Genomic DNA, 71,160 nt, shown 5'->3' with positions numbered 1-71,160 from the left:
TGAGCTTGGCAGGAAGCTAGGGCAGCAGCAGCCGTGGCTGCAGAGAAAACCCTGGTGTCCAGGCCCAGCTTGCGGAAAGGCCACCACAATTAATTAGGACTTGGCTATCACAGCACACACGGAGGGAAGGAAGGACAGCACAGGGTGGGGAGGGGCAATGCAGCCCACACAGAGCAGGCTCCCCCTTGAGCGGATGGAGTGCAATTCATACCTGCGGTCTATAGCAGATATGAACATGTTCATCTGTCCTCAGATTTATTAACTGATGAAATATCCTGGAGACTCCCTGCCCTCAGGGTTCAAACCTTACCAATGAACAGGACAGTCTTGCTTTCATGTTTCACTAATTAAAGCCCTTTGGAATTATAGACTTTAAAGACTCCGTCATTACCACCATTAAACCAGGACTATACATTCACATGTGTATTAATTTGTTTGTCTGTCCATCCATTCATCTATCCATTCATCCATTCATTAATAAATGTTTCCCTCTCTCTCCATGCATTCATCCAACTCTGTGTTAATTCATGCATTTATTTCTTCACTCAACTGGCATTTACTGAGCAATTACTCAATTCCAGAAAATATGGTCATCATGAGGAATACCAACATGAATTGGACATAGGACCCTGACCTCAAGAATCTCTCAGTCTAGACAGAGAAATAGACATGTACTTGAGTATTATGACCTCAGTGAGAATCGATGCAGCAGCAAATCATCTGAACTACTGAGAATAGGACTTTCTAGAGGAAACGTCTGAGCTGAGTTTTTAAGGATGAGCAGGAGTTTGGACAAGCAGGGAAGGACATGAGTTGGATGAGCTGGGATAAGCAAGATCATTCCAGACAGAGAGCAGCATATGAAAAAGCATGGAAGTTTGATTACTGGTGGGAGCTATAATAGGTGAAGCAGAAAAGAGGAAATAAGAATCCTTTCTGAAGTCTTAAAACACGGAACTGAAGCAATTTAATCACAGTGGAACATGAGATCCTAGAGAGGCAAGCATCCAGGAGGCAAATAACACAACCTATCCAACTTGACATACCCCTTCTGCATCTGATATAGTGTCATAAATACAGTAGAAGCTCTACAACTATTTGGAGAACTCTATCACTTTACTAATTCAGCCCCATTTCATCAAGTGCTTACTCAATGCCCACCATCCACGTCCAAGACAAGATGGGCACTCATTAACCATAATACATCAGGGCTGAGCAGTGCCTGGCACAAGGGAGACCCTCCATAAGTGAGAGAGAATGAATAAGTGAGAGAATGAATGTTGGGCATGATGCTTGTGCTTCAAGTTCATGACATTGTAATGCTCACTGCAACCTTAGAGAAAATGGCGTTGTTATCAAAAACAGAAGCTAGGGGAAAGTCAGAAACTTGCCTAAGGCCCCACAGCTGGTGGGAATAAAATAGGACAAAGGATCCCATGGAGCTGTGTTTGTCAGAGAAGGATAAAGCCTGGGACCAAAAGGGTGATGGGAGTTTTGCTTGAAGCTAAGGTGGCCAAGTAGTATTATGAAATTCAAATGAAAATGTGGGGAGTAAGTTATTTCTTTTAATTTTTGGTGGGAGGAAACTGGCTATATTCCCATCCAGTTGATTCTTGCCATTGACTGGGTCCTCAGAGAAGAGAAACTCCTAAAATCTAACTCTAATTTAGCATCTGGTCGTCCACACAGGTCTAGACATACTCCTCCTAGAGAGAAAGATCTTAATTCCTTCTTTCCGCAAATTAACAAGTAGCACCATCAGCAGTACTTGCTACTTTAATTTATGGTGGCAGAGGATTGAAGGATGGAGGGTCAAATAATCACTTTACCCTGGGAGTGGTAAAAGTGGGAGATTTCCAAACACAAGGAAACTCATCTCTTGCACCTGTCTGAGTGTCCTACAGCTCAGCCATCTTCGGGGGAAGATGATGGGAAACTGGCACTCACCTTGGCTTCCATGTCAGAGGAGGCAAGACTGGTTCCCTGGCTCTGAGTAGAAAGGCTCCTTTAGAGTCAAAAAGGGGGGCAGGGAGGAGAAAGGATTTTCAAAATCTCCTCCCTGCTCAAGCTCAACAGCTCCAATTTGGGGGATTATTTCAGGCCTCCTTTTGATGGGGAGCTCAAAGGACAAAGTTTGGGCTGCGAATAAAATTGAGTGCACCATGCAAAAGGGAGTTATATCATGCCAAGAACGTTTTAAGGAGCTTATATGCAACTCAGGAGAAGAGCTTATTACACCTCTGCTTCCAGGGAGCTGGCGGATCAGATTTAATCTGTAAAGAGGCACCGTCAAGGTCTCCTCCTTGGGCCAACACAGCCTCCAGCAGACCCAGGCTTAACAGTGGTTCTCTCCTCAGCCCCAGCAGAAAAGGATACATGGCCAGCCACTGAGGAGAGTGTCCAACTGTAGCCATCCATTCTCCTTTATGCTCCATTTCCCCACCTAATATATAGCTGCTCTGCATACGTAACTTCCATGGCCAGCAAAATTGAACGTCCTGATTTTTAATAATGCTAGGCAATAATTTCATCACCCAGATCACTCTCTTTGCCTGTCAGCATAGAGGAGAAAAAAATCCTGTGTTGTTGGAAAAACTCACCAGATGGTTCATCTCTATCAACTGCACATTATGCCTGCCATTACATCTCACTCTTTGTAAATCTCAACTGTTTAGCGGCCATCACGTCAGTATTTTTTTGCCTAGTTAGCCTTTCAACCTCATTCCCCAAAGTAACCAAACCACACTCAATCCCCCCACGGACCTCTGTTCCCATGCTTGCAACCAGACGCATATGTCTTCTGCTTTATGAGTCACTGCTCGATGCCAGCTAAGTATATTACTGCCTTGAAAATTAACTTGCACACTGAGAATAATCACAGAAAAGAAATTTGTTTTCCTACAAGGTTGTTTTCCAGCTGTTTTAATGCAGACAATTTTACCCTGAAACCCAAATTGAAAAAAAGAGAGACAGAGAGAGAGAGACTTTAAAATCTGCATAATTTGAAAGTGCTTAATGTAAATTAGATAGATCAGCCTAATTTTATTTCAGTACTTTTTAATTGCATTTATAATTAGTAAAATACATTAATGTGCTACACAGAAGGTCAGGAGTGCTGGTAAAGGGATCTAATTAAAATGCCCCACTGCATTTCTGTCACACATGCGCCCAGGAACCTGGAGGCCTGCTTCCGTCCATGCTCTGGACCAGACTATTTTTAACTCATTTGTGTCTTCATCAAAATCAGCGATCCTGTGATCAGAGAGTCCCTCGTGTGGAATATTCTCACTGTCTATCTCACCCATGCATTTATGTCTCCCTCCTAGAGACTCTGTGACTCTATACCAAATCTAACAGGGTAGACTCCCTTTGTCCTCAGGTGTCAAGATGTCTTTCAACAATAGCTCATTTCCTTCTGGTGTTCCATTCCCTTGCTCTTGAATCCATTCAAGCCGACAGGCCTGTCTCTACGTTTGTCTTGGGAAAGGGACTCAACAGCAGCAACCAGCAAAACCAACAGCGGCAGGAAGTCTTTCCTCCTTGGGTCACCATGTGGCCCTGGTTTGCTTTTCAAGGAGCCTCAACTGAGAACAGAAACCCTGGTCACTCCGGTCTGTATTAATAACAATAATGCAGTAGTAATAGAATTGATTTTTCCCTCCTTCAGTGTGTCTGCAAAGTCACCTTGAAACTAGGTAATATGCCACTACCAAGCCCTGAGTCACTGGGGTCACACCCATTTCTCCAACTTTCCACGAGCTGTTGGCCAGGGCAGATGGCCACTTTATTTACTCCCTGGAGCTCTTGCCACTGCCCAACAACAACCCNCATGACCACAGCTCCAGAGCATATAGAGGGTGATGGTGCAGCCTTAACAATACAAAGACATAACTCTTCCGCCCTCCCACCACCATGTCAAGTTGTGGTCACAGTATGTCCCGCCTCAGTTTTCTCTTCACTTCCTTTTCCTTTGTTCACTACCCATCATAATGAACACTGTTATCTAGGAGAAATGAGATGGACTCTGTGAGCAAGTGCCCCCCCATCACTTCTGACTAATCCAAAACCAAGTAGCACACCGTTAGACTCATTACACCAGATCATCGCATGTGGCCCCCGGGTTAGCCTGGCACTCCTGTCCTCAGCACACTTCCCACTTTTTTGGGAATGACCTGGCATATTCCACAGCTTCCTATATCTACTCCCTCTACTTATATATTTCTCGCAGTGTATAAGGATATGTATCTATATACTTAAGGTTATATATTTATAAAATTATATACATGTAACAGGCACATATACTTAATAGAAGAAATGGGACATGCATATACATCTTTGGAGAAATGCATATTCATTTTCTGAAGCCAGATGTATATTTAGTACATGAAACAGAACACCCATATATAGCTACACTCCCCCCACTTATTTTTTAAATTAATTTCAAAAAATTAAACATACCACATTTTATTCTGGGAACTAACATTTGTTGAATATGTAAATATACTGAGAGCTTATACTAAGAGCTATATATATATATTGTTTGATTTTTTTTTTCAATGATCCTGTCCATAGCCCAATGGAGTAGCTATTGGAAACATCCTTTTTGCAGATGAAGAATATGAGGTTCAGAGAGGCTCACCCAGATTCGCACAGAAAGTAAGTGGCAGAGCTGAACTTGAATCCAGGCCTGTCTGACTCAGGCAGGGAACTGAAGCCCCAGGTCACCCCTACATGCACCCAGAGAATTTTATGCCATGCCCATACAGAGCAGGTACGACGAGAAACCTTGAAGCTCAGAGACCTTTATCGTGATTTGACTCTGGCAAAACATAAGTGTTTCCTTTAGCTTCCATTGGGCGAAACAGAACATCCAGCAAAAGTAAAAAACAAAAACAAAAACAAAAAAAACCAAAAAAACCCCGAACAGTCATCTTCATAAATAATATATGACATATGCATACTTCATGGTAAAAAGCATTAAAGGTAAATGATTTTATGCCAGTTTCCAATACTTACTATCCTAAAGTAATCTAATGGAGTTGCCCCTGCCTTATAATGCCAAACTATGGAAAGTTCCATTAATTTCCAGCTTGTTCAACACTCCATGCCTTTGCCTATACTTTGTCTACCTGGAAATCCCATAGCCTCCCTGGGCCACCAGGGAAACAAACCCTTTCACCCTTTAAAATGGAGCTCAAACACCTTCTCATCAAAGCCTTCTCTGACCCTAGCTAACATGTATGTGGTACACAGTGGGAAGAATGAACTGTGCTTGGAAGGTCAGCTATATCATAAGCTGTTGTTTAAGCTATCTGAGGGCAAAGGCTGCATTTTTTCCACTATTAATAGGGATAACCATAGTCATAGTAACATCTATATACAGGGACATCATCATTTCTGTGACTTGTCACATCAACCCTCGTAGTCACATTTATCCCTATTTTCAGATGAGGAAATGGAGATGCAGAGAAGTGAAGTAACATACCTAAAGCCACACAGCTATGAAGTAATGGAACCAGTATTCAAACTCAGACTGCCTGCTCTGTATATTCCTGTGGCGGTACATACAGTAGATGAACAATAAATGCTGCCTGAAATAAGTGTGTATTTACTGAAAGCCTCTTATGTTGTGTCCTATCTAATTAACCTCAAGGAGATGGAGTGAGAATGCCCTTCTAGAGCTTGTCCTGAGGCCTCATGACTTACCTAGAAGTCAATATTTCATTATGAGCCCATCATACAGGTCAGTGTAATAATTAATGACTATCTGCTGCTGTGACTGCTTATCGTATTTTAGCTTAATTCCAATAAAATCTAAATGGTCTATTAATTTTCCTAATAAATTTAGATATGGCCTCTGACCGCAATCTGGCTTTGATTAGCTAACAAAATATTTGAAGATGGGCCAAGCTAGCTCTTTCAAATATTTCAAGCAAATAACACTTAATTGGATTTAGGATTTTCTGCGTCAGCATATGGCTGTGCTCAGCAGTGAATAAGGGAAAAGGACAGCTTCATAATTGGTCCCCAATGACCCAGAGTTGAGCCACCCTGGGGAGTCAACTAGGTAAGGGTTTGGAAGCCAAATATGACCAAGACAACAAGGACATGGATCCTCAGTTATAAGAAGAGCAGAACTGGAGCAGCAGATGGTACCTTTTAGGAGCATTCACAAGAAGGTTCTAAGAACTGGATGTACACAGTCACCTTTCTGAGACTGCCTGCCCCAAATATGTTCTGAAAGGTCTACACCATTGACGAAAACCCAACATATGGTTTTTTACCCTCCAGAGGCCCAGAAGCAAATGAAGAGAGATGGGAAAATGAGAGTGCTCTTTTACAGGCTTCTTGCATGAATGCCTCCTCTTATCCTACAGGTTTTAGTATAAATATCACTGTAGAGTTCCCCTCCCCCACCTCCCTAAATAAAGGTGACCCCATCATCTCCCTCAATAGGTTCTTTATCACAAAACCCTGTTTAATTTTCTTTATGGCAGATGCTACACTCTGTAATCTTTTATAATTATTTTACATATGTATGTGTCTAATTGTAACCTCCAGAAGGGTAGAGACCTTGGGCACGGACACATAGTACATGCTCAATATATATTTGTTGAAGGGGTGAATAATTGATGAATGAGTAATGATGAATTGATGAATGATAAGAGGGCCATATGGAGAATAATCTGGAATAAGAAACAAAAACAACAGATGTACAGCATACCAGGCCTGGTATTCAAACAACTAAGTATGAATCTTGGCATTGTGTCTTGCTAGCTAGATGACCGTAAACAAATTATTTAACCTGTCTGTGCCTCAGTTTCTTCATCTGTAAAATGGGGTTAATATTAGTGCCTCCGAGGTAGAGTAAGAGTACCATATAAGTGCTTGGAGGGTCAGGTATATTATAAACCCTCAGTAGGTAAAATTGTCAGTGCAGTTGCTGGGACACAATTAGTGTTCATGAAAGGTCATTGTCATTATCTTCCTCCTCCTCCTCAGGATATGGAGACACCACCTGCTACAGCCCTGCCTCAGTCCTGGGATCTGCCTCTCTAACCTCATCCCAGCTCATTTGTGAAACCTCATCTGTGGCACCACACCAACCCTACTCTTCTGGTCTCTGATCCCTTAGGAGACCAGTGATTACATCACATATCCACCAGATATGTCTGGAGTGGACACTCAATCACTGTGGATTGATGAAGTTATTGATGCTAGATTGGCAAACCCAACATTGATTTTGTTCTTGGGGAGAGGGGTCACCTTTCTCCAGCAAGTTTGCATCTTCCATATCCTGAAATCTACCACATGTGGGCTGGGCTGCATCCACTTCCTTGTAGATCCAAAGCTGTGCATTTTATTATTTATTTTTAAAATAAAGTTTATTTATTTATTTATTTTGAGGGGTGGTAAGGGATAAAATGACGTGTGCACACATGTGCATGCACATGCGCACACACACACACACACACACACACACACACACAGAAAGAGAGCGAGAGTGAGAGCGAGAGAGAGAGAGAGAGAGAATCCCAAACAGGGGCTCAATCCCACAAACTGTGAGATCATGACCTAAGCCAATATCAAGAGTCAGACACTCAACTGACTGAGCCACCTAGGCACCCCACAACTTTGCATTTTAAAATCCTGTTCCAGACTGTGGCAGGTCCTGTGTTGTTGGGAATCAGTGTTCATGAGCACAGCCTATGGGCAGATTATGACCATCCACAACAGCTCATCAAAGCCAAACCATGCCTTCACAGAGATAAAACTCTTCCCTTGACAAACTGAGCCAAACTCCAGTACCCTTCTATGACCATCTAGAATGCATTGCTCATCCCTATGCAAATGTGAAAAGCCAACTACATTGCCAAAGTCTTTGAAGGGGGGGAGTTATTGATGCAAGTTGGTGACTGTTGTCAGACCTGTCACTTGCAGAGTAAACAAAACAACTGACTCATTAGAGAATGCAAGAGAGATTGTGAGGCTCTAATGGCTTTTGAAGGCAATGAAAGGAAGCAAATGCTTTTCCTTTGGACATAAGCAGAAGAGAAAAATGGAACTATATATCTTCTAGGCTTAAAGTCAGATGTAATGAGGGAGGTATGGACATATTTAACAGGGGAAACTGATCTACATAGAAAGCCAGAGAAAGTTTCTTGAAGAAGTGGAATTTCGGCTGAAACTTACAAGAGAAATGGCCAGGGGTTGGGGTGGGGGGAAAGAATTTCAAGCTAAAGGAAAAACATGTTGAAAACAACAACGTAGAATAGATCTTGTCCTTAATAAGAAGAAGCTCAGTATAAATGGGCATAGTGAGAAGGAGATAAGGGAAATAAAACTGAAGCAGAATCATATCTTCCATTTATGGATGTCTCAATCAATTTGTGTTACACAAAAACTCTATCGATGGCTTCAACAAGAAACGGTTATCTCTCACAGATCTGGAAGCTGGGCAGCCTTAAGATCAAAGTGCTGGCAGATCTGGGGTCTAATGAGGATGTGCTTCCTGATTTGCAGATGGCTGTCTTCTTGACATGTCTTCACATGGAAGAGAGCAGAGGGGTCTTTAATTTTCTTTTAAATGGCAGTGAGAAGAGGGGTCTTTAAAAGTCTTTTCTTTTCCAAAGGGATACTAATTCTATCATTGGGGCTTCACCTTCATAATCTCCTCTAGACCTAAGTGCCTCTTAAAATCCTCACCTCCTACCTAATACCATTCCACTGTTGGGTTCAGGTTTTAGCACAGGAATTTGGGTGGTGGGGCAGAAACACGAAGTCCATAACAATGGGTTAGGTCTTTTGTTAGGTATTTCATAACTGTTCGCATTGATCTATAGACACAACAAGGTAGGGATTATTTTTCCCATTCTCTAAGTGAGAAACTGAGGTCAGATAATTGTACAACTGAGGTCAGATAATTGTACAACTTGGCCAATAGTTGTACCAGTAGAGAGAGGTAAAGCTGGAGTTGGAAGCAAGGTATACCAATAATGTGATTCCTGTTGGTTTTCCAAGAACCAGATAGATGAGAATGAATATGTGCCTAAAGGCACGCACAGAGGATGTGACCACTGGGGTCCCATGTGACGTGTGAACTTCCATCTTGCTATGTGTCACCATGATAGGATTGTAGCCTCTTGGCTGCTAATAGTTAAGAGATGCCACCAGCCTCTGCCAAGATTTAATATTGGTTTAGCAGTCAGGAGTTAATTAAATGTTAATGTTCAGTCACTTGAAGTTAAACATTAGGAATCTCAGCTTTATTTGTAAGTTTCTGAAGCCATCGTTGAGGTGTTCTGCTTGCCTCCCCCCACTCCTCACCCTTGCTGGGCTCCTGATTCCTCCAGCTGAATCCCCCATTCATAGGCAAACTCATTTCCCTCACCACATGCCTTGACACACAACATTTGACCTGCCTGACAGCCATACTCCTCTAGTGAGAAAATCTAAAAGGCTCAACACACACACACACACACACACACACACACACATACACACACACACAAACACAGTGACATGGAGTTTCACATAAGGTAAGCCTTACCTATAACATTATAGTTATTTTGGTATTTGAAACATTTTATAGACACCACAGCACTTTCAGGGACATAATTGAATTTGACCTCATGGTGAGATGATGGCAATGATGATAATGATGTTGGACAAGGAGGAGAGATGGTAGAGGAGGAGGAGAAGGAGGAGGTGAGGCACAGAAGGAGGGAAATGAGGAGGAAAAAGAAAAAGGAAGGGGAAGAAGGACAATTTCTTAAGTGTTTTCTGTACATTTTCATGTAATGCTCCACAAGACAGACAATGTTACCACTCTTATTTTATAGACAAAGAAACCAAACCCCAAAGGGGTTAAATCATATGCTCAAGACCACATATAGAAGGGGATGCCAAGATTGATATTTCAAATGTTTACTCCCTTAACTACAAATGATCATATTATATATGAGGAACAAGTGCAGTTCAGAGAATAAATTTGGTCAAGACCCCATAGGTTTTTTTTTTTACCCATATATGAGGTAATAAATCTCAGAGAGCTTAAATGGCTCACTAGTGTCACACAGCTTGGTGTGAGGATCAGCCAGCGCTGGAATGCTGATTCCTGTCTTCCAGGAGGTGTGTGTGTCTGCATGAATGTGCACACACACAGATCCAGGTTCCCTCCAAGCCCAGAACTCCCCTGGTGAGTAGGATTCCATGGCATCCTTGGCATTTTCCCCAAGTTCCTAGTTGCATTTCAGCTTGGAGTGCTGCTCTTGAGTAGCTAAGTAGTGGGAGAGACTGGGGTGGAGGGGGAGGGGAAAGGCCTTTCCAGAAAGGCAACACCACTTGTACCTGTGTGTTCCTTTCAGAACCCTGGCCAGTGCCATACTGGTTCCAGCAACTTCCAGTGGCAGGAAGCCTGGGCCACAGCACCTACACCAATGTGCTGCATTGAAAATCAGGGTAAATCCGCACCAAGGGAGATGTCTAATCAAGGCTCAGGTTTGCATTTCCTTCTCAATGGCATGTTGACAAAACAAGAAAAGACAGAAACAAACATGGTTAAGCTAACTTTCTTTCAGAAGCCAGTCAGTGAGAAGTGAAAATAGGAGGGTGCCCTAGGGCCAGCAGGGAGGAGCCAGCAGGAATACTCAGCACACCAGGGCCATACCGAGGCTGGGATCCTGCCTCTCTTAGCACTTTCCAGAGGCTAAGCTGCAAAGTTAGAGAAAACTGAGGTCAACCCAAAAGAGAGGGGGCCCATGGGGGAAATGTGACTATTAGGACACCTGGACAGCCTGAAGTTTAGAAAGCATGAAGTATATATAGTTGTGGTGCTATCTCTCCAATATATTCAAAAGAACTTAGGAAAGGACTACAGATGGTTAGAACAGGAATAGTAACAGTGCTGCCCATTTATGGAAAAGCCACTCTGTGCCAGGAGTATACACAACATCGTTTTTTTCAACAACAGTCTTGCCCCATGGTCTATTTCACAGGCCCTGAGACTGGGATTCCAAGATTTTAAATTATTTGTCCAAGATAACCAGCTATAAGGGTTCAGAAATCATCCTTTCCACGTTGCTTGCTTTACACAGGAGGAAAACAGGCTCCAGGAGGGCAGAGCTGTGCCAAGGTCATCCTGAAAGTCCCAAGCATCCTTAGAACCTCTGAGCCCCAGAGACAATCTCACAAAATCCAGATGGTGAGCTCAGTCGACTTGCTGGTTATATTCAAAGTTACCGTTTGGGCCACAGCGACAATCATCATTTTCCTTTCCTCTCCATTTTTAGAGAACAAAATCCCTATAAGTAGAAATCAAGCAAAGGTATTTAGATCAATCAAATATGTCATGGCATTGTGAGATCACTTCCTTTTGAATACGTAAGGTCCAATACCTGATGTGACTAACATTTTCTACTCTGCAGAATGAAATCTGGGGCCAGAAATACCTGGATTTGGATGTAGCTCTAGTATTCACTGCTATGAATCTTTGGGCAAGTCACCTAAGTTCTACAAGCCACATTGTTCCTGGAAATGGGAGAGCTAGCCATTCATCCCACATACTTTTGAGTGCTTGCTGCATGTCAAGTGCAGTCGTAGGTGCTGGGAGTAGAGCAGTGAACACCCCAAAACTCAATGTTCTTGGCTGATATCCAAGTGGGTATAACTATAGGACCCTGATTGCAGGTTTTTTTGTGAGGAAAGGAGAGATATTCATGTAAGGGTCTTACAACAGTGCCTCCTGGTAAGCCATGATTTAACAAATCATGTCTGTTCAAATAATATAATTATGAATATTCTGATCACTTTTTTAAATGGGGCCAAGCCACATATTTTTTAAGGCAATAGAGAATATAAAAAAGTAGTTGGTTATATAGTTTGGTGAGCATTTAAGCATGTACTACCTGATGATCTAGGCAATTCAGTATCTAAGAAATATAAAGACGATCCAGCATATACTTCCGCAAAAGTAGCACAGGGTGCTGAGAGTACTTTGGAAGGGCCTCTTGCTGCTGCAAGATATAGTGCTGATGATTCTGGGATATGCCATTTGCCAGGCATTCCACTGGTCTTCCTGCCTCTCATTTTCATGCAGCACCCATGTGGGAGGTGCATTTGTCTCTATTTTACCAAGGAGGGAGCCAAGCCATAGGGAGGGTAAGAAATGTTTTCCCCTGTTAGGGCCAAGATGTGAACCCAAATCCCTAACACCACCAGGGGCATTGTTCTTTTCACTGCATATGTATTGCACTTATGGGAATTATGGGTCATTTAATTTTCTTTTCATCATCTTTTTAAATACTGAGTTTGCTACTTCCGGAGGAAAAGGAGATAATAAAAAAAGCTGTTTGTACTGTCCCATCTTTCTCTGTACCTTTGACATTGAAAAAAGTATGCGGTTGGGGGGAGGCACCTGGGTGGGTGGCTCAGTAGGTTAAGAGTCTGACTCTTGATTTCAGCTTCAGGTCAAGATCTCATGGTTAGTGGGTTCGAGCTCCACATCACTCTCTGTGTTGAGCATGGACCCTGCTTATGATTCTCTCTCCCTCTCTCTCTCTCTGCCCCTCCTATACTCACTCTTTCTCTCTCTCTCAAAAATAAACTTTTTTTTAAATGCAGGGATTTCTCTTTCTTACAAGCCTTTCCCAAATATACTTCATTCTTCCCTCCTTCCTGGGGACACACTAGGCCCCATTTTCCAGCTCCCTTACAGATAGACATGGCCGTGTGACTGAGTTAGGGTGGATGGAGCATGATGGGGAAGGACTGCTGGTCACTCCCCAACCTAGCTGATAAAAACTGTGTATGACACTCCTGCCCTCCTTGGAAGCCTGATGGTGAAGATGAACAACCAGAGAGTGATAGAAGACTGACTTCTAAATAACTACAAGTAACAGTGTACTCATCCCATGTGCCTGGTCACACATCACATGAGAGAGAAATAAACTTTCCCCAAACTAAACCCCTCAGATGCAGAGGTTTATCTATTAAAGCAGCAAACCTTAGCTAGTTTCAATGGCAGGCTCCTTTCCTTAAGGGTAAGTATTATTATTAAATTCTACAATCTTGGCACTTAGCAAAGGGCTGGGTGTATAGTAAATTTAGGAAGGCTGGCCTGGTGGTTAGGAGAAGGGATTTTGGGATCGGATCAGCCTAAATCTGACTACTGGCTCCAACACCTGTGAGCTGTGAGAGACTCTAATTTAAACTTTCTGATCTTCCATCTTCTCATTGGTGAAAGAATGAAAATAACCATACACGGCATAGTCATGCATCTTAAGATATGGTAGGGGAAAATGCTTAGCCTATAGGGAGTACATAATAGGCTCTTAGTAGCTGTAACATACTATTGCTAATACTGCCACTACTGATGATGATGCCATAGTGCTGATCAACTGATTCTGTTCAGTCCCCAACAGTAAGTGCTCGAGACTTGACCCAGAATATATGCACAGTTGTTGCATACATATATAATCACTCACATAAAGATGGGCAAATAAGCGGGCCTGTAAATGTTCTAAAGTGGCTTCTAAATAAAAACAATGATGGCTCTGTCCCTTCTTCACAATCATCTATTGTCACCATCTATAGCTTCTCCTTTTCCACCCCTCCCTTCTCTATACTTCTGTCTCCCTGGGTTCTTAAAAATTATAATTAATTCATACTTTGGACTCTCAGGATTATAAGGTATTATAGGATGGTAGAGCTAAGACAAATGCTTTAATTCACCAGCTGCCATGTATTTAATTAGAGATTCTGAAGAGTCCTCCTTACACCGATATGCCTTCCTAGCTCTTGCTGCGTGAGAGTGAGGGAGAGTGAGGGAGAGCGAGAAGGCTTTGTGCACAAGGACTCTAGGACTCTGAAACTTTTGGCTAGCATGGACTACTAGTCTGTCACATGAGCATCAGCTGGAAGCAGAGCAGGTTAGCTGTCAGCCCTCTGTCATGTGTGGCAGGCACACTTAGATGTCTTGAATGAGGTTCTATTTCCCTGGAGCACAGGAAAGCCCTGCACATGGTGGTGGAATGGGATGGGGGATAATCAAAGGTCCAAATTGCTTCTGGGGCCTCTTGTATTTTTATCTTTTTAATTGTTCTTATAATCTGGGAAGGGGTGGAGCAAAAGGCATTTGGCTCTCACTGACAAGATAGGTCTCACAATGCTTGGTTTGTGTTTGTGCATGCACACTTGTGTGTGTCTCACACTCGCTAATGAAGTTGGCAGTTTGATAAATAGGGTTTATGTTTGCTCTTGCAGAGGAAAACCATTGTTCTCTAAAAAAATGCTTTTGTTGCACAAAGTGACTCTAATAATGACAATATTTAATAAAATTAAAATGCAGGTTGTAAACAGAAAAGCTGACAGACTTGTCGATTCTTTTCCCTGTCTGGAGCAAACAGTGAGTTTCTGGCCAACACCAGAGACCTGAGTTGCAGTTCCAGAGTGCGGTCAAACTAAGTATCATATTTTGAGTAGTCAAATTGACCGAGGAATAGGGGTTCACAAACAATCTTCCCAAGATTGTTTCACACTGCAGACTGAGGCCATGTGTCTCCTCTTCCTATCCTCCTGGCAGGGATAGAGACAATGTCCTCTTCCGATGCTTAGAGTCAAGGCATCTTGGGGTTGAGTCCATTGCTGACTCCTGCAGTTCCTTCCCAATTCTTTCAATGAAGCCAATGTCCTACCACAGAACATCTAAGTCCTCACTGAGTTTGAACACTACAATCCTGGCATAGAGTCCCTTTCCAATGTTGCTTAACAGCTCTTACCAGCGTGTACATTCCATTAGATCTTCTCAGGAAGTTATCTTCACTGAACCTTGAATATCACAGGCTCACTCTACCTGCATCCTTGTGCTAATGGTGTAATGGTCTCCTGTGCTGCCCTTTCCATCCCCTCCATTTTGCCAAACCACACTCTCCAGGATCCCACTCTCTGCCACCTCATCCACAAAGTTCTTAAGTATCTTCCTCTGCTTCAGTAGTCACATATAATTATTTATAATTTTATTTTTTCTTTGTTGTGTATCCTGTCTTCCCACCTAAATCATAAAGCCTTTGAGGATATGAGACAGGTTTATACACTGCTGTCCTGTCATGGATAAGCATGGTCATTGTGAGCCCACCCCAAATTCCAAAACCTAAGTGTTCCGCTGCCTGATTTATAGAGAGGGTTACACTGCATCTCCTAGGGCATAAACTCACAGATAACTTCTTGCTGAGAAGCTTCTCTGTGTGTTGGAGAACACCTCTGATATTCATTAGAACCAGGTCCCCAAGGAACAGAATCCAAGACAGTTGTGTCATTGTTATGTGTACTTGCTCCCTTTTCTCCCACTGAAAGGCCTTGTACAGTCACTACAAGGTCTTCTTTACTAAGAGAACTATCATTAACTCCTCTTGTTTCATCCTACCTTTCTGACCCCTTTCCATTCCTTCTCTCCCACCATTCCCAGATGAGGCCAAATACCAATTTCACACTGTCATCTCATTAATAGACTGATATGAAGCTAGTCAAACGTGAAATGGGCTTCAGTGAGTATGTCCAGCCAGGCAAGAGAGAAAGCATCATTAAAGATAATGTCCAGGTTTGGGAATTGGGCAATGGACATGATAAGACTGAATTTCATCCCAGGGCAAGACAGGTGGGGAGACTATGAAGAAAATGGAGGGATCATCCATGGAGCCCTGTTATCCTCATGGGTAAATAACAGAACCTCTGGAGTCAAGTTTTGCTCTCAACTTACAGGTATGCCAGAATCTTCTCAAGTCTGAAAAACATATTGACTATCTCTTCATTATGGTCCCCATTACTTTCTCTTTCTATCACTTATTTGCATATCTGAGTTTCTTTCTTGATTGTGACTTCCCTATGGGAAGGAGGTCATCTCATTGGCAACCTGAATCCTGAGAAGCTAGCACACAACCTGCAACTTTGTAGGTTTGTTGAACAAATGAGTGAGCAAGTGAGTGGAGTAGGTAGGGTTAATCTGAAGCCTATTCTCAGACTTCTCCTCCCTTAACTTTTGGTCCCTGTCTTTGAAAAAACATTCATTTTTTAAATTAAAAGATGAACAAATGCAAATTAGAAATAATCTGTAGGTATCATTTTGGACTAACTCAATTAATGAAAATATTCCTAAAGCAACAACACCCAATGCTGTCAAGCCTGCATGGGAAATGTCATAGGTACTACATTGGTGGCAGACTGGTAAAGCTCTCCGGAAATCAATAAATCCTTCATTTACTAATTTAACAAACATGTACTGAGGGCCTACTGTGTCCTAGGCACTGGACTAGGTATGAGGGATTTAAGAGGGTAAAAATACAGGATCCCATCTTGATGTAGAAACACACAATTATCAAGTAGTCACAAAACTTGTGTGAGTAAGAGAAGAAAGAATGCATCAAAGACAGCTAGAAGGGGCCCCCAACATGGACGTGGGAGGTCCAGGATGGGTTTCCCCCAGAGCTAAGAGCCAAACTGAGATCTCAAGGTTGATCAGCAGTTTGCCTAGGAGGAGGAAGGGAAGCCCATGAAAACGAGAAAAACATGCTTCATTTGAGACAAAGAGAAGAATATAGGAAGGGGATGGGTCATATGTGGTATGAAGATTGAGTAACATAAGTGGTTCCAAGTCAACAAGGGTTCTGAAAATTTTTTCAAGGACTTTGGGGACTCCTAAGGGTGGTAGGATCTTTACAGTGAGATGTTATGACCAGACAAGCCTAATGGGAAGAGTGGTCTTCACCCAATGGAGAAGCGACAGGAGGAGATAGGCATGAGTGTGGAGAATGGAAGTAGGATGTGGTTTCAGTAACTCAGAAGAGAGATAATGTTAGCCTGAGCCAAGGTAGTAGCAGTAAGAATTTATTCAAGACAGATTTATTCAAGAAATTGGAGACATTACTGGGAGAACCTGGTAGTTTACAGGATGTGAGAAGTATAGGAGAGGATTATCACATAGGAGGAGTTGGGGCAGGGGGTGCATTCATTGAGAAGAGAACATAGAAAGGTGGACAGGGAATAGCAAGGGCCATCGGATATCCCATCTCTTTTTCCTCCTGGGGATTTCTCTTAGGAAGAATTTTAGGAAAAGGTAAAAGCCATAGGATATAAAGTATGTGTGACAACGCAATCTATAAAAACTGGACAACAATGTACATGTCTAATAATGATAGTGCTTATTATATGCCAAGCATTGTTCTGAGTGTTTGACACAGAGAAACTCATTTCATCCTTACAACAACCCTATAAAGTAACTCCTGTGTTGACTCCTACCTCACAGATGAGCAACCAAGGCACAGAGCCAGGATATGGACTAGAGGGTCAACCTCCTTAGTGCCTAGTTATACTACCTCTCTCCATCATGGGGAGGTTTCGGTAAGAAATCACACATTGAACACATCAGCAGGCTTGAATCTTAGACAGCCACTAAACAATCATTAAGGTAATTCCATGGAAACAAGGAAAATGTGTCTAGTGTATCATTAAATAAAAAATCAGGGGAAATGGTGTGTAAAGGCTGAAAATAATTATATTAAAAGATGTGCACACATGGGTCAGATCTGGAGGATAATTTAGCATGATGTACACAGATGTGCTCTTCAGGTGATGGGATTAGGGTGATTTTTATAATCAATTTTCCATTACTATTGGTGATACCTATCTTTTATCTAATGAAAAAGTTAAAACAAGACACAAAAAACATGTTTGAGTTATATATAATGCCAATTTATGAAGTAGAAAAACAGGCACAACTAATCTATAGACAAAGAAATCACAACAGTGGTTGCCTTAGGTCTGGGCACCCTAGATTGTCTGGGGGCATGAGATACTTTCTTGGTGGGGGAGGAAAATGTCCTACAGACAGGTTTAGATGATGGTCACCCAGGTATCTTTTTGTCAAAATCCACTGAACTGTATTTTGAGATTTCACTCTATGTAAGCTGTAATGTTTACTGTATATAAACAGTGCCTCAGTTTTTAAAATAGTACAGGGAGTATTACAGCTAATTTTATGTATCAACTTGACTGGATCAGGGGATGTCCAGATATTTGGTTAAACATTATTTCTGGGCGTGTCTATGAGGATGTTCCAGATAAGATTACACATTTAAATCAGTAGATCCAGAATATGGCCCTCCGTGAAGGTGGTGGGCATCATCCAATCCTTTGGGGGCCTGAAGAGAACAAAAGTCAGAGGATGGAAGGATTTGCCGTCTCTCTTCTACCTCCCTGAGCTGGGACATCTCATCTCATCTTCTGCCCTAGGATTGCGATTTATACCACTGACTCCATGATTCTCAGACCTTCAGACTTGGACTGAATTAACTACCAGCTTGCCTGGATGTCCAGCTTGCAGATATGACATGGTGGGACTTCTCAGCCTCCATAGCCATACAAGCCAATGCACAGGGACAGTCAAAACAAAGACTTCCATTTTGTCATTTCCTTCTTCTCTCTAATCTATCAATGCCATCCAAAGCAACAGCCCATTTCTCTACCCAGTGTTCTCCTTATACAAAAGGTAATTTCAATGGGGTAGCACAATTCCCTAAAACAGGGGTCCTCCACCAGGCCAATTCCAGCCTGCCACCAGTTTTTTTTTTAATGTTGTATTTATTTTTGAGAGAGGTAGAGACAGAATGAGCAGAGGAGAGTTAGAGAGAGGGGGAGACACAGAATCCGAAGACAGGATCCAGGCTCTGAGCTAGCTGTCAGCACAGAGCCTGAAACAGGGCTCAAACCCACAAACTGTGAGATTATGACCTGAGCCAAGTCAGACGCCCAACTGACTGAGCCACCCAGGTGCCCCCAGTTTTTTTTTAATAAACAAAATTTAATTGGAACATAGCCTCATCCATTTGCTGATATGTCTACGGTTGCTTTCACAATACAATGCAGAATTGAGGTGTTGCAAAAAGACCATGTAACAGATAAAGCCCAAAGATTTTGCTATGTGGATCTTACAGAAACAGCTTGCCAATTCCATCCCTAGAGAATGTATGGAAATATATAGGAGTGTTTGAGGTTGTTACAGTGACTGATGGGACGTTACTACTGTATTTACTGGGCACACTTACTTTACTGTCTAATGAAACACCCTGCCCTGACCAGCTCTAGTAATAGTGACCCCACTGAGAAACTCACTTTCCAAGCAGGTTCAGAACCTAGAAGAGGAAGCTACAGTCAAGACTCATGCTTCCACACAAATTAAAACTTTGCAAAATTTCATTTCCCCCACTTAGATGCACTGTTCTCCCCCCCCCACCTTTTTTTCTATCTTTAGGCAAGAAGCATCAGAAAAGCACCTACCTCTTAGCTTCCTTAACTTTATCTAACTTTGCAGTTACTGTTTGACAGCTTTTCTTACAGGTTCCCTTAGGACCTAGTTTTAGAATCAAGAAGAAGTGTTTTAAAAGTTGCCAAACCCAAGTTTAACAGAAGGAGACAGAAATACCCACCAGCGTTCTAACTTGTTTAATCACACATTCTCCACCTCTCGCAAGTGGGACTGAGAGAGGGTGTTCTGCTTTTCCCATCAGAATCAGCACTTTAGAGTTTGCAAAGCACTTTCTGGATGCAATAGATGCAGCTGTGTGTGGTAGACTGCATGGATAGCATAACTCTCCGTTTTAAAGAAAAAGAGAAGGAGTGATTTGCTCACAGGTAAGGGGGTAAACTTAACTTAAATTGGGTATGTTGACTTTGAGTTTGGAGGTCTTTCTCAGGAGATGCCTGTTAAAATTGTACTCAAGCAATTTAACAGCAGAATCCCAGAAATACTGCAGCCTTTCAAGAGCATATCAGATCACAGAAAGGGATGGGAAGTAGGACAAGATTCAGCCTGTTTTGCTTGTGAATGCTTACATGTCTGTCTTTGTAGTAAACTCAGCACATTGAGGGCTGAGCTATGTCTTGTTCATTTTCATCTCTTTGCATTCCAATGTCTAGTAACATACATGATACATAACAGGCATGTAATAAATGTTGAATGAACACATAAATGAATGAATAGAATTCATTTCATCCTCTCTATCTTTTTCTTTACCAAGAAGAAATCAGAAGATGATAGCAAACCACAAAAGAAAATTAAAATAAAATAAAATTAAAATAAGCTAACTTATTTGTAAGATACCCAGTGCTCTTCCAAACATATACACATCTTTACTCACTGATTCACTTTAACAGCATCTGAGTTTGGTACTATTCTCATTTCCATTTACTTTGCAAAGGAGAAGACTAAAGACCAGGCAAGTTAGAAAACTGACCTAAGGTCACAGGGTGGGGAAGCAGAAAAGCTGGCATTTGAACTCAGGCCTGGAAGTTTCTGGTACCGGGACTCAAAAATGACGATTATTCTGCATTCAATGCTAAATGCTGGGACGATGCAATCCCAGCATCCCATTCAGCCATTCAGTTGCGGGGGGTAGGCATTCCTTTTATAAGATGGATGTATTTTCAATGGAATCCACCCTTAACCCAGGGAAACAGAGAAGGAAGACTGCTCAATTTGTCAGCATTCATAAGAAGCAACTCTCTCCAGAAAAGTCCCTGCAGAGCTGTAGGAATATGTGGATACATGGATATTTGATCCTGTAGTTTCAATAAAACAGAACTTGGGCCCCACACTATGTGATAAATGGTTCAATAAGTAGGGTAATATAATGCAGTCAGAAAGAGATACATTTTTACGTGCCAAATGGAACTGTGTAACACCAGCAACAGCTTGGGTGATCATCTAATGAAAATGCTTTTGTGCTGGGTTGGAAATGAAGGGGTGAGGAACACTCATGTTTGGAAGTTTAACAACTGTGTATGTCTTAACTTCTTGCAATTTAAATTCAAGATAAACTGAGCAGTTTAGAGGCAGATACTATCAGAGGGACTAGGCCCAGAGAGGTCTGTGCAAGGGGTGAGGGAGAGGAGAAAAAGCCAAAGTACTGTCATTTCTTGAAAAGTAGGCATGCGACTTATTTTCAAATTCACCCTGAACTTATTAAAATATTTTTACTTCAGGGGCGTCTGAGTGGCTCAGTCAGTTAAGCCTCTGACTTCAGCTCAGGTCATGATCTCACGGTTTGTGATGCTGGGCCCCACGTTGGGCTCTGTGCTGACAGATCAAAGCCTGAAGGCTGCTTCAGATTCTGTGTCTCACTCTTGCTGCCCCTCCCCTGCTCATATTCTCTCTCTCCCCCTAAGAATAAACAAAATTAAAAAAAAATATCTTGAGTTCACGTCTTGATAGTGACTGATAGCATGATCAGCTAAACTCAAAATTGAGAGCCTAGGTTTTTCTCGTAAGAGTTTTTCATCTCCACAAACCAGTGATTATTTAATATATCTTTGTTAAATAAGGCAATGATGAAAGAAAGAAAGAATGAAAAAAACTGTTAAGTGCCTCATATGCCTGATGTTGAAACTTGTATCGTGTTTAACTTCCATATGAATCCTATGAGATAGATATAAATAATAGCTCTATTTTTGAGATGGAAAAACTGAGGCACTGGGAGGGCTTGAGTTTTAAGTGACTGAGTGGACAGTTACAACTCACATTCAGGAGAATTGTTCTGATCACCTCCTATTCACCCCGTTGGTAAAGGCGGGCTCCTCTGACCTAAATAGTACAAAAAAGGGTGCCTGGGTGGCTCAGTCGGTTGAGCATTTGACTTTGCCTCAGGTCATGATCTCAGGATTCATGGGTTTGAGCCCCTCATTGGGCTCTGTGCTGACATCTTGGAGCCTGGAGCCTGCACCAGATTCTGTGTCTCCCTCTCTCTGCCCCTCTGCCTCTCGTGCTACCTCTCTCTGTCTCTCAAATACAAATAAACATTAAAAATTTTTAAAAATAGTATGAAAAGGCCTAACACACGGCACCCCACAGGGGACAGATGAGACCAACAACGCTTGGCGGTCACATATACTCACAGCCCCAGAAAGCTAAGTGCAACCATGTGAAGGTTGCACTCACAGCAGAGGCAACCATCCAGGGGCTGCAGAACATAAGCCCTGTAGTGACAAGAGTGTGAGATGGCCCTTGCTCCCACAGGATGATGTGCCTAGTTTGTCGGAATAATTCCACAGGCTGGCAGGGAGATGACACCCATTAGGTTGAGGACCAGTTGGAGTACAGATGATCCAACTGACAAGGGAACTAACCAGGTGGAGAGCCTCTCCTGCTGGGTGGAGGGACATGTCTGGTAAGAAGAGGGGAATTCTGAGTTAGATCTTTAGGGTCCTGTGAGGCTCAAAGATGTCCCCCAAAATGCATAAAGTTTCAGGTCTTAGGGCACCTGGGTGGTTTAGTGGGTTAAGTGTCTGAATTTTTTATTTCTGCTCAGGTCATGATCTCACACGTTGTGAGATCAGGCCCCTCGCTGGGCTCTGTGCTGAGCATGTGCCTGCTTGGGATTCTCTCTCTACCCTCCCTCACTCATGCACACACTCTCTTCCTCCCTCTCTGTCTCTCAAAATAAATAAAGAAACATTAAAAAGTAATTCAGATCTTAGACTACATGGGTGACTTTGGATCAGCAACTCACAATCAATGCATTATTGCCATTCCTCCCCACCTTTCTTGATTTATCTTTCCATGTCTTGTATAAATATACACACCCTCTTCCTCCATTACTTCAACAAAGAAAAAAGGGCAGGTATGAAAAGGTGGAATGAGCATCTTATTGGAATCGGGACCAGTAGGTAAGTGCTCGGGTCCTAGTTCTGCTGTCCAGGAGCTCTAGAATTATAAGCCTTTGTTTTCTCTGCAGAATGAGAATGCTACCATTTCTACTTCAAATAAATAAAATAAAAGAAAGTCTTTTAAAAAGCAATTTGAGTGAACGAGTGACTACTTATAAGCATGACTCTCATCATCTCTGTATTTCTTTGACCCCAGGGGAATTTTTTAAAGGAGAAAAGTAGAAAAGAGTGTACCATTGTAACAAACAGTAACAAAAACTAAGTAAAAGAAGTATCATTAAACCATTTTGAGGGTTTATTAGTGTTCCCCTCTGTGCTAAACACTTACCATCATCTCAATTCATTTTTATAACTCATCAGGTTGGCACTAGCATTATTCCCCTTTGAAACAGGAGTTCAAGGAGACTCTGGAAAAAAAAGTAAACTTCTCAAAGCCAAGTTACACAGCGGGTAGGTGACAAAGTGGGGCTCTCCACCCAGGTCAGTGCAAATTCAGAGCGTGTGCCCTTACCCTCCAAATGACATCCCCACAAGAATACCTGGGTGATAGAGGAGGCTAAATAATGCTCCTCTCAAAAATGTCCTGGTCCCAATCCCCAGAACTTGTCAATATGTCTCCTTATACAAAAAAGGGACTTTGGGATTCCAGGGTGGCTCAGTCAGTTAATGTCCCACTGGATTGCTCAGTCAGTTGAGCCTATGATTATGAATCAGGTCATGATCTTATACTGAGTTCAAGCCCTGCATCTGGCTCTCTGCTGTCAGCACAGAGCTTGCTTCAGATCCTCTGTCCCCTTCTCTCTCTGAGCCTCCCCCACTAGCACAATAACATACACTCATACTCTCTCAAAAATAAACATTTTAAAAAGGGGGGACTTCACAGATGTGACTCAGTTAAGGATCTAAAGATGATCATGGATGGAGAGATTATCATGGATCATAATTACAACAGTCCTTATAAGAAGATACAAAACTCAGAGTCAGAAAGAGATTTGAAGTTGCTCTGCTGTTGACTTTGAAAACAGAGAAAGGTGGGGCGCCTGGGTGGCTTAGTCGGTTAAGCGTCCGACTTTTGCTTAGGTCATGATCTCGCGGTTCGTGGGTTCGGGCCCCGCGTCGGGCTCTGTGCTGACTGCCAGCTTAGAGCCTGGAGCCTGTTTCAGTCTGTGACTCCCTCTCTCTCTGACCCTTCCCTGTTCACGCTGTCTCTCTCTCTCTCTCTCTCTTAGAAATAAAAATAAAGCATTAAAAAAAAAAAAAAGAAAGAAAGAAAACAGAGAAAGGGGCCACCAGCCAAGGAATCCAAGTGCACTCTAGAAGCTAGACAAAGCAAGGAAACACATGCTCCTCAGAGCCTCCAGAAGGAACACAGTCCCACACACACCTTCATTTTAGGCCTTTTGACCTTTATGACTTTTGTAACCTGTGAAGTAATATATTTGTGGGATCTTTTTTTAACCGTTGCAGTTTGGATAATTTGTTACAGCAGCAATAGGTGGGGGTTAGAATATTATTGCACAAGAACAATTTGCTCTAAAACTGCACTGTCCAAATATGGCGGCCAAGAGCCACCATATGGAGCTATTTGAAGTTAAGGTCAATCAATTACTAAATTTGAAATTCAGTTCCAGTCATACTAGCCTTATTTTTGGGCTCAATAGCCATTTGTAGCTAGTGGCCGGTGTATTGGACAGTTCTGATATAAAATATTTTCTTCATCATAAAGTCTCCTAGAGAACGTCACTCTGGAGGCAGAAGGCTAAAGCATCTCCATACCTGCAAATATTTCCATACAGGTGGCATAAAGAGTTCACTGGACACCAGGGGTGATGTAAGCAGACTGTGTGTGTTCAAATCCCAGCCCTGCCTCTTTTTAGCTGGGAGTAAACTGGGGATGCCAATAATAGCACTTAGCCCAGTGGTTCATTATGAAGACTGAATGTAGACAATGCATGCAAAATGTTTTAGCACAGTCACTGCCACATACGAGTGGGCATTCAATAAATATCAACCTTTATTATTCTTAAGCCCAGATCAATTTGAAACGGTCCACTGCGAGTCTGTCTAAGGCCTGTTTGAGTGCAATACTCTGAAAACAACTCTGTGCCTGGAAAGCAAGCAAAGAATAGAAGCATTGCCTGTAAGAAAATATTACATAAGACACTTCCCCAGAATGCAGTATCACGGCCATGTGAATACAAATCACTGACGTGCAAATACTCCTCAGAAATATTTATGATGGAACTTCAGCACCAACCCAAACAGCCTTCACATAGTGAAATGAAACCATAAATTATTTCCAAGAACATTGTAATGCCAAGGGAACTCACTTAATTATCCATTATCCCAGAAATGTAGACATAATGTTAATTAAAATGAAGGGGAAAAGCCATTTCCATTTTTTATTAAGATTCATTGGGCTTTTGAAGAGCTCTGTGCCCTGAAGGCTGGGCCAGGTGATGGAGAGCTCATCCTGGGGAGGCAAAAACAGCAACCTAGACAAGAGGGGCATCTCAAGGTCAAAAAACAGCACCTCCAAAATGGAAGAAAAATTGTCTGGCCCTCACTTCCTAATCTTTCTCCCATGGATGCCTATGTTTCCACCATTAGGAATTATTTTTCTTTCATCTGGACATTGACACATTCTTATTCTCTTTTTTAAAACCCTCAAATTTCTGGACGTGACGGCATAATGTGTCTGCAATATTTCATCAAGCTCTAAGAATGCAGACTAGCAGACCCTTGGTTTTATCCCTTTATTTTACAGAGCCCTGAGGCTACACTAAAACTCCTGTGGCTGGCCAGAGCTGACAGAGGGAGGGAGGGAAATGCATAGTCTAATCGGTATTGGACAAGCGTAGTAGGCCTGGTTTCAGAACCTCACCTCTGACCAATCAACGCAACTTTGTTTTTATTTTTATTTATTTTTTTAAGGCAACTTTGTTTTTATAGCTTATAATTGAATTCTGAATAATTCTGGTCTGGCTTGTATCAGACCTTCCCATTCAGTGCCCCTCCAACCTCCATCTGTCTTCTCTCCTTCAAGAAAGACCCAGGTATAATGCTGGGCATAGAATTAATTGGGAGAAAGAGGGCTGGAGAAGGGGAGGTTTGTTGAGAGAATCTATGGCAGGTAAGAGAAGTGGAGTGAAGAATGCTGTGGCCCCTGTAGGGTACACAGAAAACCCCAGAAAAGGAGGAGTTACCTTGAGCTGATTTCAGAGTGTAGATTCTACCACTCTGGGATCAAACCACATGCACCAAGACTTTATAAGCACTTTAGAATTTCCAAGTTCATGTGAGATTTGTTTAGAGTAAAATCGAGGGCAGGAGAAGTTATTTTTAAAATAAATTTTAAATCCTCTGGCATATAGAAAAGGAAACTCTAATGGCGTCCTATAGCCATGATACATAGTAGGCACTCTTATCAATGTGTATGGATGATGATTAGTGAGTGGATAATTAAACATGTCATTTGCTTAGTTGTTGATGTCTACCACCTACTGGGGTATGTTGGAGAAGCTGGAAATTTCTCTCTGTAGAAAAAGATGGAAAAGAGCCAGAGAGGAGCTGATATTTATTGTCCACTATTGAACATTTGTTGAACATGTGTAGACATTACATGTGTTTGTTTATAGTGCTGACACACATCTATATGACACACCAATCAGAATGGCCAAAATCTGGAATAATGACAACAACAAATGCTAAACGTGAAGCATTAGGAACTCTCATTCATTGTTGCTGGGAATGTAAAATGGTGCATCCAATTTGGAAGACAGTTTGGTGTTTTTTAAGAAAACTAAACATGCTCTTACCATACAACCCAGCAACCGTGCTCCTTGGTATTTATCCAAAAGAGCTGAAAGCTTATGTCCACACAAAAACCTGCACATGGATGTTTGTAGCAGCTTTATTCATAATTGCCAAAGCTTGGAAGCAACCAAGACACCCTGCAGTAGGTAAATGGATAAACAAACTGTGGTACATCCAGAGAATGAAGTATTATTCAGTGCTAAAAAGAAATGAGCTACCAGTCCGTGAAAAGACATGGAAGAGACTTAAATGTATACTACTAAGAAGAGGAAGCCAATCTGAAAAGTTCACATACCATGTGATTCCAACTATAGCACATTCTGGAAAAGGCAAAAGTATGGAGACAATAAAGAGATCAGCAGTTGCGAGGGGGTTTGGGTGGGGAGTGGACAGGTAGAGCACAGAGGATTTTTAGGGTAGTGAAAATACTCTGATGATGCCCTAATGATAGATACATGTCATTATACATTTGTACAGTCTCAGAGAATGTACACCAAGAGTGAATCCTAATATAAACTCTGGACTTAGGGTAATCATGACCTATCAAGATAGGTTCACTAATTGGAATAAATGTTCCACTACAGTGGAAAATGTTGAGACTGTGCACCTGTGGAGACAGGAAGTGTACGGGAAATCTTTGTAACTTTCTCCCAATTTTTCTGTAAACCTAAAACTCCTCTTTAAAATTTTTTTAATAAAACTAAAGCACTGACTCACATATATAACTCTTGCTAGAGCCTCATTTGTTCTTGCTCTTGGAATTTCCAGGGCCTCTGTTTCCTCCACAGTAAAGCTCTCTCATAGGTCAGTTTCTTTCTACATCAACTCTCTGTAATCTGATCCCTTAGCTAGAGAACAAATATCCAGGACTTGCACATAACTCACAATGTGATTTTCTTCTAAGGTCTCCCTGCTGCCTACATTCTGCATTAGTTTTCTAGAACTGCTGTAATAAAGTACCACAAACAGTGGCTTATACAACTGGAATGTGTTTTCTCCCAGTCTGGAGGCTGGAAGTCTGAGGTCAGGGCATCAGCAGGGCTCGGTCCTCCTGAGGGGTGGGAGGGAAAATCTGTTATAGGCCTCTTTCCTTGGCTTATAGATGCCTGTCTTCTTCTGTGTCCCCACATGGTCTTCCTACTATATGTGTCAGAGTTCTAATTTCCCCTTCTTATAAGGACACCAGTCATACTGGATTAGGGCCCAACCCAAACACCTGATTTTCACCCAATAACCTCCATAAAGACCCTATCTCCAAATAAGGTCACATTCTGAGGACTTTGACATAAGGATTTTCAGGGGCCACAGTTCAACCCTTAACACATCAACAGAAAAGGCCAGATTTAGAATGCAGTCCCTCACGTCTCTTCTATCTCCTATTGCATCAATTTAATTGACTCTGATCTTTTTATGGTAGTTTATAGGCTCTACAACCAGGGTTTCTGCTGACATCTACCCTATCTCTATCCTACTTCTTTGCTTTTCTAACTTTTTATCCCTTGAAAATGTAAAACACTTGAGTACAATAGGTTGAACAACAACAACAACAACAACAACAACAACAACAATAACAACAGAGGTGGTCAGTGTGACCTAGCTTCTCATTTGGGCATCTCATGCCTATGTCCCATGGAGTTGGCTCCATTTGGACACAATAAAAATCATTTTCTAATAAAGCACCGCAGGAAGCAGCAGAGGCTAGCCTGACCTCCCATTTCAATGGCACCCACATGGGCTTAGCCCAGAATCATCTGCTTCCTCCACAGCAGGCAGACTCAAATCTGCACAAGAGTAATACACAGAAGAGCAGATTTTGGCAACGATGCAGAGTTTCAGCCAAAATAAATGCTACCACCTGGTAGCTTTCGAACAGGATCCATGCCGGTATTTCATTTGGGCTGAAAACACCAGAAAAATAGTATTTTGCATTTTGCACCTGTAGCCATGCTTCCTGTCAGCCACATATCACTTTCCAATGATGTCATGAGGTGGGAAGGACAAAGTGTAATCTAAAGGGGTCTCAACAGGGAGAGCATGTTGGATTCAGGGTTTCTAGTAAGATGGGGGGGGGGGGAAGCTCTAACGTCCGATGAAATTTTAGCATCCATTTCTTCAGAAGCTCACATACCTTGGCAACCCCCATTTGATGCACATTTCAGTGTTCCTTTGTTAAATCAATGGTATCCCTGCCAAATGCGTTCACTTATCTCATTACACTTCAGCTTCGCTTATGTTCCAAAAACTAAGCATGGAGGTAAATGTTATATACCTCACACGGGCACGCACACATTCATTAAGCATGCACACTATAGAGAAGTCTGACTTAATGAAAGTTTATTTGAAGAGAATGCTTATTTAAATGCAGTTTACTCTTGCAAATGGAAATGGGTTATTTTTGGATAATTGCATAGCTGGGTGAGCTATGCATTCACTCTGCTGGGTGGCCTGACTGTTTCTTAACCTTTTCTAACTGGAACAAATATATATTTTTTTCATCTGTAGAGAGAAACTAATGGGACTTCATTAGGTCAAGAGTATGGTCATGACGCTTAAGGACTGAGAAGAAATACAAGTAGGAATCCTCAAGGAATAATGCTGGGTGAGGGGAGGAGGCAACCAGGCTGAAAGCTCTCATTTTGATACCACTGAGTATTAGGTCCAGCAAAAACAACTAATGTGGGTCTTTAAATATCTAATTACAATAAACAGGCTTCCCCTTTCAAATAAAAGCTTCATTTATGCCTTTTTAGGAGTCGAGAGGAAAGCCACCCTATAAATATAATGGGGAAGATACTGAGAGTGCCTTAGCAATCCATAGTGTATAGTTGGAAGTCTACTAACAACGTCAGGAAGCTGGAGATGTGTGTGAGCTTGGAAGCCAAGCAGGTGAGATTGGGACAAGTCCAGCTCAGTGTGATGTCTGTAAGGTCTCCGCATACCCCATGCTCCATTCCTTTCTGTCCATAGGACCTTCATGTCCTCACCCACTCCCCACCCCCCACTCCCCAGCTGATGGGCAATTCAGGAACTTAGGCACCAACTGTCATTCACATAGCTCAGCTACTCTCAGTTACAGCTTTCAGCATTCCATCTTTTTTAAAAATGTTTTTTATTTATTTCCGAGAGAGAGAGAAAGAGACAGCATGGGCAGGGGAGAGTCAGAGAGAGAGGAAGATACAGAATCCGAAGACAGGCTCCAGGCTCTGAGCTAGTTGTCAGCACAGAGCCCAACGCAGGGCTCAAACCCATGAACTGTGAGATCATGACCTGAGCCAAAGTCGAACGCTCAACTGACTGAGCCACCCAAGTGCCCATTAGCATTCCATCTTAAGCCTACCCTGGCAGAATCTCCCTCCTTTCAGTGATAACACCTACAAGCAGTTCCCTATCTTATCTATCTCAAAGTCAAAAGAAAAGTGTGGGCTATAAGAAGGTAAGATGAGCAGCTGTCTTGAAGTTTCTTTATTTCATCTAGAGTCTTTTCACAAACCCAACTTTTCCCCTCCAACCTGTGGTTAGAACTGAATGCCCAGATCTCCAGGGGATCTAGAGGAAACAAACAAGGTATACGACACTCGCTCTTAAAGCCTGGGTGTTGCCTTACACAACTGACTGACACAGAAGTCTCTGCAGCTTGAAATCAACAATAAGAACCAGAAACAAATGGACAGAAAAAAACAAACAAAACCCTGCAATAAGATGATGGGCACTCCATGTGGAGGACTCATTATCTGCAAGCCATGGTACAGACTGAATTTTAAGTAGATGTTTAAAGACTAGATGAGTTTGGAAATAGTGGCTCCCTAATGAGAGATTAAATAAGTTGGGAATTGATCAGAAAGGATAGAAAGTAAAGGACCTCTAAGGCAGGAGGGGGACATAGCCTTATATTCTATGACTTTTCAAACATGTAAAGGAAAGAGGACACCTATGGACAGGTCAGGGGTAAGGGCCCATCCTTTGTATGCTGATGCCCACAGTTTGGAGCCTAGTAGGAAGCCCAAGGGAAGTGCATAGGACATACACTATGGGTAAACTGACCTGAATTTAGTATCCTCATGCCAGCCAAAGAAGTGGGCACTTGGCATATAGTATCTCACTCCATTCCCACAATAGCCTTATGAAATAAATCCTGCTGCCCATTGATTGCTGGGAAGGGTAAGGTCATTTGGCCAGATCCACTCAGCTGTAGATGTTAGACTAAGATTCACAGGGTTCTTAACGATCTGTCTAGTGTATAAAAAAGCACTGGCAAATGTTACAGGTGTCTTTCCAAACTTGTCCACAAGTGCCTGCAAGCATCTCTGCTAATTACTGTGAAGCCTTTGCTTGGGTGGTTGCTGATAGTCTCTTTTTTCGTATAACTGAAACCCATAGGCTCGATTCATATGTCCACTCCCCAAGAACACGCCTACCTCTGTCAACAGAGCTTAGACACAAGTAGGGCAGGGCTAAGGGTACCTAGAGCAGAGTACTCCCCAAACCAAAGCAACTACACGTGGTTCTATAAAGGACCTAGTTCAACAAAGCCACCAGCTGTTTTCCAATGGGACATAATTTCAAATTTCAATGCCCATGTCTTTCGGAAAATACCACATTAATTTTCTTTTGTAAATTTTTTTTTTAATTTTTAATGTTTTATTTATTTCTAGGAGAGAGAGAGAGAGACAGCGTGAGCAGGGAAGGGTCAGAGAGAGGGGGAGACACAGACTCTGAAACAGGCTTCAGGCCCTGAGCTGGCATTCAGCACAGAGCCCGACGCGGGGCTCAAACCCACAAACCGCGAGATCATGACCTAAGCGAAAGTCGGACGTTTAACCAACTAAGCCACCCAGGCACCCCTAATTTTTTTAATGTTTATTTATTTTTGAGAGAGACAGAGAGCACGGGTGGGGGAGGGGCAAAGAGAGGGAGACAGAACCCAAAGCAGGTTCCAGGCTCTGAGCTGTCAGCACAAAGCCCAACATGGGGCATGAACGCACAAAGCATGAGATCATGACCTGAGCCAAAGTTGGATGCTTAACTGACAAGCCACCCAGGTGCCCCAGAAAAAAAATCACATTAAAAACTTTTATCAGAATATGCTAATTAATATAATTCACTAAAGAAATTATTCTCTAGCAGGTGGCTGCCACGAATCTTCTGCAAAAATGCTGAGCAATATGGAACTTGCCAGCAGAACCCAAAATGACAGGGATTGGACTTGCCCCAAGGAAGGAGGAATGCCTTGTGTTTTCAGAATCAGGAAACAAAGCAATTCAGACTGGTATTTGCTGTAAGGGATACCCACTTCCAGAGTTCCAGGCACTAATGGACAGAGCAGGAAAGGAGAATTTAAGTGTTAAGGGAGGCTGAATCTTCAAGGCAGCAGACACATTTGCTCCTCAGTGGGATGTCTACTGTTCTCAAAGTCTCCCAGCCTATGGGTTACTGCTGTCACTGCCTTTGTTTCTGGGATGCAGAGGTTAGCTTGCAATGCCAGAGAGTCGAGCACAGTAAGGTGGTAGAAGCCAGCTTGGTAGTGCACATGTAACAGAGCGGCCAACAGCTTGGGTTCTCACCAAGAGAAATCCAAGGCCAATGGAACCTCCTAGCATGGAGGCTAAACTCCATTATAGATGCTGCAGGTGTTCCAGCAACCTAAGAGCTTAGGGACAGTCAATCCGCCTGTGACAGGACATTAGTGGTGAGCCAGAGGGTTTAGATGCCCAAATGCAACCACCTTGCCCCCCATCTATCTGCTCCACTACATCTTTCAGTTTGCAAAAGGCTCTCACATCCTTCTCACACATTCATGAAGGCAAATATTTATGGGGCACCTACTATGTGCCTGCTCCAGTTCTAGGCACAGGGGATATTGCAATGATTAAGATACAGTATTTGCATAGTTGAGGTGTGTGCATCTGCTAGCGGAGATAGACAGTAAACACATGAATAAAGAAATAATGTAAGGTGGGGGGTGTGTGTGGAGGGAGGGACAAATCCAGGAAAGATGACAGAAGTAGATGCTATTTTAGATGGCACAGAAAGTTCTTTCTGGAGGTAGCATTTGAGCAAAGATCTGAATAAAAGGAAGTGAAGACCTCTGTGAATCTCTGAGTCTTAAGCACAACTGAGTTACCGTGGTCTGCTGGACCTCGACCTGCTGATCGTTGGGGGTAAATCACTTTTCAAACCCTAGTTTTTAAAATATTCCCTTGGAGTAACTGTTCTCAGATTTGTGCTGACTTCAGGAGGCAAGCAGACTGCCTTGGCAGCAATTTTTAAAAATAAAATGAAAAGCAATTATGTTCCATCACAGCAATTTACTCAGTGAAAATCTGGGGAGAAAAAAGGTAAATACATCCCCTTCATCCCCAAGGGCCGCCTGGGCTAGGGGCTTTCCTCCTGGCCAGAGCTGGCTCTCTCCCCTCTGGGACACGGGCCCAGGCTGTCTTCACAGCTGCAGGGAAGGTGTGCTCTCTGATTTCCTGGTACCAACAGAGTGGCTGGGAGTGAGTCACCCGCAAACCCGGCCAATTCAAGCAAATGTGCAGCAAAGACAAAGGAGAGCCTTTGTATGTGTTTCCCAGACATGACACATTCTAAGGAGGGTGCAGCCAAACCAAGCCTCCCGAGGTCTCAGAGTGTTGATCTGCAGTCAAAAAAGCTTAAAATGATACTGGAGGAGAGGAAAGACTGCCCAAATCATGCTGTACTTTTAACCCAGCCAGACGCCCCACAGTTCCCTGACTAGCGCATTTGTGTCCTACTTTCTTATCTTGGTTTCCAACCACCCACCCCCATCCTAACGCGTCCCTCTATTTTAACATTAAGTTTTTAAAAAATATGTGCAAATAGTACATGCTCAGAATATACAAAAAAGCAAAAAGAAGGAAATAAAAAACATTCACAGTGTCACACCATTCAGCAATAACTGCTTTTCACGTTGTGCTGTATATCCCTCAAGAGTTTTTCTTTCCCATCTTATTTATGGATACATATTTTTAAACAAGCTATAGCCATATGATATGTCGTTTAACATAATTTTCCTCACTCGAGGAATCAGAAATACCTTCCCAGGCCTATTTAAACGATAGAGTTATCCAAATGTGTTTACCAAATCAGATTTAATGGCTGCAGAGGATTCCATTTTATGGGCAGACCATAATTTATTTGATTTTTCCTGTTATTAGAATTTTCATTATTATAAACAATGCAGCGATGAGCATCACTCACTCCTTCATTTAACAACTATTTATAGAGTGGCTTCTGTGGCTAAGTTTGAGAGCACATCCCTAATTACTCCCCGAGGATAAATTTCTGGAGATGGAATTGCCGGGTGCAAACACAGGCATGCATTTAAGGCATTTGAAACCAGTATATTTGTCTTATTGCCAAATTGTCCCCCCAAAAGGTTGTTCTGAGTTGTATTCCTACCAGCCTTGTATGAGAGGGTCTGGCTCCCAAAATACTTGACAACATTGACTTCTCTTTTTCATTTCCTTGGAGGGGTGGGAAGGGGTGAATTTGTAGGAAAAAAAATAATGTCTTGTTTCATTTTTCAGTCCTCTGTCGCTACCCAGACTGAACATTTTTCCATGTGTACTGGCCTTTTAGATTTCCCTTCCTGTGAATTGCTTATTCATAGCTTCCACAATACATCTTAATTAAGTCTAGGATGAAGAGGAAAGAATGGAGAAAATTAATAATTATTGAGTGCTTGTTATCTGCCAGACAGTATATACTATGGGCTTTGCAGGGAAACACTTATCATTACAACAGGGCTATCATTATCCCCATTTTATAGGTGATGGTGTTAAAGCTTGGAGAGTTGACCTGCTCGAGCACGCATGGTGAAGAGCAGAAGCAAAATTCAAAATCTGCTTTGAAGCTTGTTCCCATCACTGGCTTTTGGGGGGTATTTAAAGCTTTGATTCTGAGGTAAAATGTTACGAGAACCTGTGTAACGGTCAGAACTGAGATGCTTAAGTCCTTAGTGGGGGGTTTTACCCCAGCACCAAGTCACTTAGTGACACTGAAAGGTGTCCTCAGAGAACCTAAAACCATCTCACATTTTAAAAATAATTTTTCAGGGCACCTGAGTGGCTCAGTCAGTTAAGCATCTGACTTCAGCTCAGGTCATCATCTCACAACTAGTGAGTGCGAGCCCCATGTCGGGCTCTGTGCTGACAGCTCAGAGCCTGGAGCCTGCTTTGGATTCTGTGGCTCCATCTCTCTCTGGCCCTCCCCTACTCATGCTCTGTTTCTGTCTTTCAAAAATATATAAATGTTAAAAACATTTTTCTAAAAAAAATTCTCAGTATAGGGCGCCTGGGTGGCTCTTCAGATTCTGTGTCTCCCTCTCTCTGCTCCTCCCCCGCTCATACTCTCTCGCTCCTTCAAAACTAAACATTTAAAAAATAAAAAATAATTTTTCAATTGTTTTTTTTTTATTGAGAGAGAGGGGAGGGAGGGAAGGAGGAAAGGAGGGACGGAAGGAGGGTGGGAGAACATTAGCGAGGGAAGGGCAGAAAGAAAGGGAGCCAGGCTCCACACTGTCAGCACAGAGCCCAATGTGGAGCTCCATCCCATGAAATGTGACATCATGACCTGAGCTGAAACCAAAGGTCGGATGTTGAACTGACTGAGCCATTTAGGTGCCTCTTAAAAATTTCATTTTATTTCAGGAGACTGTAAGAATATATTCCTTAGGAAATACTTGGGGTGGGGGAAAGGGAGAGAAGCAAACCATGAGAGACTCTTGAATGCTGACAAAAACTGAGGACTGATGGATGTGGGGGGAGGGGGGGATGGGCATGGAGGAGGGCACTTGTGGGGATGAGCACTGGGTGTTATGTGGAAACTAATTTGACAATAAACTATTAAAAAAAAATACTTGGAAATAGTAACTATCAAATGGCAGGGCTAGGTCTTTCTTGTCATAGCTGAGTGGCTAAAGAACCATTTCAGAAGTTGAGGCATATCCTGCTGGCAACCACACCTTTTGGATTCCAACGTGCTCTTCAGAAGTAGCTTTAATATGTACAAATGTACATGACTGTATCACAAAATAAACAGTAGCGTGAAATGTCTCCTGATTCCCACCTTCCACTTAAGACTTTTGCCTTTTGGTGAGAACATTGTTCCTTCATCTTTTCTCTAAGTCATACATGTAGTTCACTGTTCACCCCACTGGATCCTTTTTGCCCCTGGCATCGTCTTGTGGCTGCCACCGAATCACTGGCCACACTGCATAGCTTATCAGCTTGCTTTTCACTTAAGTAAAATGCACCTCACATACAATTAACCATTTGAAAGTGAACAATTCAATGGCTTTCAGTATGTCCACCTCTATTTAGTTCCAAAAAATTTTCTTCGCCCCAAAAGGAAACCCTGCTCTCATTTTTTTAATGTTTCTTTTTGAGAGAAACATAGACAAAGACAGCATGCAAATGTGTAGAAGAGGGGACAGAGAGAGAGGGAGAGACAGAATCTAAAGCAGACTCCAGGCTCTGAACTGTCAGCACAGAACTGAACACAGGCCTTGAACTCATGAACTGTGAGATCATGACCTGAGCCGGAGTCGTATGCTTTACCAAATGAGCCACCCAGGCGCCCCAACCCTGCTGTCATTAAGTGCTCAGTCCCCATCCTTCCCTCCTCCAAGGCCCTAGCAACCACTAATCTACTTTCTATCTCAATGAATTTATCTATTCTGAATATTTCACATAAATGGAATCATACTAGTGGGCTTTTACAATCTGGCCTCTTTCGCTTAGCATGATGTTTTATAAGTCCATTCATGTTCTAGCGTCTATCAGTACTCCATACCTTTTTGGGGGGCTGAAATAATAGTCCACTGTGTGGGCAGATCACAGTTTCAACATGTGAAACTTGAGCTATAGATGGACATTTGGGTTGCTTTCATCATTTGGTTTTTGTAAAAAATGTTTCTACAAACATATGTGGGCATTTACTTGTTAGAGCTCCTCTTCTAGTTCGTTAGGTGTGGAAGCAATGGGTGTTTATGTTTTCTGGATTATTAGACTGTCAGATCCTTTAGGACAGGGGAGCCGAAGGCAACTTGCTGTCCTGGTGTGCCTGGGACTGTGGGGTCTCCCAGGACATAGGACTCTCAGTGAGAAAACTGTGAAAGCCCCAGGCAAACCTGGAGAAGTCAGTCACTCTGCTAAGGTCTAGCACATTATGTGACATGGAACCACTACTCAGGAAATATTTCTTAGATAAAGAATTTTTTGCCATTTACTCAATCATGACATGCCTTAGTATATTGAGACTCAACACATTTATAACAACCTGTAAGATTATAGAAATCTACACCTTCAGTGCAGTAGACACATATACAGAAGGGAGCATCGAAGTTTTAAACAGTGAAACCACAGGTTGTTGCAGCATTAAGCCCACTTGGTAAAGATGCCCAACAAGTGACATCCCTGCGTTGATGAGAGAAAACTGCTCTATGTGTCAAAAACTGAAAAAAATATTGTTCCCTTTTCCTGAATGAGATTGGGCAGATCAGAAAAATACCACCCATAAGAGTGGCAACTACTATCCCTTTAAAGAGAAACAGAGGCCTGTGGGAACCTGAAGAGCATTCAGGCAAGGATGGAAATTAGCCCGAGGGCTTTGGTTCTACCCAAACAGAGATTCAGCAGACCCCTGACCTTGGAAGGAAAGGAGCCCTCGAGTTCTGTGCCATTAAGAACAGCAATGAGGTAGTACACACCTCACTGTCTATCACACACCTGTTAGAATACTTCATATATAGACACACACACACATGCAGGAGAGAGAGAGAGAGAGGGAGAGAGAGAGAGAGAAAGAGAACAGTTGTTAGCGACAACATGGAGTAAAGGAAACCCTGTGCTGACTGCCAGCTCAGAGCCTGGAGCCTATTTCAGAGTCTGTGACTCCCTCTCTCTCTGACCCTCCCCTGCTCACGCTGTCTCTCTCTCTGTCTCTCTCTCTCTCCTAGAAATAAATAAATAAATAAATATTTTTAAAAAATGAAAAACAGAATTGCCATATGATCAAGCAATCCTACTCCTGGGTACATATTCAAAAGAAATGAAACCAGGATCTCAAAGAGATACGGCACTCCTGTGTTCACTATAGCATTATTCATAATAGCCAAGATATGGAATCCATCAAAGTGTCCATGAGCAGATGAATAAAGAATATATGGTATATGCATACAAAGGATTATTCTGCCTTCAAAAAAATGAAATCCTACGATTTGTGACAACATGGATGGACCTGAAGGACAGCATGCTAAATGAAATAAGCCAGTTGCAGCAGGTCAAATACTGCATGATCCCACTTACATGAGAAATCTAAAATAGTCAGACTCATAGAAGCAGAGAGTAGAATGGTGGTCACCAAGGGCTGGAGGCAGGGGAAACATGAAGGTATTATTCAAAGGGTATAAAGTTTCACTTATGCAGGATGAGTAAGTCCTAGAGAGCTGCTGTATATACAGCATAGAACCTATAGTTAGCAGTATCAAATTATATACTCAAATGTTTTCTGAGAGTATATCTTATGTTGCATTCTTATCACTAATAATAATAATTATAATTATAGTTATTATTATTATAAAGGGGGCAGGAGGAATCTTCTGGTGGTGATAGAAATATTTATGGCATAGACTATGGTAACAGTTTCACAATGTGTATTTATTTCCAAACTCATCAAGTTTATATGTTAAATATGTATAGCTTTTGTATGTCAGTCATACCCCAAAGTAGTTTAACATTTTTTAAAAAAATGTTTTTTATTTATTTCTAGGAGAGAGAGAGAGAGTGTGTGAGCAGGGGAGGGTCAGAGAGAGAGGGAGTCACAGACTCTGAAACATGCTCCAGGCTCTGAGCTGGCAGTCAGCACAGAGCCTGACGTGGGGCTCGAACCCACGAACCGCGAGATCATGACCTAAGCAAAAGTCGGACGCTTAACCGACTAAGCCACCCAGGTGCCCCAGTAGTTTAACATTTTTAATAATGTTTTTTAAAAGCACATAGATGAGAAGAGCTATAAATCCTGACAAGACTCTGAACTTACAGGGACCACAGGAGAGCCTGAGAGTTTGTGTATTTGAATGTCCTCACATAACTGGATGGCATCTCAGCCAATGTGTAAGATGTGTCTGGAGGGAGGCCAAGGCAAGGTCAGGGATTACACAGGACCGTGAGAGACACGGAGGAGGAGAGACAAAGGAAGTGGGAACATCAGGACAGATGCACCTAAGGACTTTACCAATCCTCATGCGGATACACAGTATTTGTGCTTGGAGATGACCTCATATTTCCATCAATGATCCTGTAGGCTGTATGCCATTATGCAGACTCAAACATTCTAAACTTGTTCTCACATACAGAAATTGAGCCTAGGGAACCCCTGCTGATAAAGCCATCTGGGGAAAGTGAAAAAAGGAAATTGTGTGTGTGTGTGTGTGTGTGTGTATACACACATAACATATATACATATATACATATATATATATATGCACACAGATGTACACACACACACATATATAAACACACAAATGTGTTTTATAAGGAGAGTGTATGCATGTACTTTCAATCCTTACAACACTTCAGAAAGGTATACACTCTTAGTATCCCCACTTATTACACGGAAATGGAGATTCAATAAGCTCAAGGAATTTCCTCAAAGTCCTGAGATGATAAACACAGGAGCTGAGATTTAATTCTGTTCTTTCCATTCTATCACACTTCCTCTCTCATGTCCAACTAACTTTTCCTTTCTGGATGCCCTCAACAGAGAGATGGAGTCAAGGCTCACTTTCTACTGAGGGTCAGCAGCCCCTTTTCCACAAGGGGGTATTAAATGAGACTTACTTCTGTCTGAGAGACCACACATTACCTCAATGTGCATTCATAACCTCTTTCCACCATGTCCAAAAAGTAAAGGTCCTTGGCTAGATTAGGATGTCAAATTTATCATTCCCTGTCTCTTCTGACATCCAAAACCTTGTACTTGCAACACATCATTTCTTTATTAGTGATCAGCAGAACTGTGCTCACAGAAGCTTTCCTATTCTGGGTCTTAATTTTGTACATTTCCAGTTTCCATGGAGACACTACATTCTTGCATTCTAAGAGTGTCACTGTAAAACAATGTGAAAACAAAGCAACTTCATAGAAATGGCTCACTCTGGACATCACCAGGCAACACTCTCATCAAACACATAGGACCACTGTACTGCGTTTTGGGGTTAATTGCTGAGGCCAAGCTCCCTTCTTTCTCCCCCAATCTAAGAGATGCTTTTCATGCCCATACTGGGGACCAAGTTCACAGTTATGAGAGCATCTCCAGCTCTTCCTGCTTCAATTATTGCACCACTGTTATAATAAAGTCGAGAGGTAACTATGGCAACATTATTCCAAGGATAAATACCACCATATCACCTTCAACTTTCCCCCCTGCACAAACAAATGAAAAATCAAGAACACATAGGATTAATAGCATCACTTGTTAAAAAACCAATGGACAGCAGAGTTCAGAAAAGCTTTAATTAGTGGAGTCTTTCCTGGCTCAGTTTAACAGTTGCTCTGTGCATCCCACAGAGAAAGTACATGTGGGCAATCAGCCTCAGAATTCAGTATCACTGAACCTAGACACCATGAGGCATCCAAACCTGGGTTTCTGGAAGTTTGCAAGGTGTCTGGAATCTGCTTCCACTAGAAGATTAATGTTGTAGGCAGGGGTAAGGGCTTACCCTGAAGTAGAGAACTTCATGATGCATCAGTGTCAGCTACAGTGGTGATGACCACAGTATAGAGAAGAAGGGTCACCATCAGAGCTTCCCACTGCTTAAGACCGAATAGAATTCTGGGGNCCGAATAGAAGTCATCTAGCACAATGGTTAAAAGTATGGACTTTAAAATAAGACACATGACTTAAATGGAAGACTGCTCTTCTACTTATAGGCTCTTTGACCTTAAACAAGTTACTTAACCTCACTAAGTCTCAGTTTTCTTATCTATAAAGTAGGGATGATGGCAAACCTTATAGCATCATTGTAAGGATTAAATGAAATCACATGTGTGACTATCCACCAAACCCATCTCCTCTTGGGTCATATCTATTTTACATTTCCTAGCTCACTGTGACTGAGTTATGACCAAGGAAATATGACTTGCAATGATGTGTTCTTCTAGAGTCACCCATGAAGAACTTCCTACCTCCATGTTCTTCCCCCCTTGCTGGCAACATATCAGCACCAAGGGAAGCTATTCAGTGATTATGGCAGAGTCTAAAATCATCTGGGTCTTCATTTTGTGACTCAGTCAACCTGAATGACCACATGGAACAAAGCTTCCCAATCCTTTGTCAACCAAGATCACCTGAATTAAATTGCTACCAACAAGGAAAGAAAATTTTATAATGTTTATTTGAAAGAGAAAGAATGTGAGTGTGCTCATGAGCTGGAGAGGGAAAGAGAGAAGAAAGAGAGCCACAGGCAGGCTCCTTGCTGTCAGTGCAGAGCCCAATGCAGGGCTCAATCTAATGAACCATGAGATCACGACCTGAACCAAAACAAAGAGTTGGATGCTTAACTGACTGAGCCACCCAGGGGCCGTCAGAAAGAAATTTCTGTTGTGCTAAGCTAACACAGTTAGGGATTTATTTATTTTATCATCTAACAAAACCCCTGATTATACAAATGGAACATGCTTAGCTCAGTTTCTGACATGCAATGAACACTCTGTACCTGTTAGGTGTATTACTGAAAAGAAGCCACTTTTTCTGCAACGCTGGCCAATCTGCCAAGAACTCTGGCAAGTAACATCTCCATTGACTGCATGGAATCTATTTGATTCATAGAGTGAGGTGTAAGCTTTTCTGCTGCAATAAGTAATGAAGTACAAATTGAGGAAATTAGTTATCAATTAGTCATTCGATGGTTGGGAAGGCAGGCAGCAGGCATAAATGGTGCCAGATTAGTTAGGCCACGATAAATTTTATTGCTCTACAAGGATTGGGTCTTTATCCATTACTTCTCAAATTTATCTTTATTATTGGCCCCAGGACATGAGACAGGGCCTGGATATAGAAGGAGGTAAGAGACCAGCCAGGGTATTTGGGAGATGCAACAACCTCCACAGCAAAGATGGTCTCCAATGAGGCCATTTATGAGCCACTGCAAGGGGAAAAGGCACCGGGCAAGTCGTGCTCATCTTTCCTCACTGCCCTCTCTGTAGGGTTTCCCATTTTTCTAGCAAATTCCCAGTTTGCATGCCCTTTACCTATAATTACCATGCCATACTATAATCCCATGGCACCTTGCAAAGTCAATCCACTACAGGGGGTAAGACTTTTCTGTTCATCTGTAAGATGTAAGAACTGGGCTCACAGAAATTAAGTAACCGATAAAGGAGAGGGCTTGAACCCTTCTGATCTGGGAGTCCCCATGGCTGCCTTTGTCTTTGCATGTCTTCTGGTGTCTAGCACAGAATTCCCTCATTTTTTCCCCATAGTTTTCCATTATGCTTATTATGGTAGCCAAATTTTCACCATAACCTTGAGACCCTCCAACGTCTGCTGCCTGCCTGCTCTCTATCTTTATTTCCTGTTCCTCTCCTCGCCTCATCATGCCTTCCACCTCTGAATAAATTGGACATAAGTTGATAAAATTAATTCCTAGGGGAAATGGTCTTCTTTTACGGTCAACAAAGGCCCTTTAGCTCATAGGTAAAGTTTCAAGAGAAGCCATTGGCTTACTCTATATAATACCCAATAGCCACACTGCACCAATGATTCATTAAAAAGGATCAGGATAGACCAAAGCAATGGGCTTCTAAGGGAGACTCTCCCAGTCTTGACTCCAATCTAACCCTGACTTAGCTGCCAGAGTCATCAATTAACCACCCCCCCACACACACACACACTTTATAATAGGTAATTTGCACCTGGCACTAACCAGGTACAAGGAATAACACTAAGAATGTTACATATGTTAACACATTTAATAAGAATTTTAAAGGTACATTACGATTATTATTCTGACTTTACTGATGGGGCTTAAAAAGGTTAAGTAGTTTGTATGTAGCAGACCAGAGATTCAAAACCAATTTTTCTGGGGCACCTGGGTGGCTCAGTCAGTTAAGCATCCAATTTCGGCTCAGGTCATTATCTCACAGTTCGTGGGTTCTAGCCCTGCATTGGGCTCTGTGCTGACAGCTAGCTCAGAACCTGGAGCCTGCTTCAGATTCTGTGTCTCCCTCTCTCTCTGACCCTTCCCTGCTCGTGCTGTCTCTCTCTCTCTCTCTAAGAAATAAATAAAATATTTTTCTAAAAAAACAACTTTTCTGGCTTTAAACTACCATATTTTTCCAACTCCACTAAAATTCTATGGCCAAGATTACCCTCAAAACTCTTCTAAAAGTTTCCCATAAAGTGCCATGCATGTGTTTTTGCATTATTAATACTTGTACATTAACTCACTCACTAAACCTATCAAGCTAGATTAGAAAAAGAAATCAAAAAAGAAAGGCTATATGCTGACATTAGATAATTATCATATACCTAAAGGTTAATGGGTAAGGAGTAGAGACTCTCATATTATTCTTGCTTTCCTATAAGGTTCAGGTCTTTGATTTCCCTAGTAAAACTCTATGACTTCAATACAGTTCTCTACTTATTTATGGATATGATAATTATATGAGCTTGAATGACATAATGGAGTGGTACCTTATATAGAGAATAGCAATAGTGTGCTAGTAAATACTTAATAACCAGATCTCTGAGGAGAGGAAATCACCAATCTGTAGCATTTTCTAGTTTCTATGGTGTAAATACTCCCACTGTGGCCAATCTCAAGCTGCCAGTATGACATAAACTAGCTGGCAGATTTCCTTAAAAGTTAACCATGAGCTCTCAGCATCTAGGACAAGCTGGCTCCAGCACACCACGAGAAAACAGGTCCTAAGAGACAGCTCTTAGGAAGAAAAGCAATTCCACTGTACATAGTGACGAGGACTCTCTCTGCCATATGCAAATAGAGTTTTAACTCTTTCTCAAATGAAAAATATATCTAAATTCTATGCAATTATATTCTAAGTTCTTGGGACTAAACAGTAAAATAATAACAAGTAATATATAAAGTTTGTAGAATTTGAAGACAACTTATATCAACAAAGATTTTTTTCTCTTAAATGTTCTACATAGTGGCACTAAACCCTTTATTTCTAGATTTTTAATAAGCACATTGTAAAGACTGAGTTGTACCAGAAGGAAGCCATCATTAAATCATAGTGTATGAACACACACACATGCACACACAGAGATTTGCACTCTTTTTTGAACACTGTTCATGTTCTCCTTTCTTGTCAATTTCTTTCAGTTTACTTTGAAATTCAATATNGCGAGATCATGACCTAAGCGAAAGTCGGACGCTTAACCGACTAAGCCACCCAGGTGCCCCTCAATATACATTTCAAAGTTGTATAGATCCAGTGTAGACAAAGTCTGAAATTCCACATCCAGACTTGTCTAAATTACTCAATAGTTTCATGAAATCCATACTGCTTCCCCTTTTCAGTCTAACAGGGTTCTCTTATCAAACATAATTCAAAGAGTTGAATTACCAGCTTTTTCTGAAACTTCTATAAAATGCTTGCTCATCCCTGATTTGGGGGGCCATTCCCTCTAGAGGGAGAAAGTAAGGATTCTGTGACACATGAAGCAAACTACCTCCTGGAAAGCACAGTGCCATGACTATGAGGGTCCAACAGTTCTATGAGTGGCGAAAATGGAAGGGAGCTCTTCAAATGGTTTTAATATTCACATGTTTATGATCAAAGATAAACTCTGTCGATTTTGAGTCAATGTGGGTTTTTTTCTCTCCTGTTAGAATAGTTGATATTATATAGATAGACTATGTTTCACTTCTGGGCTACCCCCCACATTAAATGTTCCTCACTTTCAGTGAAGTCCTGGGGCAGGCAAGGCTTTTTGCGTGACTTCTGGTAAGTGTCTTGCCCTCTCTGACTCTCAGAATTCATCCTGCCTGGATCGAAAACATTATGGTCCACCTTCCCCCTGTGGCTTCTACCCTCTCTGAGGCCAAGGACAACTATGTATAAATCTATTTGAATTTAAGCAGAAGCCTATGTTGGACATATTAACTTCTCTATTCATTGGAGAGAGTATCCGCCCACTGGCTTCACAGAGGTGTCAAATAACATAATGGATATGAAAATTCTATGGGAAAAAAGAAAGATAAGGGCTTCACAAATGTAAGGCATTATTAATGTTAATTACTTGCAAGTGATATGCATAATGCCCAGAATCAGTGAATTTTAGACTGGGAAGAAACTTTATAATCACCCAGTCTAATCTATCATTTTTCTACCACAGTCTAAATATTACAGCCTGTAGAGAGAGCTCCTTAAACTGCCTGGATCAGAGAGACAGTGAGATTCCTTCACATCCAGGTCACCTAATCCCAGGAAAAATGACCACAGTTTCCTTGTGAAAATGTAAACTGAGTCCCCAGGCCACAGGTGCTGGGCAGGTGATAGGTTGTTTAAGAAACCTCTGAATTGTCTAGTCTTGCAGGCAGTGCCTCAGCTAGCACTTGAATACAACCTACAGGTGGCATCAGGTGGTAGAAACTGAGAGAATAAAAGTTGCCCACCCAAGGCCTCAATTAAATGTACCCCTAAGGTGTGAGTGCTGTAGCTTCTATTTCTTCAGGTGATCAGAGACATGGCTAAAGAAAAAGGGAATTTATCTATAATCTACATGTCTATTCCCTTTCTCCATTCTTTCCAGCTAGGAAATAGAAGAGTATCTACCTTTCGGGGAGTTGGAACATTAAAATAAGTTTGTCTGAGATGAATATTTAGAAGATGACCAGGCTAATAAGTGGTAACAATCCTTCACTCTCTCTATTGTTATGTACAGCATGCATCCCAGACTGATATAGTCTGTGCTCAATGAGAGTTTGTTGCCTCTATTATTATACAGATCGTGATCCTGACTGAGTCAGCTCAACTTCACCTTCATCACACCCCCTCAAGGCTCCTTCAGCCTAGACTACCTTGTGTCCTACATGTGGGGTGTCGGGTCAAATGCCCCCAAAGTCCTACTCTTCCATGAACCCTTCTCAAGCTTATAGAGGCACTCAACCCTCTTTCTTTGAAGTCATCTAGGACACCTGTTGTGTTTAACTGTACCCTCAGTCAAGACCAGCTGGACACTGAATGCCCAAAACTTTCTATGTAGATGCCCTGTCCAACCGTCCCAAGGAGATGAGTACAGGAAGCTAGTGGATACCTACTGTGTGTGGGACATTCTTATGGATGCTGAGGATGTAAAAGTCATCAGGACTGCTCCTTTCCTTTGATAGCATCTGAGTATAGAAACTTCCTTCCACACAAGAAATATATCCCCGCTCATACTTTTTCAAATCATTTATGAAAGCACTGGGCTCACAAAAGCTGCTCTAATACCATCTGATGCATTGATAGGAAAATAAGAGAAACCTCGAATTTCCCAGAAGGAGTAGTCACCATCTTGGACCAAATGACAGAAAAACATAAGCCCTTCATCCTGTCACCCCCCAAAAACCCTTACGCTCCAGAGTGAGAATACGGACACTGCATTGTTGAAAAGTCTGATTTAATATTTTCCCTTACTTCTGAAATTCTCCCAGGTCTCAGACTGCCAAAGGACTGGGCAGAGCGGAGTATTCTAGTCAATGACAGCATTATCGTATGATTTCCATTAATCCCTAAATGCTGGAAATAGCACATCTTGTATTTAGTAAAAGTCTGGCTTCTTAATACAGCAGTATTAAAGTAGGCATTAGGTGTTTTAGATAGCAGGAGAATCTTATATCCCTTTCCTACCCTACATGGTTTTTTTTTTCTTTAACAAAGTTTCTTCTCAAAGTTTCACTTTAAATATAAAATATGTCCTTGTGGAAGCTGTTACAAATGTCACCACTTTAACCGGCCCAAATTTATGGTGGCATTGAATTTTAATGGAGCCATAAATGTCTGATGTAATGGTGATATATGCATCGCAATAAATTGTTATAGAGAAATATAAAAATAAGTGTAAGATAAAAGATTGTGTATAAAATATGTTTTTATATCTCCTTTAATGATTAAAAATCATACAAACTTGATATTCTAAATCACTTGGAATTGCCATTGTGGCTCAGAGAACATTTTCTCCCCTGAAAGTCTTTCCCAGGCTGAGTTGATGATTCTGTGGTCAGAAATCACATCTGCCTTAATGAGGACATTTAAGATGATTTTTATGTTGACGTGGGAAAAAAAGTAATTAGCATTAAAGAAGATGGAGATGATGACATCAATGACCCTTTGCCTTGGGAATGGTCCTCTGGACCTGACAGAATTGATGGGTCTGTGGCCTCATGACAACTCCTGCTGTCTTCAGGGCGACCCTAACTCTCGCCTTGTGTCTTAAAGTGACTCGGCAGCCCCAAGGACAGATCAGGAAAGAGGGAGAGGACAGGAGTAAGCAGCAGGAGGTGAGGCACTAGTTGTGGAGGGAAGTGAGCAGAAGTGGCCACAGATGATGCTGGCTCCTGTCCCAGCTTCACCAGTGACTTGCTTGGATGAGTGTGTCTACCTTTCCAAGCCTCAGTTTCCCCATACACAAAATGAAGGTGACAATAGAACCAAAGTATGGGCAGCTTTATTTTTTACCTCCTGCCTCCATTAACATATTTTCAGTGCCTCCCCTAATGTTCATTTGAGCACCCACTTCAACACACGATGATTGCTCGTCTGCTCTTCCCTCTAGGGTAGTAGGTGGTAAACAGAGCTACTCCTGCAGCCATAGTGATCTTTTACAAGGATGGGCACATGGTCCCTCATCCATGCCAAGAAGAAACCATGATGCTTATTCAAACTTTGGGGGGACAAGAAAAGATACTTTCTTTTCTGTGGACTTCACCCTGAAAGAATGTGGGGAGCGCCTGGGTGGCTCAGTTGGTTAAGCGTCAAACTCTTAATTTCAGCTCAGGTCATGATCTCACAGTTCTTGAGTTCAGCCCCAAATTGGGCTCTGTACTGACAGCCTGGAGCCTGCTTGGGAACCTCTATTTCCCTTTCTCTCTGTCCCTCCTTGGCTCTCTCTCAAAATAAACATAAAAAAAATTTTTTTAATTAAAAAAAAAGAATGTGCACTTGAGTACCTGCAGAACTTGGGCCACCATGACAACCTATCTGAACATGGCACCAAGAAATGGGAAGAGGAATCAAGCAATCAGGAAAAATACTGGAACCTGGAATAGGGTTTAAGTCCCTGGATCCAGCCATGCCTGCAGCCAGTTACTCTTGGAGTTTTCACTTGGATGAGCTGACAAATTCTCTATTTATTTCTCATCATTTGAGGTTTGGTTTTTGGTCACTTGTAATGAAATGAGTCCTAAATGATAGAATGATTCACGGTTTTGCTGTGAGGATGAGATAATCCACATCATGTTCTCTGCACAGTATCTGACAAGTCCTCAGTAAGTGTTGGCTAATGCTATTAGCATCATGATAATGACTGTCTGTGGCCATCCGTGTCTTGGGGTCTGCGCTGCACATGTGTTTGGCAGAGCCCCTTTGGGATCTCCAGGGATCATGCCATGTTTGGTGACCTCCTGCCCTGCTCTTCTCTCACTTCCAATGATTGATTGCCAGGGCACCTGGTGAATATTAACACTGGCCCTGGCTCTCCAGGGAGCCCCCAGACTGTGAAGTTCTGAAAGTCAGCCTCCTCCCCTTGTGTTTGCTTCCTCCCAGCCCAGCTTCCCATGGCAGCTCTGCCCTCTTACCCTCGGGATGTGGCTCCACTGCCAACAAGCTTTGGGCTTCTGTTTGCTATGGAAAAATACCAAGTTCAAAGAGAGCTGCTGAGCAGCACTGACCCGTCCTGCAGCCGGCCACTCCCTCCCTCCCATGGCCTGTCATCAGCTCAGCCTCATCCCACCCACCCCCTCTGTCTCTAGCTGTGGCTTGCACCCATCTGTTTTTCTTATCCTTTTTACCCTTCTCCTGTGCCAAGGCTTGTGCTAGAAAAGATGGAATTGGAGAGTGCTAAAAATGGCCCTAACTCCGGGGACTGGGCTCCCAAGTTCAGGCTGTCTTTTCTACAATAAGAGAGATACTGGTGCCAGGCCCCATGTCTTCCTTTTTGCTCCTGGAATTCCTAGCTTGACATCTTAGGGCGCACAATAAACACCAAAGCATGGTCATTATATCTGTCCTGTGAAAAGTTCTCCAGTTTTCTCTTCCTCTATGTTAAGGTTCCATTTCCCTACAGATAGACAAGGGCCAAGGAAAAATGTTTTGGAAATGGCCATACCTCTTTACCAGTACCCCTTTACTTTTTGTTTACTCTAACATTTATCACCTTCTGATAGTCCCTGTGATTTACTGATTCCCTTCTATCATCTGTTTCTTTCCCCTCCTAGAATACAAGCTCCATGTGTCAGGGGTCCTTGACAGTGTTGTTCCTGCTGGGTTCCCAGCGCCTGGGAATAGTGTCAGACACACAGAACACTGTGTATGTGCTCAACAAATATATGTTGGATATTAAATACTTGATTGGGACCAGCCTTAATTTCCACACTGGGTGCTAAGTTCCTCTGTATTCATTTGTTCATTCATGTCCTTCCTTCCTTCGATCTTCCCTTGCTCAAACAATTATTTCATATCTACCAACTGCAAAAGAGACATAATTCTGACACTCAAGGAGCATACAGTCCAATGGAGAACACATCTACTTGAACCAAGAAGGACAATAAGGCATGGTAACTGCTAGAAAAGTTTCAGGATGTTTGCGAAGCAAGGCAACAAGGAGCTTTCTCTAAAGTTGGTATTAGTAGGAGTTAGCCTCTCTTTTCTACTCTCAAAGAGTAGAAAGCCCATGGAAAGCCAATACTACCATGAGTTTGTCCATCTTCTCTTGCTTTCTGTTCCAACAGTGATATTCACGAAACCTCTCTAGCCAAAGTTTAGATTAGCCAGCTGATTTCAGCAGAAGTTAATGTCTGGCATTTGACTGTGATAACATTTATAAAAAGCCATAAATAAATTCTGGGTCATGTGCTGTTGGAGCCCCCAGATTCAAATGTCCTCATGAAAATTCTGAAGCTGGACTGAAAACAATGAATGTGCTTCATGCCTTCTTTAGATTTACGTTTAAAAAAGAAAAAGACTTTATTGAGATATAATTAGCATGCGGGTCATCCATTTAAAATGTACAAGTCAATGGTGTTTAGTTTATTCACAAAGTTCCACAGCCATCATCACTTGCTTGAACTCTAAATAAGGGAAATTCTGGGTAGGAAGGAAAACTCCAAGCACCCTTCACTTAGTGAGAAACAGATTTACTGACATTCAAAAATAGGATAAAGAGCCAAATAGGAGCAGAATAATGTGGGAAATTGTGGAGCATGGGTGAGACTAAGCAATGTTAAGCCAAAATATTTTTTCCAGAGTCTTTTTTTTCAAACGATACAGATCTTGTGTGATGTAACACTGCTTGCCGAAGTTAGGCATCCAATGGAAAGGGGACCCATGTTGGACTGCATGTAAATTACGGGAATTACAAGATACTCATTAATGTCAGCCCTGTTTCACCAGGGAGGGGCCTGAGAAGAGAGAGAGAAGGAGATATGAAGACAGAATCAAAGAGAGAAAAATAGAGAGAAACTGAAGAGGAGAAGGAAACAGTGAAGGAAGGGTGGGGGAAAGGAGGAGAGAGAGCGATTGAAAAAGAGACAGGAAGACAGATTCACAGACACACAAACAGATGGAGAGAAAGGCAGAGACACAGAGAGACAGACACATGCAGATGGAGAGAGAGGAGGGGGCAGAAAGAGACAGAGACAGACGGTCAGAGAGATACTGGCACAGGAAAATGCAGAGAGATAGAGAGGCTGTTTAAAATATAAATTAAGAAAAAACAATTAAAACCCTCCATTGCCTTTATCTTGAACTCTTCCCACAGTGATCAAATGCCCTCCTGTGAGCCCTCCAGGCCACCTAGGAAACAGAGTGCCAGAGTCCTTGTCTCACTGGGTAGTAGGAAAGCATGTGGGGGAGGAGGGAGCAGAAGCTGGGACAAGAAGTGGCCCCATATGGCCGTGGGTGGCTGAATCGCACCTCCCCCCAGTGCTACTCTGGTGCACTTTTAGCAAAGTGGGAAGGATCATAGGGAGTGTTGCTTAGTGACAGGTCTGATTCTGAAACAAAGGAGGCAACCCAGTATTTCAAAGCCCTAGACCTGGAACTTCCCCAAACACAGGTCCCAGCATCTCTCCTAGGTGCTGAGTTCACTTCCTCCCTGCAAGAAATGGACAGCCAGATGCTGGGTGAATAGACTCCTGCAAAGGGGTGAAGAGCCATTCCACTGTACTACAGGTAACCACATGGCCCTTCCCCATCATCATAGCTGGTAGTTAAGTGGAATGAATGAGACTGTGGATGCCAGAGTCTCTCTGTGGACCACATTTGTTGCTGTTCCCATTACACACAGGAAGATCACTGTAACATCTTTGCTTTAAAGAGCACACGATTACCCATGCCTTCACCCATCTGGTGCAAACACATGACATGAACGTGACATGAACATGGACACAGCTTTTTGAACAAGGTGCATGCATGTTCCCATTACACTCACAACTAGGTCCTCCTCTACTCAGCTAGAAGACAATGATCTACTTAGTAATAGGGGCAGGGGAAAGGTTGAGGTGGAAGCAAGCAGGAAACCACAGAGGGGCAGAGAAGGGAAGAAATGATGTACCCAGGCATCTTGAAGAGAGTAAGCTGCTTACAGAGGAGAAAGATATGTCTCTAACGCCAAGGCCATGGGGTGTCTTTGCTATGTGCTAGAAGGAATTTGAGGTGGGACTGAGAAGAACAGAGTCAGAGAATATTCCTGTTCTGTTCTGCAGAGCTCAGACTAGCATTGCCTGGGTTTGAGTAAGAACCATGGGAACCATAAAGTGTGGAGAGGTCTGACGGCATCTCCTCAAAACTGTGGACTGCCCTGAGCCCTTCCTTTAGTTTAACTGGGATAAGGATGCTATTAAAAGATGATCCCTCAGGACTTTCTAGACAAAACCAGTGTCTCTGTGGCCACAAGAATATGAAAAAGAACTAAGGAAAACTGAACAAACTGGAGCTGTAAGGAATGACCTCCACCATTCCTACCACTGTGCGCTGTATGTACTTCTCTCATGAGGCACCTTTCTTAGAGACAGCTTCTTTTCTCTTTCTTCATTTTTTTGTGGCCAGTTAGGTTCAGCCAGGTTCAAATGCACATCTGCTACATGCCAAATCATGTGCTAAGCACTAGAGTTGCAGAGAATAGTACATCATTCTTGCCTGGGATGACATCACTGTCCAGGATAGAAGTTAGGATAAAAAGTCATCCCAGGGCCACCCATATGCAAGTTTGGATGCTTGGCACCAAAAAGGGAAATGTTAGGCAAGGGCACCCTGAGTCTCATTAACCTGGCTCTGAACTCAATGCACTTAAGCAAGATTATCAATTCAACTGAAGATCAAAAGCTGATGCTACCTCATTTCCTTACTGAGAGTTTATTTTGCAATGGCAAGTCTCCATGGTGCTCATTGGAAATTAGGTTTCAGTGGGGAATAAAGCACATAGTCTTTGACTTCAGAAGCCACCAACTATCATACCCCAGCTGGCAAGGAAAAGTACATTAAACCAAGCAGGGGTTGAGGCAGCAGGAGTTGCTTCCAGCTATAAACAGCTCAGGTAAGTGCCCGGGGAAGGATGAGTGTGGATAGAGGTTGGAAGAAAGGATGAGCATGGGAAAGAGGGGAGAAGGGAGGAGAAGAGAGAGAGGAGAGAAGGAAAAGACAAAGAGCTGGAGAGAGTGGGAGTGGTCTGTGCAGGCAGATAAGAGTAACATTATGAGGGTTGACCTTAGACATTAAGTGACCATGCTGAGTTCAAACACTTTCTGGGCACTGAAGCCTGAATTCCTTGACCTGACCGAAGCCAGGTAAATCCACTAGGCAAAACCACTGTCCCCTTGCTGCAGCTGTTCCACGGACAACATTGCTGCTTGGAAGGACATTCTAGGGCTGGACACAAGAAAAACCATTTGCATGCTGGATGTGATCTTTGAATTAGTGGGAGACATGGGTGTCTACAACAGCTGCCTCACCTGGCAGGCTTCCTTGACTCTCCTGCCTCTAGATGAGGTTGAGCCCACATGAAGCTCAGAGTTTATGAGCTCTTTGCATAACTCAGTGGCAGTTGGAAGTGTTTGTTTTTTCTTACATGCCAAAGTGTAGGATTAGAAACCTAATGTTAGTCCCAAATCCTTCCCCTGCCCCCCAATTCTGAATTCCTGGTCAGTGAAATTTCTAGGGCTAGCAGTTAGTACAGTATGTCACACTACCTGTTTCATTTCAAAAAGGGACATGGGGGAGACTTGTTTTAGAAGTCAGTTTTACAGAGTTACTTACAGTAAACTGTTCCTTTTTAAGTGTACAGTCTGAGGAGTTTTGAAAACATACAGTTGTATAAATTTCTATTACAATCACAGCATGGAATATTTCCAGTATCCCAAAAAGTTTTCCCCAAGTCAACTTTCTCGGTGCTAATTGTAGGCAGGCATTCCCCTTCATCAGGGAGAAAAGTACAGTTTATTTCTTTTGTGGGCCTCACATTCATGAAGGATCAGTGAAAAAGACATTGTTGAAGACTTAAAGCCCCATCATTCATGAATAATCTCCATGAGGTTAGAGGATAATCCTTGCTTTTCTCCCCAGGGAACCCCCAACCTCCATCAGAGTGTCTGGAACTTAGGGAATCTGTAGTAAACTGTTGTTAAATAGATGCATGAAAAATATGAAGATTGGATCCTAGGTTAATTTAAAGGTTAGAAAGTGGTTGTTGAAAAAAGGAGCATTATTTTTTTTTTCAATTTATCAGTGCAGACACAGAGGCTCAGGGAGGCCTGGAATCACATATAGCTAGAATTCCAACCATGCCCTGCTTGACCCCAAAACCTGTGCCTTTTAGTCTATGACTTGCTACCATCTTCATTTCTGCAAATTCTGACAAGCACCCCACAGCCAACTAGCTCCTATTCTGTGGGCTGAGCCTCCTGGATAATCATGTTACCAAGAACTTGCTCCTAAGTGACTATGAGCCTTCCCATGCCAAGAGTGTTCAGTCCGCCAGTCACTGTTAGTTTCTATAATTTTAATGAAGAAGGGCTGCTCCCCCTTGGCTCCAGGTCTTTAAACTCCGGAATTTTAATAACCAACTCCACTGATGATTTACAAATTTCAAGACAGGAATTAGCAGAAAATTCCATATTTCATAGATGCTGAATTGGGCTATTATCTCCATGCAGCAGGTGCCAATTTCCCATCAAATGGTGAAATGCCATAATTATCAGAATTCCATTCAAATTCTAAAAGTAGATAAATAACCAATGGGAATATCATTTATTCATTAGAATATGAAGAAAGGGGAAAATATTACCCTGTTCATGGCTGCAATGAGGCTCTCTTTGTAAGGGAATGCTCAGCTCACTAAGGCAGGTTGGAGGATTCTAGATTTATTAAGCTCTCAGGTCCACAGGAGAGAGGAGCTTCGATTAAACACCTGAACAGACAAGATAATGGGCCCCTGATTGAGGCCAATGTGTGAGACATGGTGGTGCCTTCTTATTTTTCTTGCAGCAGAAAGACACATAACAGAAATCACTGAAAAATGACCACAGACATACTACTTCCTATCATATATACATCTCCATGGAAGGTACTAGGATTTCTGACAAACTGAAGCTCAGAAAGCCTCAGTCACTTGCCCAAGGACACACAGCTTATAGGTGACAGATTTGGGTCAGCCAGTCTCCAAAGCCTATGTTCAGTAGGTTACATTCTCAGCAACAGCAAGCTCTCAACATATATCATTTCCTCCCTGACCCTTTTGTCCTACAGTTAGGTCCTGAAAGTCCTGAAATGATTTCAGGGTTTTCACCTGTCCATAGGGACACTGGACAGGAGCCAGGGCTGTGCAGGTAAAGTTCACCCTGCCACTGTTTGTCACCATCAGTTGAAGGTGAAAGATGGCATTGTGTCTGGGCATCCACAGGAAGGGGTATTTCAGGTACTTCTGATCTGGATTGGCAGACAGAAGGTGGCCTTGGAACTTTGCTTGAAGCAGAGAGAAGGTAAGGGGGTTAACAGCACACAGCTGGTAGTAGAAACCCCCACATGGACCTGCCTGAGGCTCTTTTCTCTGGGCTTGCTTTGGAAGACGATTTGCCACCCACTGTCCTCAGGGGGTGGGGCTGGCCTGACAAATACGGCCACTGCAGAATGAAGGAGTGTGGGTCAAAGAGGGCCAGGGTCCTGACATGCTGGTGGTTTCCTTGGCAAAAGAGGAGCTGTTGTCCAGGACAGGGTGATACAAGAGATCCCAGGTCCCAGTCAGAGGAGGTTTAGATGGCTGGGGCCATTTAGCAGTATTTAATTTAGACAGGGCAAGTCACAGCATGGCTCATGAAAAGAAGGTCAGGCCTGACAAATCTGTTTGAATTCTCTGAATACACCTCAGAATTGGGAGACAATGGTTCCATAATGGGTAATTTATCTGCATTTCAAGGAGGCATCTGATCTAGTATGACAAAACTGATTGATTTGCAAAGGGCAATATGGCAAGTTAGCAAAGGGAAATTAAACTGGGACCCAAGAAGTTTAAATCAGAAAAATCTATTCCACCTGCAGAAAAAGGTTTCTTTAATAAAAAAAAATAAGGTAGAGAAAATACAAAGGATGTTGGGAGAAGCAGGATTCAGGTTTGGTCGAAAGACAATGGAATAGAAAGTCTCCCTCTAAGGACAGTCACCTTTTTTACAGGCCAGCCTCAGGGATGTGATTTGGTATGTGATTAGTCAGGGCTGAGAATCAGCTCCCACTTGCAGATAACCTATGAAACCCAGCAGCCTCATCAGGCCAGGCGCCAGACAAGAGGCTGAGAACCTAGAAACCTGGCATCCCAGACCACTCCTAATGGGAGAGAAGGCACCCGGTTGTGCCGTCCTTGGAAGCACAGGCTCTCTGCCAGGGAGTGATGGCAACTGATGCCATCACTGGTCTGACAGGTAAGCAAGCCACAGTCCCTCTAATGGTCCTGCCACTTGCCAGCTGTATGGATGTGGACCTTGAACTGCCTCTCCAAGTGTCCTAGTGTGGGAAAAATGAGAATATATGGCCATTCTTATAGCTCAAAGGGGACACCCACAAAGAGGTCTGGGAAGATAAGAGTTTATCTTAGGAAAGGGAGTTCACAATACAAGGAGCTTTTCTAAAATTCTCATTAACCAAAATGCTATCTTTCTCTGCAATGTATATCAGGCATCATGGAAGATGCCCCAAATGTCTCCTAAGTGTTAGAGACAAGATTGAAGCTATCTGCCCTCACTCCACTTTGGCATCTCCCAAGGGAGGACTGATCAGACTCGGGTTTGCCATCCAGTATGGAACACGCTTATTGGGCCAGAATTGACCGAAGATACTGCCCACTGCCATCATCTCCCCCAAACCCAGCCTATAAATATTTGCTTTCAATGCCATGTCAATGATGCTGATTTCACTCCACGTACACAGCAAAGATCATAGAGACTCTGTGTGAAACTCAAGGGAAGCTTTCTCAGTAAGACTCAAGAGCAAGATAAGTGCCATACATATGGTTACTTAGTAGGTACATGAACTTTCCTTTCCCCTCAATTTCTGTCATTCCACCCAATGCTCTGTGTGATAGCAGAGGACAGGGAGAACCATCTCATGAGGATTGCATTTAAGGGAAATAAAACTCCAAGAAATCAAATGCCTTCCCTAAGCCCTCACAGCTAGAAGACATGGATCCAGAATTCAACCCCCTGCAGTCCAGTTCCAGACTTCCTGCTTTAACCACCACACTCTCTTGTCTCCCTGAAGGTGGAGACTCAGGGCGAGTCCAAGTTTGCTCCTGCAAAGATGCCTCATGCCTGCACTCCAGCATCACCTCCCCAAACATGAGGACAGCCAACTTTGGACCTAATCCCACTGGGTCTTTTGGGTGCACAAGGCCTCCAGTCACTCTGACAACGACCCTACATACAGCCTTGTTTTCAGGGCTTTTCCAGTCTCTGGGCCTTTGCTTAGGTCACTGCTCCAAAGAATGGTTCTTCTCCAAATCATATGAAGCCCTTCAGAAAAGAACTTTACAAACTTAGGATTGCAATGAAAAGCACAATTTTCTTGTCCTTCTACAAAAGGGTGAGGGAGAGAAATAATTTCACATGGTAGGCAGGCTACACCCATGCACATGCACGGACATGTGTGTGTGCGTGCGCGCAAAAACACACACACACACACATACACACACAAATGGCTCTAACATTGGGAGCAATCAACACCAATATTCTCCTATGAATATGACCATTCTAAAACAGTCTCATAAGCAGTATCTATTTTAAAAGATGTGCATGTAGGAGCTGCTTTGCTGCAGAGAAAGCAATGGAAGAAGGCCAGTCTAACATCAGACCTCAGACTTGCATGGACCACAGGGAGGTGAGCCCCATGGTCTCTTTCACAGCTTCCTGTGGGCCAGCTGTTCAATTGCAGATTGTGAGTCTCAGAAGTCAAACCACAGACACCATCCAGCCCAAGTCACATAGCAGACAAATGAGAAAATGGCCCTTGGTGAATATCTGCCTTGTGACTCATCTCATCTGATGTGCTTCTCCTGTGTGGCACTTGAGTGAACTGAGGCAGAGAAAGGGTGCAGTGAGCAGTGGTTGAGTCACTCAGCATCAGTGGAGCTAGGATGCAAGGAAGAGATGCAAAGTCAAGACCGGATCTCTTGCCAGTTAGGCTGTCAGGGATCTCCAAGCCAGTCCTTGATGCATTTATCCAACCATGCTTGAGAGTTTTCTATCTGTGCCATGCACTTGTAAGGAGGGCAATGAGCAAAGAGAGCCTCTGTCTTATAAGAAGTGAAATATCAAACAGATAATCAAGTAAAAACTTCTGGAATTACACATGGTCATAAGTTCCACACAGGAAAACTCAGGGTGAAATGAGAGCTGATAGGGACACCTGGGTGGTTCAGTTAGTTAAAGTGGCCAACTTGGGCTCAAGTCGTGATCTCGTGGTTCATGAGTTCGAGCCCTACGTTGGGTTCAGAGCCTGGAGCCCGCTTCGGATTCTGGGTCTCCCTCTCTCTCTGCCCCTCCCCTGCTCATTCTTTGTCTCTCTGTCTCTCAAAAATAAATAAACATTAAAAAAAGAAAGAAAGAAAAGAAATGAGAGCTGATAACAGGAAGAGTTGATAGAAGTGGAAGGGAGAGATGGGCCCTGTGAGACTCCTCAGAAGGAGTGATGTATTTTTTTAACTTTTAATGTTTATTTTTGAGAGACAGATTACAAGCAGAGGAGGGACAGAGAGAGAGAGACAGAGAGACAGAGAAACATGGAGGGAGAGGGAGACACAGAATCTGAAGCAGGCTCTGGGCTCTGAGCTGTCAGCAAGAGCCCGATGCGGGGCTCAAACCCACAAGCTGTGAGAACATGACCTGAGCCAAAGTCAGACGCTTAACCGAGACTGAGCCACCCAGGTACCCCAGAAGGAGTGATACTTTTTTTTAATGTTTATTTATTTTTGAGAGAAAGAGAGAGCACGTGTGCAAGTTGGGGAGGGGCAGAGAGAGAGGGAGAAAGAAGATCTAAAGTGGGCTTGGCACTGGCAGCAGAAAGTCTGATGCTGGACTGGAACTCACAAGCCACAAGATCAAGATACGAGCCAAAGTTGGGTACTTAGCCAACTGAGATGCCTAGGAGTGATATTTAACCTAAGACCCGAGGGATGACCAGAAGTAAGCCATGCAAGAAATATTCTAAGCATGAAATGGTATTCACTTTAGTGGGAAAGAGCTGTGCTTGAAAAAATCTACAGCAGGGGCGAAGTCACCTAAGGGTCCACTTTGGATGCTGACCTGCAGACATACTGTCATATAGGGACTGTTCCCAAAGATCCCCCAGTAAACATGCCTGCCTGGGACCAAATTGAGGCCTACACCAGATCGTATATACCATGTGGCAGTGAATCTCCCTGGGGTTACCTGGGGTGGGGATAGATGACCATGATGAGTCTAACTGTATGTGGATTTCTCCCTGGAAAGCATCTACAGAACATCCCAGCAGAGCCCTTGACTAATGACTTTCAAATATAATTAAAAACATATTTCAATAGAAAGCACATTGCCAAATCTATACCAGCAAAGTGAAATTAACCTTCAAACGATACTGGAACAACAGTGAATCGCAAGGGTTTGTAAGAGATTAGATACACTGTAGCCTAATTATGTTACAATAACTCACCCCATTAATCTCCAAGGAAACAATAACGACAACAGTTAAATACTGTAATTAACAAACCTTATTTCAAACTTGATTTTAATTTTATAGGACTTGGTTATACTATCCAATGTAACTGTGGAAAAGATAGAATGTCAGTAGAGCAACCTGGTTCTATAAAGGCTCTTGGCTAACAGAGCCCAATACCTCAGATTTGTGAGTCCACTAAGCTGGGTCTCTGTTTAGAACCCAACCTATGCAGGAAAAAGATAACACACACTGTCAAAACCTCTGAGGTGCTATCCCCCAAAAAAGGGGGAGCATAAAATAAAATCTGTAACTGTATTTCTGTTTTTGAAAGCAGGGAACCTTGTACTTGACCTTCTGTTTGGGATTGTTAATCGTTGGGACATCCCAGCTGCAGGCCCTTCACAAAGGTCTCATGTGCAGGGTTGGGACAGATTAGACAATCATGAGGAAGGCAAGTAAGAGAGGGTAGATAATAAGCAACAAAAATGGCTTGATCAACTCAAGAGACACAGAAAAAGCATTTGACGGAGGGAGGGNGAAAAAAAAAAAAAAGAAAAAGCATTTGACAAAACCCAACAACTTTTCATGAAAAAAAAATGCTCAACACTCCAGGAATAGAAGGGAATTTCCTCACACTGATAAAGGGAATCCATGAAAACCCACCACTAACATCATATTCAACTGTTAAACACTAAAAAGGCTTTCTCCCTAAGATGAGGAACAAGGTAAGGATATGAGCTCAGACCACTTCCATTCAATATTATACTGGAGGTTCTAGCCAGAGCAATTGGATCAAGAAAAATAAAGAAATCTAGATAAGTCTAAGATACACACACATGCACAGAACAAATAAGCAAGTTCAGTGAGGTTGCACGATATAAGAGCAATATATCCAAAAATGCATGGAGGAGGGCACTTGTTGGGATGAGCACTGGGTGTTATATGGAAACCAACTTGACAATAAACTACGAAAGAAAAGGAAAAAAAAAAAAAAAAGAAAAGCCCCAAAAATGAAATTTCAAGAACAATTCCAATTGCAATAGCATTACAAAGAATAAAATACTTAGGATTAAACTTAAAAGAAGTGTAAAATGTTTATAATGAAAACTATAAATCATTGTTTAAAGAAATTTAAAAAGATCTAAATAAATGAAAAGACATTCCACATGCATGGATTAGAAAATTTAGTATTGCTAAGATCAAAGTACCCTCCAAACTGACCTACAAATTCAACACAATCCCCAAATTTCCAGCTGCCTTTTTCTTTTCAGAAATTGGCAAGCTGATCCTAAAACTCAGACATATACAAGGGACACAGAAGAGCCAAAATAATCTTGAAAACGAAGAACAAAATTAGAGGGCTAACACCCCCCAAATTCAAATATTTCTACAAAGCTACAGGAATTAACACAGCATGGTACTGGGTTAAGAATCAATATATAGAGATCAATGGAACAGAAGTGAGAATTCATTAATAAAACCTTATGCTCCTAATCAATGGATTTTTGGTTAGAGTGTCAAGACCATTCAGTGGTGAAAGAACAGCCCTTTCCACAATACTGAAACAACTGGAAATTCAAATTAAAAACAAAAAGTTTGACCTCCTTTCACCAAACTCCCAAAAATTAACTCAAAATAGATCACAGATCTGAATTTAAGAACTAAAATGATGAAACTCACAGAAGAGAACGTAAGAGTAAATTTTCATGACCTTGGATTAGGCAAAGTCTTGTTAGATGCTATAATAAAGCCCAAGCCACAACAGAAAAATTAATGTAAGTGGAAACTCACAGAAATTAAAAATTTTATGCTGGAATTGGTATGATCTTGAAAGCTAAAAACAAACAAACAAAATATGGGGGAAATGTCTGAAAATCATAATCTGAAAAGTACTGGTACACAGAAAACAAAGAATTCTTATCACTCAATATTCAAAAGATAAAAAACCCAGTTCAAAAAATGGGCAAAGAGGGGCACCTGGGTGGCTCAGTCACTTAAGTGTCCTACTTCAGCTCAGGTCATGTTCTCACAGTTCGTGAGTTCAAGCCCCAAGTTGGGCTCTGTGCTGACAGCTTTGTGCCTGGAGCCTGGGTTTGCAGTCTGTGTCTCCCTGTCTTTCCCTCCCTACTCATGCTCCGTTTCTCTCTCTCTCAAAAATGAATAAACAGGGGCGCCTGGGTGGCTTAGTCGGTTGAGCGTCCGACTTTCGCTTGGGTCATGATCTCGCCGTTCGTGGGTTCGAGCCCCGCGTCGGGCTCTGTGCTGACTGCCAGCTCAGAGCCTGGAGCCTGTTTCAGTGTGTGACTCCCTCTCTCTCTGACCCTCCCCTGCTCACGCTGTCTCTCTCTCTCCTAAAAATAAATAGAACATTTTAAAAAATGAATAAACATTAGATATTTTTAAAAATAAAAAATAAAAATAAAAGCAGGCAAAGAATCTGAGCAGACATCTCTCCACAGAAGATACACAAATGACCAATAAGAACATAAAAAGATTGTCAATATTATTAGTCATTTGGGAAATGCAAATCAAAACTGCAACAGGATACTATTTCACATGCAGTAGACTGGATAGAATTTTTAGAAAATTCAGAAGGTTGGCAAAGATACAGAAAAACTGGAACCCTCATTTACTGCTAATGGGAACGAGAATGTAGAATGGTGTAGCCACTTTGGTAGTTCCTCAGAAAAGAGAGTCACCGTATGACTTAACATTTACATTCCTAAATATATTTGCAAGAGCAATGAAACATGTGTCCGTGCAAAAATTTGTACATAAATGTTCATAGCTGCATAATTCATAAAAGCCAAGAGGCAGAAACAACTTAAATATATATCAACTAAAAAATGGATAAAGTGTGGTATATCCATACAATAGAATATTTTTCAGCAATAAAAAGTAATGAAGTATTGATATATGCCACAACATGGAAAAATCTTAAAAACATTATGCTAAGTGGAAGAATCCAATCATAAAAACCATTTATTATATGATTCTATTTCTATGAAATATACAGAACAGGCAATTGTATAGAAAATAGATTAGTGATTGCCTGAGGCTGGGAGGAGGTCAAAAAGGGGTTTAAGTGAGTACTTTATGGGTATGGGATTTCTTTGGGGGACGATAAAAAGTTTCTAAAATTATGGTAATGGTGTCCAAACATATGGATACACTAAGAAGTACTGGATTGTGCACCTTTTGTTTTAAAATTTTTAAAAATAATCTCTACACCCAACATGGGGCCTGAACTCACAACCCTGAGATCAAGGGTCTCATTCTTGGGGCACCTGGGTGGTTCAGTAAGTTAAGCATCTGACTCTTGACTTTGTTCAGGTCATAATCTCAACGTTTGTGGGATCGAGTCTCATGTCAGGCTCTACACTAACATCATGGAGCCTGCTTGGAATTCTGTCTCTCCCTCATTCTCTGTTCTCCCCTGCTTTTGCATGCATGCTATTTCTCCCTCAAAATAAATAAATAAACATTTAACAATAACAACAACAAAAGTGTCAGGCTTTACCCACTGAGCCAGCCAGGTGCCTCTGGATTGTATACTTTAAATGGGCAAAATGTATTCAATAAATATTACACGAGTACATGATCATCAAAAGCTAACTTTTCCTGAGTGCTTACTATATGAAGTCACTTATATACCTCATCTTATCCAAACCTGAAAATCTTACAAAGAATGTTATCTTCACTACCCATAAAATGACCATGATGCCAGAATGTTTTAACACCATTTCTACTTGTCATCAAACCCAAGTATGTCTTGATCAAAGCTCCATGCACTTAAGAATAATTGTACTTTATTTGGTTTCTATTCCAGGCCCTGTGTTTCACACTGGAGATAAAGGGGAATATACACAGTTCAGTCTTCATGGAGCTCATGTCTAATGAGAGTGTATTAGTTAGCTATAGTCACAATGATGCTACATTACAAACCATCCCAACCCTCGGTGGCTTAGAACAGTAGTCATGTAGGAGTATAGGCCTGTGGCTTATTTAGAGACTGGCTAATCTGCGTTGGGCTCAGCTGGGTGGCTCTGCTTCAAACCACAGGTCTGGCTGGGCCTGGCTTCTCCTTGCAGATTAGGTTCATGTGTGTTCCACATGTGTGCTTAATAACAGTGCTTCATTTTGTCTCTGTCAAGACAGACTGTGCCTGTGCGGCCCAAGCTAAAAGGACAGCAGCTACCCAGGGAATGTGAGGGGCAGGTGTATGACAATGGCAGAAAAGAGTAGGGCAAGCTCCACTGCATAAGGAAATTTCTACCCTATGTTTGGGTCACGTTTGCTAGCATCCCTTTGGCCAGAGAAGCTCACATGGCCAAACTCAAAGTCAAGATGTGAGTAGGTATGGATGCATAATACCACGGCAGGAAGTAAAGCATTATGGTCAACCTACCACAAGGGGAAATATACATGCCTCAAAAAAAAAAAAAAAAACCCACTATCTTCTATCTTCTGGGGTTTTCCATCTATTTATAAACAGATGGTTGAAAATATCCACTTTAACATAATGGTTGGGAGAAATCAGATAAAATACTGATGGGGGAGGTTGAGTAGTAGATCTCTTTGCAAAATGAAAAATTACTATTAGTAGTAGTTACCTCAAACCTCCAAATTAGTGGAAAGATCCCCTTACAGAGCTATGCAAGCAAAAGTGGAATTGTGTGGATAACGGTGGATACAGTAAAGACAGTCTGTGTCACCCAAGAAATACCTTTTGAAGAAAAAACAAAGAAACTAGGAGAGATTTCAAATTATTTTTATTATTTTGAGCTTCTACTTTTTTTTTTGATGGACTCATGAAAGTTCCAGAAAATCATTTCTTTTTTTTTTTAATTTTTTTAATGTTTTATTTATTTCTAGGAGAGAGAGAGAGACAGCATGAGCAGGGGAGGGTCAGAGAGAGAGGGAGTCACAGACTCTGAAACAGGCTCCAGGTTCTGAGCTGAGCTGAGCACAGAGCCCAACGCGGGGCTCGAACCCACGAACCACAAGATCATGACCTAAGCGAAAGTCGGACACTTAACCAACTAAGCTACCCAGGCACACCAGAAAATCATTTCTTTTACTTGACTCTATAACCTTCTCAGCAAGAGTAACTCCTCCAGGATTCCTACTTTCTACTGGCCAAACAAGAGAACAGGTGCAATCTCAGGAATTAAGAGTTTTCTGCCACTAATACACCTTCTTAAAACCAGAATAGATTCCTTAGAGGGGTCCAGTGTCAATGGAAGAGCCACATTGGAAGACAGTAAATCCAAGATCCAGTGCCAGGAGGCAAGACACTCAGGGATTAAGGGCAGGGACATCTGGAGGGCAGAGAGCCCAGTTCTGAATTCAGGATCTGCCTCTTAGTAGTTGCATAACCACTAACAAATCACTGAGCTTCCGTGGATCTCAGTTTCTTCATTTAAAANGAGCCCTATGATAGTACCCACTTCAGAGGATTTGTTTGATACTTAAATGAGACAACATATGTGAAGTGCTTAATGTAATCCCCAATATGTAATAAGTGCTAAATTAATGCCCAGTCTCATCACTGGCAATTTAAACATACTATGATTGCTCCTACCCTGCCTACTTCATGAGATTTTTATGAGGAGCAAAGGAGAAAATTATTAGAAAGTTGCTTTATAAGCTGTGAAGAACTAGACAAACACAGCTATGTTGTTACGGTTCTTTTTTTTTTTTAATGTTTTTATTTATTTCTAGGAGAGAGAGAGACAGTGTGAGCAGGGGAGGGTCAGAGAGAGAGGGAGTCACAGACTGAAACAGGCTCCAGGCTCTGAGCTGGCAGCCAGCACAGAGCCCAACGTGGGGCTCGAACCCACAAACCGCGAGATCATGACCTAAGCGAAAGTCGGACGCCTAACCGACTAAGCCATCCAGGCGCCCCTGTTGTTACGGTTCTTAAGTGGCTTTGGCACGCCGCATCACTCAATAAATATGTGTTAAAGGAACAATGAGTCAGTGAATGAAGTCAAAGCCTTTTCCTATGCTGTTTGCTTTGGGCCAACGGAAGCCCTGGTGACAGAATTCCTATTGGTGCTGTGGGCTTCTAATGCAGACACAGCATCTCAGAGACTCCTAACCTCAGCGCATTGTCTGCTCTCCTAAGAAACTCATCACAGAGAAGGCAAGGCTTTTAGCCTTCATGATTTGACCTAGAAGAGACAGCACAGAGATTATTTTTGTGGAAAACAAGAAAGGTCACATTTCACAATTCTATGTTCCAATACCTGAGCATTGACAAGAGAAGAAGAGAACTCTGGGAAGTGGACTTTTCCACTTAGAAAAGCAGAGTAGTCAAGAGAGTTTGCATGATGCATTGGTATCCCCTTGAAGAAGATATTCCAAGTTTGAAATGCACCATAAATATCCTTCAATGCTGCTGAAATGTTCCTATCCTTGAGTAGGCATAGACAATATACAAAAGGGACAGAGGTAAGTTACGGCAGGGAACATATTTAGTAATCTAATCACCCAGTGGACACCCACAATTTACAGTTTAATCGTCCACGAGGTATAGGTTCTCTGTAATTGAATTAGATTTTGAAATAAGGCAAACCTGATTTATAGTGTTGCTTAAAAACACACCAAATAGGGTGTGTTTTCTTGTTTGTAACAGGAACTTCATGGTTAGTGTTAATGCATTACCAGGGAATGAAACAAACTGGATAAACGTTAGGTATTTAGGGTTCACAGCACAAAGAGACCGCAAACACTAACAATTAGAGAAGCAGGAAACGTTATCCATCTCATTTATGTTCACTTAAGGCAGATGTACTATTTTACTTTAATCTGCTCCAGGCTTATCCAACTAAACACAATTTGAAATATATTTATTCATTCAACCAACAGACATGTGAACACCAACTCTGCCTACTGCTGTGTTTGGTGCTCACGGCACTAAGATGCATGCTAGTTATAAGACTGTGGGCTCAGTGCCCACCAATCCAAGCCTCAGTTCTCATGTCTGTAGGGTGGAGGCAACAATAGTTTCCATCTAATGGCGCTCCTGTTCCGATTGTGATAAGTCCACTTAGTGCAGTATGCATATTGCATCATCATCATCACTATTGATTTTGTTATCATTTCTTTGCCTGCTTTTGCAGAGATGCAAACCAAAACTGTTGTTAACCAATGTGATAAACGCTGACATCTTCTACATTTGTTATTTGTTGCTGCAGTAATGCTATCATAAGCCCCAAAACCTCAGTGACATTCAACTTTAAGGGTTTATTGCTCACACATCTGAGGTCTACCATGGGCTTTGTCTTCTCACCTGGGTACGCCAGAAAGAGTGCCATGGTGTGCACACTACGGGCTTCCCCCTGACTTCCCACAAGGAGTTCAGCACAGACTGGAGTCTTTGGTACCTCATCTAAAATGGACATAAGTGTCCGAGTTTTCCAAGTGGTCAAGCCCTCAGAGTTTCAGCCCTTTAATGTCTTAGGTGAAACCAAGTCATTTCCCCAGATGTTAGGATCAGAGTATATGGTGACTCCCTCTGGGATGCTTCATCTTCATTCTTCGTATCTTCAGAGCCCACAAGGAAACAGAGTGAGTTTATCTGTAAATTCTTACACTGCTGAGCTGACAGCATTCCTCACAGCTCCTTATAGAATATGCCTTTTAAAGGAATCAAAGATCTGGAAATTTCCAGATCAACCAGTGTCAGTTTTCAGAACCTTAAAAAAAGCTTCCTTTGTAGACAGGCAACCTGCCTGGTCACACAGTGGGGGCAAGCTGGGGAATTTGGGGGACCAAAGCCCAGATTAGCTCAGGTAGGGAAAGCACCATTTTACATCAAAAGTAGCAGGAAAGAAACAAGGGCAAGTGCCACCAAACCCTACGGCTTAAAGGGCAAAAAGCTCTTAAAGTTCCCTCTATCTCATCTAACCTAAATCCTTGCCTCATTCTCTTCCCTCCTCACCTTGTTCCTTCTCCTCTCCTGCCTCCCTCATTGGTCACTGAGGAGCAATCCAAAAGGGGGTGTATAATTTAGGATACTTTTGGCCTCGAGGAATGGTAAAATTAACTTCATAAAATGGCTTAAGCAAGCAAAAAACTTATTATGACACACAGTAATAAATTCAGAAGCAGGTTGGTTGAGTGTTGGTCAGTTCAACTAGAGAGAGGCTTTTAGTTCTTCCCTAAAACCAGAGAAATCTTTCCCTGCCCCTTCATCCAGCAGACTTTTCCTCACTTGTCATGGGCCAGAATAAAGTCACACCCACCATTCTTATTACTTAATAAAGCATTTATTAGCAAAAATTGTATTACAGATCAACCAAGATACAGCCAGTGGGGCAGGGCAGGGTCTTGCCTCCACCAGAGAACATGATTGTTCAATATTTTAAAGCAAATGGAATTCTACAGATGCACAAAGTGGGGGTATAGCAGTTGGGCAGACAGCTAAATGCTTCTGCCAAAGAGAATAGCATTAAAGTCTGGGAATTTAGACCAGAGGGAATCGGGGGAATTTCTTTAGATAACTAACTGCTGGTTTTCTTGAAGCCACATGACCTGGGTTGAAATCCAGACTCTGCTATTTTTGAACTGTGTGACCCTGGGCAATTTATCTGAGCCTCCATTTCCTAATCCATTAAATGGGGTCAATGCCTAACTCAGGTGGTTGTTGTGAATTACACGAGATAGTATTATGATGAAAATAGCCTAGAAGACTGGCATCTAATTCATAATTATTAGCTGAGAGGTCCCACATGCCCTTCCTCCTCTCTTCTCTCCTGAAAAATACTCATTGTCATGGGAAAAGGCAATGTCTGGAATCAGGCATGTCTGGGCCCACTGACTGGTCCTCCCAAGTACCAGCCACATAATGACAATGAACTGCTTCAATTATCTAAGCCTTAGAGCACTCATCTGTAAAATGGGTATAATACTATTCCTAGTCTCATAGAAGGTGATTCTGAGAAGTGAGATCCTGCTGTAAAAGGTTTAGCAGGTTCCTGATCTTGAATAAACAATAATAGTTGTTGCTATTACTGTTACCTTTGTTGCTATAATCATCATCATCATTCCTCTGAAGATCTCCAACCTGCCAGGTACTAGATCCCTGAGATACATGTGGACATCCAGATTTATAGCAACATTTTTCAGGAATCAGATCTGATTGCTTACCATCTTTTAAGGCTTTCCCATGTTCCTGAGAATAAAGACCAAAACAATCCCTAGTAAGGCCTGTGATGATTCCCTGTGAGATCTGGTTTCAGCTTACCTCCCTGCTCTCATCTCACACCAAGCTTCACAGGTCATCTTCCAGTCTCCTCAAACCACAGGGCCTTTGCCATGCTGTTCCTTTCACCTGAAATTTCCCTATTTGTTTAGTTGATGTCTCCTCCTCCTTCTCCAAACCTCACCTTAAGTGTCCCTTTGCAAGGAAGCCTGTCCAAAATCCAGACACAGACAGATTCATCTGGAAAATACTCTCAACAGAGATTTGATATCCTGAGTGGTTAGGTGCATGATTTATGGATTAAGACTGGATGGGTGTAGCAATAGCACTGCTGGGAATTTATCCAAGGGATACAGGAGTGCTGACGCATACGGGCACATGTACCCCAACGTTCATAGTAGCATTCTCAATAGAAAGCACTCTTCCTTAGGAAAGAGCCTAAGTGTCCATCAACAGACAAATGGATCAAGAAGATGTGGTTTATCTATACAATGGAATACCACATGGCAATGAGAAAGAAAGAAATCTGGCCATGTGTAGTAACACAGATGAAACTTGAGGGTGTTATGCTGAGCGAAATAAGTCAGGCAGAGAAGGACAGATACCATGTGTTTGCACATATAGGTGGATGAGGAGGAACTTAACAGAGGACCATGGGGGAGAAGGAGGGAGAAAGTAGTGGGGGAGAGGGAGAGAGGCAAACCATGAGAGACTCTTAAGTGCTGAAAACAAGCTGAGGGTTGATGGGGGTGGGGGAGAGGGGAAGGGGGTTGATGGGCATGGAGGAAGGCACTTGTGGGGATAAGCACTGGGTGTTATATGGAAACCAACTTGACAATAAACTATTTAAGAAAAAAAAAAAGACTGGATGCCTGTAAATCCCAGTCTCACCATTTACTGGCCGTATGACACTTTGGACTACTTAACTTCTGTGCCTCAGTTTCCTCATTTGTACAATGTAGATAATAATTAATACTAACATGTACCTCATGGGGTTATTATGGAAATTAAATTAGTTACTATTATCAAAGTATTTAAAATAATGTCGTGCATAGAGTAAGTGCTATGTAAGTGTTTACTAAATCAAATTAATAAACTGTCCCATGCCTCCAGAGAATCTATCTTAGTCTGCAATTATGCACTCATTACTGTGGTAATTTGATTACTCACTGTCTCTCCTTCCAGATCAAATGCCCCAGGAGGCCAGGGGCATATTTCCTTGTGCTCCAACTGTACCCCAGCTCCAAACACAAGACCTGGGGCAGGGTGGGTTCACAATAAATATGTATTTCATTAATGAAGGAAACTTAACACACAGCCTAAGTCAAATTTTCCTTGCTTGTGCCAAGATAGAGAAGTGTCTCCAACCCTTTCTGACCCTCTCAGGTCTTGTAAGCAGTAGCAACAAGCCCAGGAAATGCCCGCTCTCTCCAGGGACACAGAGCCGGTAATGGGTTCCATATTGTTTGAGATGTTCCGGACCACGAAGTGATCATGTCTGAGATGATGTCAGCATGGTTAACCCCAAATTCCTCCACTTACTCTCTACACAGAACTCTTTAAAACATCCTGCACACAAACACTCCCAACCACAACAAATGCAGGAGACAGGCCTTAATCGGAGAAGAAAAGATTAATTGGAGAGTTGCCCTGAAGGCACCCATGTGCCAGGCCTGCCATGCTTATAATACAGGCAATTAGGGCAGCAATGTGACTTGTGTCATCACAGCAGCAACAGCCGAGCAAAGTCTCCTCTCCCTGCTTTGAGGCCCTCAACCTTTGAGGCTGGAAAGCTGACAGATGAAGGGGACATAGCAAGAACACAGGCAGAAGAAGGTGGTCATTCCCCCACCTCCAACACCAAGTGCAGTGGAAGCAACAGAAAAAAGCACGGATGCCAAGTTTCACCCCAACCCTTATGCAGAGTGACACTGGGCTACCAACCCACAAACTCAGGACTCAGGTTCCTCAGGCAAAGTGGCAAATCAGGTATCACACAACCCTTGACTCTAAACTCATGGTCTCAGAAGAGATCTCTCCTGGGAGTTTATCACCTCTCACATGCATCTGCAGATACTTGTATATCTGTCCAGCACATAGCTCTCAGAAGTCAATGATTGTCATGAGCTTTCTCAGGTTCTAAAGATACCTTGGTTGCTAGAAAAGATCACTGCCCTCCAGTGCATCAACTATGGAGTGAAGCAAGCTTGAGTCAGTGACCTGAAGCCAAGCTTGGTCAAGTGTCTTGACCCCTTAGGTGCTCATCTGCAACCAAGGGCAATGCCACCCACCTCTCAGGGCCATTATGAAGAATAAAGGAGATGAGGTATTTAAGGAGACTGATAATAGGTCCCAACACACTGTAGCAGCTTTGTAAATGGGAGCTGCTAGTTTAAGGGTCTCATTAAGTGGATGTTTTATATGTACAGGTGATATCTAGGGTCAGATGGATTTAGACTCCTGAATGAAGAAGACAACATTTTCCTTTGGGAGAAGGCAGCGGGAAAGGTGCCTGACACAAGGAGCTAATGAGGCCTGCTGTTAAACAGGCAGTGTCAGGAGGAGGCCTGAGAGTATGGGAGATGGATTAATGCTGTGATCGACATACACAGGCCAGGAGCTGCCATTTGTCTTACTGCACACTCACCCTAGGATACTTTGGGAGGCGAAAGAAAGTGAATAATAAAAAATCCTGCCATGAGAATCTGTCTTAAATTCTCATTATTCTGCCAGTTTGACTAGGCCAGGTGGTCCAGTTCCATCAGGTCAGAATCACGCATACTCCCACTCACCAAAGAGTAGAAGAACCAGTCCTTACTCTTCCTGAAGGACACAATGGAGCCACTCTTCATGGAATTCCAGATTAAGGAAGCATTTCTCTATGCTGCCATACCATGCTGTGTCCCCCTCCCAGCATGACCCTGATTCCACTGAGCCATAAAAGCACATTCTCTACTCTATCTCTCACTGGAGTCTGAAGTCTAATGTGGCTATATTCAGCAA

The 71,160-nt window shown here is 42.3% G+C and overlaps 1 long non-coding RNA gene across 1 annotated transcript; it reads right to left on the bottom strand.

Annotated features, from left to right (window-relative positions):
- Positions 1-10,940: 10,940 nt before the first annotated feature.
- LOC144239323 (uncharacterized) lies at positions 10,941-39,573 on the bottom strand. Its single transcript, XR_013337386.1, has 3 exons — positions 39,387-39,573; positions 23,039-23,117; positions 10,941-11,303 (listed from the first exon to the last, which is right to left on the bottom strand). It is a non-coding gene; the product is annotated as an uncharacterized LOC144239323 (long non-coding RNA).
- Positions 39,574-71,160: the final 31,587 nt, after the last annotated feature.

The sequence above is a fragment of the Crocuta crocuta genome, unplaced genomic scaffold (assembly GCF_008692635.1).
Source record: "Crocuta crocuta isolate KB4526 unplaced genomic scaffold, BGI_CrCroc_1.0 scaffold16, whole genome shotgun sequence".
Classification (NCBI taxonomy): Eukaryota; Metazoa; Chordata; class Mammalia; order Carnivora; family Hyaenidae; genus Crocuta; species Crocuta crocuta.
This window is presented reverse-complemented; position numbering and strand designations above follow the sequence as displayed.